Source organism: Mus caroli, unplaced genomic scaffold (genome assembly GCF_978045245.1).
Source record: "Mus caroli unplaced genomic scaffold, Mus_caroli_1 scaffold_6, whole genome shotgun sequence".
Taxonomy (NCBI): domain Eukaryota; kingdom Metazoa; phylum Chordata; class Mammalia; order Rodentia; family Muridae; genus Mus; species Mus caroli.
Window position 1 is genome coordinate 12841560 of NW_028227261.1, and position 71664 is coordinate 12913223.

At 42.2% G+C, this 71664-nt stretch overlaps 3 protein-coding genes and 1 pseudogene across 3 annotated transcripts; 2 read left to right on the forward strand and 2 right to left on the reverse strand.

Moving 5' to 3' along the window:
- Positions 1–8566: 8566 nt before the first annotated feature.
- Positions 8567–9179, forward strand: LOC147004144 (histone H3.3A-like; annotated as a pseudogene).
- Positions 9180–16840: 7661 nt separating this feature from the next.
- LOC110293449 (PRAME family member 20-like) lies at positions 16841–21819 on the forward strand. Its single transcript, XM_085838358.1, has 3 exons — positions 16841–17133; positions 17520–18089; positions 21249–21819. Exons 1-3 carry the CDS (start codon positions 16841–16843, stop codon positions 21817–21819), a joined length of 1434 nt encoding a protein of 477 aa, XP_085694484.1.
- Positions 21820–29840: 8021 nt separating this feature from the next.
- LOC147004145 (PRAME family member 8-like) lies at positions 29841–32079 on the reverse strand. Its single transcript, XM_085838359.1, has 3 exons — positions 31757–32079; positions 30689–31279; positions 29841–30408 (listed from the first exon to the last, which is right to left on the reverse strand). Exons 1-3 carry the CDS (start codon positions 32041–32043, stop codon positions 29841–29843), a joined length of 1446 nt encoding a protein of 481 aa, XP_085694485.1. The 5' UTR covers positions 32044–32079.
- Positions 32080–53645: 21566 nt separating this feature from the next.
- Positions 53646–56685, reverse strand: LOC110293774 (preferentially expressed antigen in melanoma-like protein 7). Its single transcript, XM_021161640.2, has 3 exons — positions 56399–56685; positions 55250–55822; positions 53646–54216 (listed from the first exon to the last, which is right to left on the reverse strand). Exons 1-3 carry the CDS (start codon positions 56683–56685, stop codon positions 53646–53648), a joined length of 1431 nt encoding a protein of 476 aa, XP_021017299.1.
- Between the last annotated feature and the right edge of the window lie 14979 nt (positions 56686–71664).

The window sequence follows — 71664 nt, forward strand, 5'->3', positions numbered from 1 at the left end:
CACACCTAGATGATGGAGCCAATGTACTGATGCAATTTAGGGCTTAGTATACTGGGAGCTCAATAAGTATATCTCATCCTTCAATCTTCATCCTTCAATCCTTCTCCATGGTTCAGTTTGCCCTTTGCCCTCTGCTTCTGAGAATGGGATGAAGGCAGAGACACAGGCACAAGATGGGACTGGGTTCTGACCTGTGACCACCATTAAATCTCTTTTCAGCCCCAAAGCAGAGCATAAATTTAGTGCTCTTTAGTGATCTTAAGAAAACTTTACGGGGTTGGTGAGATGGCTCAGTGGGTAAGAGCACCCGACTGCTCTTCCGAAGGTCCGAAGTTCAAATCCCAGCAACCACATGGTGGCTCATAACCACCCGTAATGAGATCTGATGCCCTCTTCTGGTGCGTCGGAAGGCAGCTACAGTGTACTTGCATATAATAAATAAATAAATAAATATTTAAAAAAAAAAAGAAAAGAAAACTTTACAAGCTGTGGGAATTAAGTGCCATCTATTGGTAGGGCAAACCAAACAACACAAGTTAACATTAGAAGAATTAAATGGTATTTTTTTTTTAAAAAAATCTATCATTGAGTAGCACATGGATGCCTATGCCTTTAATCTCAGCACTCAGAAAGCAGAGCCAGGCTGATCTGTTTGAGTTCCAGGCCAGGCTGGTCTATAGATGAGTTCCAGGAAAGCCAGAACTATAGCTTCTCCCCAACCCCACCCCCTCTCTCCATTATTAAGAAAATGCTATTGGTTGTGAATAGTTGTGCTATGTTTTACATTAAAAAATTCTCTTAAGGGCTGGCGAGATGGCTCAGAGGGTAAGAGCACTCTGACTGTTCTACCAAAGGTCCTGAGTTCAAATCCCAGCAACCACATGGTGGCTCACATGAGATCTGATGCCCTCTTCTGGTGCAGCTGAAGACAGCTACAGTGTACTTATGTATAATAATAAATAAATACTAAAAAAATAATTCACTTAAAATTTTTGGTTTGAATCAGGATCTCATTTTGTAGCTCTCGCTGGCCTAGAAGTTGCTATGTAGACCAGGATGCACTTGCCTCTGCCTCCTGAATACTAGGTTAAAGGGATTCCCCTGCCTCCCCAGTGTTTCCTTTTAAAATTATAAGTTTACTGATTTGAAACAATGGGTGTGCGTGCCCACCTACCATTATAAAGGAAGTTTAGTTCTCTTAATTAATTCAATGCATATGAAAATATGGTAAACTTTGTTTTCTTTTTGAAAACAAGTGGGACATTTAAAAAAAAAAAAACAAAAATAGATCTGAAATACCAACGCACAAGCATTGTTCCAATCTTAAAAAGTAATCTGGGTGTGGTGCTCAGAGCTGTAATCCCAAAAGGCTCTAGAAACTGAAACCAGAGGCTAGAGTTCTAGGTCAGCCTGGGCTGCAGTGAGACTCTCAAACAAAGGAAAGTATTTAGAGGCAGAGAGGAGGGTCACTGCAAGTGAGTTCTTAGTGCAGTCAAGCCTGGACTGCATGAGACAGCCACAACTAAACAAACTCTTAGGTGGGACCACTGGCCACTGACGTGGCACAGTGGGTAAAGGTACTTGCTGTGTGCAAGCCTGGTGAACAGTGTTTGATCCTCAGAACCCATGGGAGGGCAGGAGAGCATATCTGACATCACACACATACACAAGTACACACACACACACACAAATAAGTTGAATACTTAAAAGAAAAACCTTCAGTACTTCAGAGAGCTCACCCTCCTCTCCCACAATCCCAGGCAACTGTGGGCTTTTTACTTACCTCTTATTTTTTATCATTTTCATGGAGTTTTTTTTTAAGATTTATTTATTTATTTTATGTATATGGGTACACTGTAGCTGAACAAATGGTTGTAAGCCTTCATGTGGTTGTTGGGATTTGAACTCAGGCACTTCGGAAGAGAAGTCAGTGCTCTTACTCGCTGAGCCATCTTGCCAGCCCACATGGAGGTTTTTTGTCCGTTGTTTTTCTTGCAAAGAGTCTCACAATGCAGTGCCAGCTGTCCTGGAACTTACTCTTTAGGCCAGGTGGGCCTCAACCTCACAACATCTGCCTGCCTTGGCTTCCCAAGAGCTAGGAATTAAAGGTTTGCGCCAACAAGCCCTAACCTGTGTAACATTTTTAAATTGTCTTTCTGACTAAGGTTCGTTCTCATCTTTTCATAGTTTTTTAAAATTAATTTATTTATTATATGTAAGCACACTGTAGCTGTCTTCAGACACTCCAGAAGAGGGCATCAGATCTCATTACAGATGGTTGTGAACCACCATGTGGCTGCCGGGATATGAACTCAGGACCTTCAGAAGAGCAGTCGGTGCTCTTAACCGCTGAATCATCTCACCTGCCCCAATCTTTTCATAAATTGAAAACAGTCTTTCATACCAGCTGACTGCAAATTCTTCACCCGTGCAGCTACTGAAAGGAGCATGTGATTTGATCACCTCCTTACCCCCAACTCTGTGGCAATCCAACCAGTTGGGTTAGGTGGAGATTGCCTCTTAACAGGGCAGGGAGTTTGTCACTATGTTGTCTCACAGCTGGCACCTAATAGCAGGCACCTGCTGCTTTAATGGACAGTGGAATCCTCTGCAATCAAGATGGACATTTCACCTTGACTTGGTAACAAACACACATTCACACACACACACACACACACACACACACACACACACACACAGAGTACATGTACATGTACATTCAAGAGGCAGGCACAGGGAAGTATAACTTTCCACATAGCCTTAGCTGCTAAACTGACTTGGGATGAAGAGATGGCCTCAGTGGATAACAAAAACAGGTTACCACCCTTTCAAAGGACCCAAGTGTGATTCCTAGTACTCACAATGTAGTTCACAGGCAACCATAACTCCAGTTACAGGGTGTGTGATGTTCTCTTCAGACTTTTACAGCCACTAAGCATGTATATGGTACACATACATACACATGCAAAACAGTCGCATATAAAATATAAATAATAATAATTAGGGAAAAAACCAGTCTGTAGTGGCTATTCCTGGTTGTCAACTTGACTATACCTGGAATGAACTACAATCCAGAATTGGAAGGCTCACCTGTGATCCTAATCTGGGGGCTGAGAGATACAAGTTTCTGACCTGGATCTTGGCATGGAGATCTTAAGGTTATGAATCCCAAGAGATTAAGACAGGGAGATCTCACTGAGCAGTGGTGGTGCACTCCTCTAGTCCCAGCACTCGGGAGGCAGAGGCAGGCGGATTTCTGAATCCAAGGCCAGCCTGGTCTACAGAGTGAGTTTCAGGACAGCTGGAGCTACACAGAAACCCTGTCTCGAAAAAAACAAAAAAATAAAAAATAAAAAAGACAATGAGATCTCTGAGTTCCAGGTAATCTGGGATTAAAGGTGTGATGGTACACACCTTTAATCTGAGCCATACCTTCTGCTGGAGACCTACATAAGGACATTGGAAGAAGGAAGATTTACTCTCGCTCTCTCTTCTTTGCCTACTTGCCTTGTTGTAGTGAACAACTGCTAGATCCTTGGACTTCTATTAACAGCTGATGATGATCATTGTTAGGAGTTGGACTCAGACTGTAAGTCATCAACAAATTCCCTTACTATATAAAGACTACCCATAAATTCTGTGACCCTAGAGAACCTTGACTACTACACACTCTGTGTCCAAAACACTACAAAAGAACGGAGAGAGGATAAGAAGAAGGGGGTATTAGGGAGAGGGAGGAGAGAGAGGAGAGGGGAAGGGAGAGAAGAGGGGAAGAGGGGGATAAAGGAGGACTAAGGATGTAGATCAGTTGAGAAAATGGTTGTGTGCATGCCTGTAGTCTCAATATACAGGAGGTGGAAGCAGGAGGAGCATCCTCTACAACACGGAGAAGTTGAGACCAGACTCACAATTTTAAAAATCAGGGAAGAGCCAGGTGATGATGGCGCAAGCCCTTAATCCCAGCACAGTCTTCATGAGTTCGAGGACAGCTGGTCTACATAGCAAGACTTGACAACAAACACTCCAAACTAAAACAAAGATAAAGAAAAGCAAAGTGAGATCCTCAAAAAAAAAAAAAAAAAAAAAAAAAAAAGAAAAAGAAAGAAAGAAAGAAAGAAAGAAAGAAAGAAACAAAACAAATAGGGGTTTTGCTGGCCCATGCCTATAATCTGAGCATTGACACTCAGGTGTGGTGGCCCAGCCCTAGGGAAGAAGGGGCAGAAGGATCTCTGTGAGTTGCAGATCAGCCTGGTCTATGAAACCAATTCCAGAACAGCCAGTGCTCTTTATAGAGACCTTGTCCCATGCCCACATCCCCCCACCCCCAGAAAAGGAGAGAGAGAGAGAGAGAGAGAGAGAGAATAGAGAGAGAGAGAGAGAGAGAGAGAGAGAGAGAGAGAGAGAGAATATTAGTTTCTAGCTTGTCAGACTCCTAAATCCAGAGATATTTAACATTTCAGGTATGTTGAGCACCTGCTGGTCCCTTGAAGTCCTGAAGGCAGAGCTCATTCGAAGGAATAACTCAGGCAAAGGGCTAGCAATCCAATCTACTCAGGTGGCAGCTACCCTCTTTTTACAATGACTTGGACCTTCCTCAGTAAAAAGCCTGGTGCCACAAGAGTAACCAGAAAGCATTTAAGGAACTGGTAGGATGGCTCAGCAGATAAAGGAATGAAGGTATTCCCAAGCCTAGTGACCTGATGATCTCTCTGGGCCCAGTTTGGTAGGGGAAAAAGAAAACAGAAATCTGCCTGCCTCTGCCTCCCTAGGGCTGAGATGCCAGACCTGGAGAAGATGCATATCTGAAAAGAGAGTTTGGAAAACAATAGTCCTATCTTTGCCCTAATCTTATTCAAAATTATCAGAAAAATTGGATAGATAAACAGTATTCTGAAACCTAGTTTACCTAAGCTGAGTTGCCTTAGACAGCAAGATGGCTTTTGATAAAGGTGCTTGATGCCCCATAGTAGGACCTGAGCTGGACTTCTAGAACCAATATGGTGGAAGGAGAGAGTCAGCTCCCACAAGTTGTCTCCTTGTCTACACATACAAATTAAATATGTAATAAAAACCAAGTTGACTGTCTTATGTTGGGCAAAAGTGTTCCAACTGGTCTTCATGGCCTCTAGATCTGCTCCTGTACCAACGCAAACACTGGTCAGGTGTTGTGGCTCAGGCCTTCAATCCCACCTCTTGAGAGACAGATGCATAGATCTTAATGAATTTCATGCTATCCTAATCCTCATAGTTCAGGCCAGCTGGGGGTGAAGCAAACAAATACCTAAATGGATTTCTCCTGAAGACCTAGGACTTGGATAGCTCCCTGTCTCCTCTGCCCTTGTTGGCTCTATGATGACTAGCTTTGACATTTTGGTACACTAAACGGGGCCAGATTTTTTTTTATTAGATATTTTCTTCAATTACATTTCAAATGCTATCCCCAAAGCCCCCTATACCCTCTCCCCGCCCTGCTCCCAAACCCACCCACTCCCACTTCCTGGCCCTGGCATTCCCCTGTACTGGGGCATATGATCTTCTCAAGGCCAAGGGCCTCTCCTCCCACTGAGAACCCAGATGTCCCTCAACAGAGGAATGGATACAGAAAATGTGGTACATTTACACAATAGAGTACTACTCAGCAATTAAAAACAATGAATTCATGAAATTCTTAGGCAAACGGATGGATCTGGAGGGTATCATCCTGAGTGAGGTAACCCAATCACAAAAGTACACACATGACATGCACTCACAGGGCCGGATTTTAACCAGCTTTATGACCTACCAGCAAACATGCCACTGTCTGTGACCTACAACCTAGAGCAAAGATTTCTTTATTTCTTTGGGACCAAGGATCCAATCCAGGGCTTTGAAATACAGAGTCTGTTCACCATCATACAGCTGTGTCCAAGCTACTTTTCTCAAGCCATACCATTTCTGCCATGCCCAGCTGGTATAAAATGTGCGCTATATACCAGAAAGCCTTCCCCTAGATGCAGGCGACATCATTCAGTAGACACTTCCCCAAGATGTTAAAACAAGACTCCATGAGACTTAGATTTTGTTTTGTTTTGGACGTGGATGTATGGTATCACTTTGTAGATCAGGCTGGTCTAGAACTCACAAAGATCTACTTGATCCTACTTCTCACTTAGGTACTGGGATTAAAGGCCTGCACCGTCACATCAGGCCTAAGACTTGGTTTTGTTTTACACTATTTAAACTTACATTTTTATTTCTGTTAAACCGAACAGGATACAGCCCACTATTAATTACAGTCACTCAGTAACAAGAAGTTACTTGAACAACAAGAAGTATGATCCCCATGTGTCTTAAGATAAATGAGCTGGTTGTGGTGGCTCAGGGTGGCAGGATGTGCTTGAAGATGAGGAAGGCAGGTGAAGGTAAGAGATGGCTCAGTACTGCTGTCAAACCTGAGTCCAATCCTAGAACCCACATGCTGAAAGGAGGAACCTGCCCCTCCCTGCAAGTTCCATGTGCACAGTAAGGCAGGCACAGTGTCCTCCCAGAGCCCCACCCCAATAAATAAATAGATAGGTATAAATAAATGAATGAACAAATGAATGTAATTTTTTTCAAAAGATGAATGAGAGGAATTTAAAATTAGACACAGCTCTCACACACATTTGGAGAACGATTCAGGAAGCTGGGTTTAGAAAACGCACGTATCCTTGACAGGATGGTTAACACTGGGAGGGAGCTACAGAAGAGGAGAATGGCCTCTGATATCTGATCCTGCTGGTTACAATTTCAGGCCATTTAATTCTGCTCTTGGAGGTCTTTAAGGCTAAGGCTATTGGAAATACGACAATAACAAATTCAGCATACTATTGACTCTATTCTTCATACACAGGAGCTCTGGTGTAGACACACACACACACACATACACACAGGCACATAGAATAAACAAATGTAATTAAAAACCAACAAAGAGGACCAATTGTGGTGTCACACCCTTTAATCCCAGCACTCATGAGGCACATGCAGGAGGACCACTGTATATTTGAGCACAGCCTGGTCTACATCCTGAGTTCCAGGACAGCCAAGGCTACAAAGAGAAAACCTGTCTCTCAAAAAAAAAAAAAAAAAAACAGAAAAAAAGAAAGAAAAAGCCAAACTAAACCAACCAACCAAACAAACAAACAAACAAACAAAAAACCAAAATAAATGAATAAAAGAGTTCAAACCTGGTTTATAGTAAGTCAGAGTCCAGGCTGGGCTGTATCAGATCCCACCTCAAAAACCAAAATCAAACATTGGAAAGGATCCTTAAAAAAGACATTGTGATACAAGCCTACAATGAAACAAGTTACTCATAGAGGTACCTGCTTTAGCCTCTGGAGTATTGGGGTTAAAGCTGTGAGCCCCCACAGCTGAACATTTTTGTTTATTCATTTAGTGTTTTTACGAACCTCTTCTGTGGTATAAATCTTTCAGTGGTGGCTGTGGGTTTTCTAACTAAAATCTAACATCAGCAGCGTGTGGTGGTACACATCTTTGATCCCAGCACTGAGGAGGCAGAGGCTGGCAGATCTCTGTGGGTTTGTGGCCATCCTTATATCATCACCAACATATACAAGAGACATGGGTCTCTGAGTTGAAGGTTTCTTTTTTTGAGCATAAACAGGTCACAGAGAGTCAGGATTGCTACCAGAACCTGCTGGGCCCAAGAAAACCCCATGGGATAATGACATTGGCCACACACCAACTAAAGTAAACAGCCTGACCATTCGGGCCCACTGTTAAACCTAGCAGAGGTCCCACTCCCCTGGCATTCCCAAGACTGATGGGATTTCATCTTTTGTTCTCAAGACATTAATAAAGGGCCGCCGCTCTCCAACGCCAGCGCAGCCTCTCCCTTGCGGAGCTCCAGCCGAAGGAGAAGGGGGATACCCAAGATATAAGATACAATTTGCTAAACGCATGAAACTCAAGAAGAATGAAGACCAAAGTGTGGACACTGTGCCCCTTAGAATTGGGAACAAAACACCCATGGAAGGAGTTACAGAGACAAAGTTTGGAGCTGTGACGAAAGGATGGACCATCTAGAGACTGCCATATCCAGGGATCTATCCCATAATCAGCTTCCAAATGCTGACACCATTGCATAAACTAGCAAGATTTTGCTGAAAGGACCCAGATATAGCTGTCTCTTGTGAGACTATGCCGGGGCCTAGCAAACACAGAAGTGGATGCTCACAGTCAGCTATTGGATGGATCACAGGGCTCCCAATGGAGGAGCTAGAGAAAGTACCCAAGGAGCTAAAGGGATCTGCAACCCTATAGGTGGAACAACATTATGAACTAACCAGTACCCCGGAGCTCTTGACTCTAGCTGCATATGTATCAAAAGATGGCCTAGTCGGTCATCACTGGAAAGAGAGGCCCATTGGACATGCAACAGGGGAATGCCAGGGCCAAAAAAAATGGGAATGGGTGGGTAGGGAAGTGGGGGGGGGTATGGGGGACTTTTGGGATAGCATTGGAAATGTAATTGAGGAAAATACGTAATAAAAAAATATTAAAAAAAAAAAAAAAAGGCGGTGTCCATACCATGGCTCGTACAAAGCAGACTGCCCGCAAATCCACCGGTGGTAAAGCACCCAGGAAACAACTGGCTACAAAAGCCGCTCGCAAGAGTGCGCCCTCTACTGGAGGGATGAAGAAACCTCATCGTTACAGGCACTCCGTGAAATCAGATGCTATCAGAAGTCCACTGAACTTCTGATCAGCAAGCTCCCCTTTCAACCTCTGGTGCGAGAAATTGCTCAGGACTTCAAAACAGATCTGCGCTTCCAGAGTGCAGCTATTGGTGCTTTGCAGGAGGCAAGTGAGGCCTATCTGGTTGGCCTTTTTGAAGATACCAATCTGTGTGCTATCCATGCCAAACGTGTAACAATTATGCCAAAAGATATCCGGCTAGCACGCCGCATACACGGAGAATGTGCTTAAGAGTCCACTATGAGGGGAAACATTTCATTCTCAAAACAAATTTTTTTCCTCTTCTTCCTGTTATCAGTAGTTCTGAATGTTAGATATTTTTTCCATGGGGTCAAAGGTACCTAAGTATATGATTGCGAGTGGAAACATAGGGGACAGAATCAGGTATTGGCGTTTCTCCACGTTCATTTGTGCGTGAATTTTTAATATAAATGCAAGATGGAAAGCATTAATGCAAGTAAAATGTTTCAGTGAACACATTTCAACAGTTCAACTTTATAACAATTATAAATAAACCTGTTAAAATTTTCTGGACAATGCCAGCATTTGGATTTTTAAAAAATAAGTAAATTTCTTATTGACGGGAACTAAATGGTGTTTGTAGCATTTTTATCACACAGTAGATTCCATCCATTCACTATACTTTTCTAACTGAGTTGTCCTACATACAAGTACATGTTTTTAATGTTGTCAGTCTTCTGTGCTGTTCCTGTAAGTTTGCTATTAAAATACATTAAACTAAAAAAAAAAAAAAAGACAATAAAGCTCAACTCACATGTCAGGCAGGACACTCTAGATAGCTATGTGATGGTCTATTATCACAGACATGTTTAGATTTGGGGGTAAATTACACCATAGATCATTTTAAAGTTCAATAGTCTTCTGGAAGCCCCAGAACTACTGTTAAAAAGAAGGTTTAAGATGGGAAGGGACCAGGGCCGGAGAGATGGCCGGATCAGTGGTTAAGAGAGCTTGCTGGTCTCTGAAGAGCCAGAGTTTGGATCTTGCCACTCACATTAGGTGATGATTCTGGTAACAGTAGTTCCAGATAATCCAACGTCTTCTTATGGCCTCTATAGGTAGTACCCTGCAGACTTGTGCACACACACACACACACATACACACATGCACGTACACACATACACACATGCTTGCACATGCACATACATAAAAGCAAAATAACCCCTTTTATTTGGAGACCAGAATATGAAGGTCTCTGAAAGGATGAACATTGTCTACTGAGAGTGCTTCCTTGAGCTTTAAGCACTCCTCCTGCCCCTTCCAGACTGCCTCGTGCTGGGTATAGGAACAAACAGAGATAGTCTTTTATTTTATTTAATATGTAACTTCCTGTCTTAGCTTTTAAACTCTTCTAATTATCCCTCTCTTAAATGGAAAGGTTTTTGTTTCATCATTGTTCTGGGTCTACTTGTTTTTATTAAGTGATTTAAACCTTTTGACATTTTTGACCAACTTTCCCAAGATTAACTTTTTCATCTAATCCTTTTGACCTTGAGCCGAGAGTCTCAGAACTTTTCAAGAGAATTATAAGAGTGACATTAAGCTAATTAGCCTTATTACATATGATGGAAATAATGTTAAAAGCTAGCTGTAGTGGCACACATCTACAGTCCTAACAGTTCTGAGGCATAGGCAAGAGGATAAGAAGTTTATATTCACCCCAGTTACTCAGAGAGTCCTAGGACAGTCTGGGCTACCTGAGACAATGACACTCATTGCCTGGTCAGAGTATGTGCCCAGCATGCCTGACACCTGGTTTTATCCTCAAGACTAAACAGCAGCTCTTAGCACCTAATCCCAGCATTTAGGGCACTGTTTCTTAACCTGTGGAGGGCGACTCCTTTGTGATACCATGTCAGATATACTGCACATCAGTTATTTACATTACAGTTCATAACAGTAGCAAAACTACAGTTATAAAGTAACAACAAAATAGTTTTATATTTGAAGGTCTCCATTATATGTGGAACTGTCTAAAAAGGCTGCAGCATTAGGATTGAGAAGGTGAAAGTGGACGTGGGGGCATAGATAGATCAGGAATTCAAGATCATCTTGGTCAGCTAGCAAGTTTGAAGGTGGACTGGACTACAGGATATGATGCCTTTGTATGGGTGGGTGAGTGGGGTCATGAAAAGAATATCATGAATGGGTAGGGGAATCTTGTCAATTTCTGCTCTTGGAACAGGTGAGATAACATTTCATTTGTTTTTGTTGATATGATTAAGTATAGAAACGGATTTCTTTTGTTTGTGGTTTTGTTTTGTTTTGCTCTGTTTTTCAAGGAGTCTCTTTCTGTAGCCCTGGCTGTCCTAGAACAGGCTCTTGTAGATTTGGCTGGCCTGGAACTCACAGAGGTCCAATTGCCCTGCCTCTGGAATGCTGGGATTAAAGGCCTACACCTGACAACTAGAGTGAAATCTCAGGAACCCATGTAACAGCGGAAGGTTCAAGATGCGCTTTGATGTCTATTCTCATGCAGTGACAAGCTTACCATTCCTACCTGACAATCAGACATCACACACAGCACATGGAATGTATAGTTTAGATGGTTGTGTTTTGAGACAGTCCTGTAGGCAGGCTTGGAACTTTCTAGATAAACAAGGCTGGCTTTGAACTTACAGAGCAACCTGCCTCTGGGTTGCTGGAATTGGGATGCCTATGCCACTACACCACACTGGACAATTAAAAAACAATGAAAGAAAGTTAGAAACTGCAATAGCTAAATCAGATGTTAAAGATAACTATTCTATGTGCACTTTCAGGCTTAGAAACTATAGTACTACCTTTTGGGATAAAAGAAAAATAGCAACAGTTGTTCTGTTCAAGGTGCAAGCCAAAATGTTAGCAAAGCTGAATGGTGAGGCTGGAAGACAAGCAAGCACTTTACAGACCCACCAACAGACATTCTCCACCCAGTAGCAGCTGCTGATATCCAACAGCAAATGCAAGTCTGCATATAACAAAGTCCTGTCTGAAACAAATCAAAATGCCATACAGGTGACACTGGCTACAAGGTGGGTTTCAGTGGAGGGAAGATATAAAGACATGACTCTATTCATAGACCTGTTTCTGTGGAATATTTTTAACCTTTTGATGTCAAAAGTAGTAGTAAAAGGTTTAGGGTATTGTTGTTGTTATTTAGATTGTGTGTGTGTGTGTTTTGCCTGTGTGCATGTTTGTGTGTGTGCACTGTGTGTGTGTGTGTGTGTATGCAGAAGAGTCAGTTCCCTTGGAACCAGAGTTATGGAAGGTTGTAAGCAGCCATGTGAGTGGTGGGAACTGAACCTGGATCCTCTAGGAAGAGCAGCAAGTGCTCTTAACCACTCAGGCTTTTCTCAGCGTCTATTTCTATTTAAGGGAATTTTGTTTATTTGTTTGGTTTTGGTGGTGGTTTTTTTCTTTTACCACGTGAGTCCAACTACGGTTAATCAGGCTTGACATAAAGTGTCTTTACCTGCTGAGCCATTTTCTTGGCTCTTGTGTTAGAGACAGGGTCTCATGTAACCCAGGCTGCCTTCTCACTATGTAGCTCAGACTGTCCTCAAACTTCTACTCCTCTAGCTTTTACATCCCAAGTGTTGGGACTACAGGCCAGTGCCTTCAAGTCTGGTGTTGTCTGGTATTGGTTTGGTTTGGTTTGGTTTCATTTTGTTTTCAGTCTAGATAAACAGACTAAATCCTTTGCTATGTCTGTTCCCTAGGGCCTAAGGTGGTGCTCATTAGCTGGGAAGTCTCAGTGTTTGTGGCATGAATTTCCACAAGTTTTGAAATCACTTGATTTTTAAAATTGAATACCACTGTTTCCCTTTTAATTACTTTATACAAGGAAAACAGGATCGCTGGGTGGAGATTCCAATGTCTAACCAGCTAGTAGCAGGTTGCATTCGGGAGTTGCAGCTGTGAGGGGAGGCCTGAGTAGTAAAGTAGTTAAAGCCTCAGCAGTGCCAGTGAAGACACTGTCTAGGAACTTGGAGTCACTTGCGGGCTGGCTTAGATAGAAAGCTCTCTGTCCCATCTGGTAAGTCACTGACCTCCATTGAGACCCTTCTGCTCCCTTCTCCCCAGATGAGGCTCTTGGTGGTGCCACCCAGAGTCCTGCTCCACTGAGGTTGAAGGGTCAGGTCACTTCTTGAGCCCAGGAATTCTAGGCTAGCCTGAGCACTATAACTAGGCTGGAAGTGGTGCTGGAGGATCTCAGCACCGTCTACAGCCAATTTCTGGTAGCGAAGTGTGTATGTACTTGATATGTTATAATCTTGATTCAGACTCTTAGGTGAACCGAATGTTTTCCTGATTTTTGTGGCAAACTTGTTATATTTCTCAGGCTGGCCTGAAACTCACAATGGGTGATTTCCTGCACTCTGTATCACATGAATGCCCGTAGCCTCTGAAGCCAGAAGAGTCTTAGAAGTGGAGCTGTGAGCCATCAAGTGCCTGCTGAGAATTCAATTCCAGCTCTCAGAGCAGCCAGCTTACTTAGGCACTGAGTTATTCCCCCATTCCCCAACCCCTGTTTTTTTGAGACATGGTCTCATTATGTAACCCTGGCCTGGCCTTAAATTCAAAGGTATCAGCCTGCCTCTGCCTTTCAAGCACTGCTGTGGTTAGAGCATTTACAAACATGCTCAGCTTTGCCTAATCATTTTAATTTCTGCTTTTCGCTTATTTTACATTACATTTTTTGCTTGTTTGTTAAGAGCTTGTTTGTCTCTGCATAGTCCTGGTTGTCCTAGAACTCAATAGGAAGACCAGGCTAGCATCAATGAGTTTATCATGCTATTGCCTCTGGAATGCTGAGATTAAAGACATGCACCCCCATACCTGGCTATTTTACATAACATTTAAAGCAAGACTTTGGTGGCACAGATTTGTAAACTTGGAAAACCAAGGCAGGAAGAATATGGGTTAGAGACCAGCATAAAGTACACAGGGAGCCCCTATTTGAAAGAAAAAAAAAAGTGGGAATATGCTGTGGAGTGCTCTCCTGGGATATGTGTGGAATGCTCCCTCCCAAGAGCCATTGACCTCTTCATCAGAGTAGATGTGGTTACTTGATCATGTGTATTGACCTTCCGTTATGGGAGGGACATTAGACCCTCACCTGAGGTGTTGTCCCCATGCCAGCTGTATGCAGTTCTGTCCTAACTGCTCCAGGTCTCAGGAGGCTGAGCATATTGGAGGGGAAGGTTAGCTGAAGGAAGGATTCCATCTTTGCAGCTATGGGAATGTCATGTTGGAGTGTTGGGTGGGACTGTGTGTGGTGACTATTTGAGGGTCACTTAGGCTCCTGTATGTAACCTTACCCATGAACCTGTCTAAAAATCTGATAATATCATTGGCTGGTCAAGTTGAACTTGGGTGGGAAGCTCCCATATTACTATTGGTGGTCTAGTTGGGGTGACAACTTATTAGTTCACATCTACCCAGGGATTGTTCATAGAACTGGGTTGACTTTTGCCTTGTTCACATTACAAAATTGCTCCATCACTGAGCCACATTCTCAGCCTACTTTGCTTATTTATTTCATAATATTCATGCACTGCTCACAGATGCCAGAAGAGGGCCCTGCATCTATTGGAACTGGGGTTACAAATGACTGAGCTATCTATGAAAGTGTTGGGCATCAACTTCGGGTCCTCTGTAGCAGCAAACATGCTTCATCCTAGTCTTAGGACTAGTGTGACAAAGTTGGGCAGCGTTTGGTTCTTGTTTGGTAGATACCTGGTGATGAAATGACATCTCCTAATTAATTATACTTATTTTGAAGAAAGAAACACTAGAAAGGAAGGGGGTAATGACTTTGCAAGTTTGTAGAACAAAGCTGTTTAGGGTTGGGGAGCTATAGATATAGAGTTGAAAGTTCAACGAGGACAGAAACCAGGTCACTGAGAGACTTATAACCTGGAACTCTGTTTTCTGAGATTGGGGTGGGGTGGGGGTGTCTCACTCTGTAGCCCCACATGGGAATCACTATGGAGCCTGGGTTAGTCTCAAACTCAGGAACATCCTCCTGCCTCGGCCTCATGATGATACATGTAAGCAGCAGACGTGAAAATGTACACTTTTCATTAAAACCTACAGAAAACTTCCAATGTGATATTGAACCCTTGATACCAGCCCTTAGGTGGCAGAGGTGGGAGCATCTCTGAGTCTGAGGCCAGCCTGGTCTACATAAAGAATTCCAGGCCAGAACTACATTAAGAGAGACTGTCTAAAAAATAAAATAAAATAAAAATTTACAAAAAATCTGAGGCAAACAATTTTTAAAAATAATTATTTATTTTATATATGTGAGTGTACTGTTGCTCTCCTCAGACACACCAGAAGAGGGTATCAGAACCCATTACAGATGGTTGTGAGCCACAATGTGGTTACTGGGAATTGAACTCAGGACATCTGGAAGAACAGTCAGTGCTCTTAACTGCTGAGCTATCTCTCCAGGCCATGAGACAAACATTATTAAAGTTCTCTCTATTTGGAGCTGAGAATGCAGTACTGCACATATTATATGATCCTAAATTTTAAACTTCATATTTTACTGAATTGGATTGTTGTTGTTATTACTGAGATGGGGGTCTCTCTGTTGAGTTCAAGGCCAGCCTGTACTACAAAGAGAAATCCTGTGTGTGTGTGTGTGGGGGGTGAGAATGGGGGCTTTCTGGCTGGAAACCAGGCATGTTGCTCCAAACCTTTAATCTTTGCACTGGTTAGGCAAGCATATCTGAGTTCAAGGCTAGCCTGGTCTATCTACATGTCTACAGAGTGAGTTTTCATTCTGACTACATAGTAATAAGACTCAGCCTAATAAAGTACATGCATACATACATACAAACATACATAAGACTGGGAAACATATATAACATTATCTATAGATATGCACACAGGTAAAATGCCCATACACATAAAAATAAGTGTTTAAAACACCTTAATTTAGATGGGTGTGGGGACAAATGCATTTAATCCCAGCACTCGAGAGAAAGAGACAGGTGGATCTTTGACTTTGAGTCCAGCCTTCAGAGTGAGTTCCAGGACAGCCAGGATTACACAAAGAAACAAAAACAAGACAAAACAAGCCCACCTTAATTAAAACAAATAAACCTCTTGGTACTTGTGTCTTATAGTTCTGTGTTCTGGGTTTGAGAATACTGCTCTGTTGGCATCTGCTTCTACATTATTGCCAACTAACCACTAGATATCTGCGCAAGGCACCAAAAGTCTTCATGCTCAGTATGCCTGAAACTGGGTGTGGATTTAAATATTTTGATACTACTTAGCACAAATGAAGAAGCCTTTTGTTTCTGCAAGAAACATTAGAGCCTCCATATCAGATAAATTCGAAAAAATATTTAATTTGTATACACTGTTTGGAGAGACATCAAGTTAGGGCAAAGTTAGGATATCTTATTGAAGTTTCATGTAGCCCAGGCTGATGTCCATTTTGCAAAGTAGTTGAAGCTGGGCTTGATCCCTTGATTCTCCTATCTTTCTTTTGAGACAGGGTTTCTCTGTAGTTCTAGTGGTCAGGGAATTGAGAGACAGTTAGTTTACCTTCATATATCCCTGTGCACCACGTGTGTGTCTGAGAAGGTGCATCAGATTTCCTGGAACTGGAGTTACAGTTGTTACCTAATATGTGAAGGCTGAGAATCAAATCCAAGTCTTCTACAAGCACAACAAGCACTCTTAATTGCTGAACCATCACGCTAGTTCTAGACCTCTTGTCTTTCAAGTGCTGGCAATACAGGTCTGTGCCACTACTTCCAGCAATACAGGGTTTTGAGTAGTGAGAAAAACTACCCCAGGGGGTTTAAGTCAGCTTCCAAGATCCTCAGGACTCCCTTCCTACTGGGAATGGGTGATAATGAAGTAGGCTGTGGCCAGTGCTGCTTGGGAGAAGATAGCTACTGCAACCAACAGTGAGCACTGTGACTTTGTGCTCAGTGGAACCTAGAGTGGAATGAGCAGGGACTGTGGCCCTGTGAATGGGTGAGAAGGCTTGTCTAAGCATTAACATAGAAATAGATGTTCCTTTTTTTTTTTTCATGCTCTCCAGGATCTTTATCCCTGAAGAATCATCAAGATGAACAGCAAGCCCTTACTCACACTCCAAGAGCTGGCAGCACAGAACCTTCTGAGGAATGAGGCTTTGGCTATCAGTGCTTTGCAGTACTTACCTGAACTATTCTTACCACAACTGTTGAAGCAAGCCTACGATGGTAACCATCTTAAGGTCCTGAGAGCAATAGTATCTTCCTGGCCTTTCCCTCGCCTCCCTCTTGGAGCTCTGAAGAAGAGAACACCCTACTTGGAGACTCAATTACAAGTTGTCTTAGAGGAGGTTGATAAGCTGCTTATCCAGGAGGTTCACCCCAGGCAAGGAAGACTTAGGTGCACTCAGAGGGGGGTAGCCCAGAGAATCTAGAGCAGAGATGAAGGGGAGTCAGGTGTGGAAGGGTACAAGGATGTGGTGGAGAATTCTTATGCCAGCAGCTTGGAGAACCACAAAGGTTTTGGCCATTGCTGTGCCATATTGGAAAGGGCTGTGGAGTATGCAGGACTTATGTTGAATACAGCAGTAGCTGAAGGACTGCCCCTGCTTTCCATGGGTATTAGAAGTGGGACAGAGACATAGAGAAGAAGACCATGGAAAAGAGTGAGACACAGAATGGAAGGCCAGCTTCAGTCCTATAATAAAGACACACTTTAGATATTGTCCCCTTGCCTAGCTACTGAGACTTGTTTTTCTGTTTTACCCACAGGGAGTACAAACTAGAAGTGCTGGATATACGGTCTGTGGGACAAAACTATTTGAATGTGTGGCCTGGGACCATGGATGACTGGTTACCCAAGACCACTCAAACAGATCCTTGCTGTTCTAAGACAGTAATGACACAGCCCTTGAAAGTAGTAGTGGACTTGCATCTCAACAATAGAGGCCAGAGTAGGCTGCTCTCCTACCTCCTTCAGTGGAGTGATAGGAGGAAAGGGTTGTTACAGCTGTACTGTAATGAGCTTCAGATCTGGTCACCATCCCAACAAAACTACAGGAAGCTCTCACAAAAGGTGAACCTGGACTATGTAGAAACACTGGGCCTGCATTCCTCCTGCAGTCCATCCTTCTTGCTTAACTTTGCTCCTTACTTGCGCCAAATGAGGAACTTGCGTAAACTTGCTCTCTCCAACATCCGTGAAGAACGCATTATCTCTCCGGAGAAGAGGAGGTGTATCATCACCAGGTTCACCTTGCAGATCCTTAAGCTGGAGAGCCTCCAGAAGCTGCATCTAGATGCTGTCTGCTTCCTTGAGGGACACCTGGACCAGATACTTGGGTAAAGACATGCTCTGCAGAGCAAAGCAAAGCAAGACAAAGCCTTGTTCCTTTACATTAGTGGGTCTTTGGGTCCTTGCTGCCACTGTAGGTTGGCAGTGCCAAGTCATTAGCATATCAGGGTGTCATTTTCATCTCTGCTCTGGCCTGGAGAGAAGTCTCACATAATCACTAATGGAAAGATGCAGCCCTAGCCTGGGGTTGGTGGTCTTCAAAGAGGTGCATGCTAAGAAGCCCTTAGAATTCAATGAGAAGCCGGGCATGGTGGCGCACGCCTTTAATAGTCCCAGCACTGAGGAGGCAGAGGCAGGTGGATTTCTGAGTTTGAGGCCAGCCTGGTCTACAGAGTGAGTTCCAGGACAGCCGGGGCTATACAGAGAAACCCTGTCTCAAAAACCAAAAAAAAAAAAAAAAAAAAAAAAAGAAGTCAATGAGATCTAGTGAGTGGCTTCTGCTGTCTTCCTTAGCTAGGGTGTTTCAACTAAGAGGGAAAGAGACAAGTGAAAAGGACATTGTTACAACTAACTGTGTTAGGTCCCTAGCTGTGCTCTATTCAGCAGGCATGTGATTGGACACATCAGCTTGCCTACAATTTCTCATATAGGAAATACTGGAATTTTTCTTTAAATGTAATGGTGTTTTTTTTTTAATGTTATCCTATAGAAATAAATGAAAAATTCCAAAAGTTTTTAACAGGCACTTCCCTTGGAGCCAAGCTGAAGTATGAATCATTTTGCCTCTCTTGATTCTGACTGGTCTACATATTTTCATTTTCTCATAACTAGATTTATATGATGAAATTATTCAATCAAAACCTGTATCTGAATAGTGCAGGCTTATTCATGATGGTCATATTTGAAGTCTTTGAGCACAAATTAAAGTTTGCCCTTTTTGAAGGAATAGGAAAAATTTGCTATACAGATGTTTTGATATTTTATGTGTATGTGTGTGAGTCTGAGTATAGGTTTGTATATCACTTGCCTATGGAGATCAGAAGAAGGCATCATCGATTTGATCCCCAGGTACGGTTTCAGGTGAGCCACCATGTGGGTAGTGGGAATTGAATCCACATTCTTTCCAAGAATGGCAAATGTTCTTACCTACTAGCACCTAACTTTGTTTTATATTGGTTTTGTTTGTTTGTTTGTTGTTTGAAATAGGGTTTCTCTAGCCCTAGTTGTCCTACAGACCAGGCTGCTGTCAATTTCAGCAGAGATGCACTTACCTTTGTCCCCACTCCCTGTACTGGGATTAAAAGCAGGTGCGACCTTCATCACTATATTCTAAGCCATTTGTTTCAGGGAAGTGGGGAGGGAAGCCTATAGGTCTTGCGGAGGCCAGAGGACAACTTGCAAGAGTCAGTTCTCTTCCTACTACCATGTAGATCCCAGGGATGAATCATAGACTGTCAGCCCCTTTGGGGAGAGGTACCTTTATCTGCTAAGCAGTCTCACCTTAGAATGAGCTGGGTTTGTTGTTGTTTGTTTGGTGTTGCGGCCTGCCCGCAGTCCACAACACGAACGGTTCAACTGAGAATGGCAGTTCGAGCTGAAAAGAGAGGAATCTAGACGGGGCGGAAGAAAGAATGGAGCTAAGACAAGATCCTGATCAAAGCTCAATTTTACTATTTCCAGACACTCAGTTATAAAGGAAGGGGGACGGAACCCAATATCCCGCCAAGTAACTCAGGGTCCAGTAGCAGGACGAACACGTGTGTGCCTCCAGGCAGCAAAGGCAGGTTCCAGCAGTAGGCTTGTCAGGACGAATGAGCAGGAAGCTCCACCCTTGAGCAAGCAGGTTCCAGGCTGGGGGAAGGGAGGACACAGTTTAGTTTTTGTTCTGTTTATTTTATTATTATTTTCTTTTGGTGTGTGTGTGTGTGTAACAAGGTTTCTTCACGTAGCCCTGAATGTCCTGGAAGTCATTCTGTGGACCTCTGTAGATGTTCTGGCCTCTAACTAGGAGCTCTGCTTGCCTCTGCCTCCTGAGTATTGTGATCAAATGTGTGCGGCTATGCCAGTGCCTGGCAAATACAGAAGTGGATGCTCACAGTCATCTATTGGATGGAACACAGGGCCCCCAATGGAGGATCTAGAGAAAGTTCCCAAGGAGCTGAAGGGGTCTGCAACCCTATAGGTGGAAAACAATATGAACTAATCAATACCCCCAGAGGTCGTGTCTCTAGCTGCATATGTAGCAGAAGATGGCCTAATAGGCCATCATTGGGAAAAGAGGCCTCTTGGTCTTGCAAACTTTATATGCCCCAGTTCAGGGGAATGCCAGGGCCAAGAAGTGGGAGTGGGTAGGTAGGGGAGCAGGGCAGGGGGAGGGTATAGGGAACTTTCGGGATAGCATTTGAAATGTAAATAAAGAAAATATCTAATAAAAAATAAAAATTAAAAAAACAAAACAAAAATAAAAAGGTGTGCATCACCACCACCCAGCAGGAATGGGCTCTTTTAAAAATGACTTCTTACTATGTGGCCCAGAATGGCCTTGGCGACCTTACCACCTTGTTTCTTTTGTCTCGGCTTCCTGGTGTCAACATTACAGTTGTGAGTTGCAATACTCAGCTTTTTTTTTTTTTTTTCCTTTTCAAGATAGGGTCTCACTTTGTTGCTCTGGCTATCTTGAAACTTACTGTGTAGACTAGGCTGGCCTCAAACTCACCGATATCCACTTGTCTCTATATTCCAAGTGCTGGGATCAACGATGTGCACTGCTATGACCAGTTACCTTACCCAGTTTTGATGACTTTTAGCCTGGCTAGGGGATGGGTAGTTGGGAATGTGAAGTGGTGAGGTTAGGGAGTTGCAAAGGCATGAAACACCGGACAAAGACAGGTTGTTCTGAGGGTGTAGTTGTTCAGTGGGTGCTGCAAGGCTTGTGCCAGATCTTTGTTGGGTTAGTCCTTTCTGTGTGTGCCCTGCTCCTCTTACCATCACTTGGGTATTGCTTGAGAGTTAGGGAAGTATGTGCAGTTAAGGATGGTGGCAGACGTTAGTACAGATTTTAGTATGTAGACTCTCATGTAGCATCATGGCTACTGATCTGTCACACAGTTATAATTTTGGCCCACATGGTCCTCCTGTATCATTCCTGGTCATCCTCCTGTACTAGCCATCAACTCCAAGAACTGTCTGCTTCTTTTCCTCATTAGGTCCGTGAAGACCTCCTTGAATGAACTGGCAGTGACTCACTGTAATCTCTCAGTATCAGAATGGAGCCATCTTTCTGAGTTCCCATGTGTCAGTCAGTTGCAACAACTGAATTTGGAAAATGTCAGATTGACTGGTTTAAGTCCTGAACCTCTCCAAGTTCTGTTAGTAAAAGCTGGAACCACCCTGGTGGCCTTGGACTTGGAGGACTGTCACCTTGAAGATGGCCAGCTCTATGCCATCCTACCTGCCCTGAGCAAGTGCTTCAAGCTCACCAAGTTCAGCTTCTACGGGAACCAAATCTCTATGCTTGCCATGAAGGACCTACTACACCACACTGCCAGCTTGATAAATCTAAGGCTGGAGCTATACCCTGTTCCTCAGGACAGTTATGACTACCATGGTACTCCCCTCATGCAAAGGATGCAACAACATTGTGATGAGCTTATGAATCTACTGAAAACCATTAGGAATCCAGGCAGAGTCTTCTTTGGTACTGACCGCTGTGATCAGTGCTGCAATAGATATATCTATAACAAAACCATTATGTGTAATTGTCGGAGATCTTACTAGCTGTATGCAAATATCAAAAACCTTGGTGGACACTGGAAGATGAAAGGCAAGGTACAGGTGTCTAGTAAGGAGACATACAACGTTCAGTTTTAGATTGCTGACATGTTGACAAGAATATTGGTTTATATTTATAAAGTTAAGAATGTTCTGTGAACAGCCACTTGAAATAAAATAAGCTGAAGTTGCTCTCATATTCTCACCCTCTTTTTTGGAGGGGTGGGGTGGGGGACTCTGTTACATCTCAACTGTGTGGCTGGTTGTGGCAGATACATGAACCTAAAGATTGCAGTAAACTCTGGTCTGATGGGTGTGTATTGAAGATGCAATCCAAGATACTCAGGACATGAGGGACAATTGGCACATTGAAGGAAATAAAAGGAAAAGGTACTGGGGCTTTTAAAACAATTTTACAAATTTTCTAAAGATTTATTTTGGAGTGTCAGTGTCTTGCCTGCATGTTTGTTTGTAATGCCATGCATATCCCTTGTCCTTGTGAGGCTGGAAGAGGGGATCAGATTCCATGGAATTGGAGTACATGGAGTTATGTGCTCTCCTGTGGGTGCTGGGTACCCTATCTAACTCCTCTGCCAAAGCAGCAAGTGCTCTTAACCACTGAGTCATTTCTCTAGTCCCATTAAAAAAAAAAAGATTCATTTTGTATGTGGGACGTGTATGTGTGAGCTTGCAGGTAGAGCTCTGATTTCTAGACAAGCAAGGGCTACAGAATGAGATTCATATATAAAATCTGTGTATGTGACAATAATGCAGGTGCTAAAAGAGGCCAGAAAGCGTGTGTGGGGTGGTGGTGGTTGGGAGAATGGTCGGTAGGATGGGGCATGCCTATGCATATGAGTATCAATGCCCTTGAAGCCCAGAAGATGGTAATGTACTTTGAAAGTAGTGCTGGACTTAACAAGCAGTTTTGAGACACCCATAGGAACACTGGGAGCCAAACGCTGGTCCTCTACAAGAGCAACAAGTGCATGAACTGCTGAGCCACCTGTGCTGTCACTCCCCTTTTTCCTTTAGTTTTTAATCTCCAGGAAGGAGCCTTTATTCCCTTTTTTATGTGTGTGGGTGTTTGGTGCCCAACATGAGTGTGGAGATCAGGGAAAACCTTGCATGAGGAGGTTCTTTTCCTACCTTGTGTGTCACGGGATTGAAACAAGTCATTAGTCTAGACAGCAAGTATGTTTTCCTGCTGTGCCATCTCCTGACCCACAAATTCTTTAAAAATAATGCTTGTATTTTAAAAATTTGTCCTTTGCGATTCCCATGCATGGAAGGTAACATTCTTTGACCATCATCACTACCACCCACTTCCTCCCAACATTTTCGACCCCTTCCCCAACACATTTCCCATCTTCCCAACTTCACTCCCTTAAAAAAAAAAAAATACACAGCCCTGGGAAGACAGAGAGTTCAGAGGTTAAGAACACTTGCTGTACTTGTGAACTACTCAGGTTCTGTTACCAATATGAACCTGATGATTCGTAATGTCTAGTTCCATGGGACTCAGCATCCTTTTCTGGATTCCATGGGTTCTAGGCACACATATGAATCTCATGTTTTGTGCAGAAATAAAACACTAATGCACAGTGAATCCAATTATTGTTACCTGTAATAACATTTGTATGGGGCCATCCACTGGATCTTGGCCAAGCAGATGTTCAAAGAAAAGTGAGTCTCCTTTACTCTGCAACCATCATGCCAATAGTTCTACCACTAAGGGTAGGACTTACAGACACCTCTCTTATCTGTATGGAATTTCACTAGCTTTATCTCCTGTAACTGCTCATAAGTACAGGATCCATGGGACTGCATTTCACAGCACTCTATCCTACCTCCTAGGTCTGATGATTATCTGCTGTGATGTTCCTTAAAGGCAGGAGTATGCTAAAGTTATGCCACTTAGGAATAAATGATTGGATCAGTTGAGTCTTATATTAACTGAAGCCCACTGCAAAGAGAAACTTCTGATCAATATTCAGAGTAGCAATATTCATGGCAACTAACAGATTGGGGAAAAATCTTTACCAATACTACATCTATTTGAAGGCTAATATCCAATATATACAAAGAACTCAAGAAGTTAAGACTCCAGAGAATCAAATAACCCTATTAAAAATGTAGTACATAGCTAAACAAAGAATTCTCAACTGAGGAATATCGAATGGCCGAGAAGCACCTAAAGAAATGTTCAAAATCCGTAGTCATCAGGGAAATGCAAATAAAATAACCTTGAGATTCTACCACACACCAATCAGAATGGCTAAAATAAAAAACCCAGGTGAAAGGAGATGCTGGCAAGGATGTGGAGAAAGAGGAACACTCCTCCAATGCAGGTGGGATTGAAAGCTGGTACAACCACTCAGAAATCAGTTTGGTGGTTCCTCAAAAAATAGGTCATAGTACTACCAGAGGATTCAGTAATACCACTCCAGATGATGTTCCAACTTGTAATAAGGACACATGCTCCACTATGTTCATAGCAGCCATATTTATAATAGCCAGAAGCTGGAATGAACCCAGATGTCCCTCAACAGAGGAATGGATACAGAAAATGTGGTACATTTACACAATGGAGTACTACTCAGCTATTAAAGACAATGAATTCATGAAGTTATTAGGCAAATAGATGGAACTAGAAAATATCATCCTTAGTGAGGTAACCCAATCACAAAAGAACACACATGATATGCACTCACTGATAAGTGGATATTAGCTCAAGTGCTCCAAATACTCAAGATACAATTCACTGACCACATGAAGCTCAAGAAGAAGGAAGACTAAAGTGTGGGTCCTTCTATCCTTCTTAGAAGGAGAACAAAATATTTACAGGAGCAAATATCGAGATAAAGTATAGAATAGAGACTGAAGGAAAGGCCTTCCCCAGACTGTCCCACCTGGGGATTCATCCTATATACAAACACCAAACCCATACACTATTGTGGATGCCAAGAAGTGCATGCTGAAAGAAGCCTGATATGGCTGTCTCCTGAAATGTCTTGCCAGAGCCTTACAAATACAGAGGCAAATGCTTGAAGCCAACCATTGAACTGAGTGTGGGCTCCCCAATAGAGAAATTAGAGAAAGGACTGAAGGAGTTGAAGAGGTTTGCAACCCCAAAGGGAGAACAACAATATCAACCAACCAGATGCCCCCAGAGCTCCCAGGGAGTAAGCCATCAACCAAGGAGTACACATGGATCCAGCTGCATATGTAGCAGAGGATGGCCTTGTCATGCATCAATGGGAGGAGAGGTCCTTGGTCCTATGAAGGCTCCATAGATGCCCCAGTATAGGCGAATCGAGGGCAGGCATGTGGGAGTGGGTGGGTGGGTGGAGGAACACCCTCGTAGAAGCAGGGGGAGGATGGCACAGGGGGTTTCTTGGGGGAGGGACCAGGAAAGGGGATAACATTTTAAATGTAAATAAAGAAAATATCCAGTAAAAAAAATCGGGCTGGAGAGATGGTTCAGAGGTTAAGAGCACTGACTGTTCTTCCAAAGGTCCTGAGTTAAATTTCCAGCAACCACATGGTGGCTCACAACCATCCGTAATGAGATCTGACACCCTCTTCTGGTGCATCTGAAGACAGATACAGTGTTCTTAGATATAATAATAAATAAATATTTTTTTAACAAATTTAAGCTGGGCATGGTGGCGCATGCCTTTAATCCTAGCCCTTGGGAGGCAGAGGCAGGAGGATTTCTGAGTTCGAGGCCAGCCTGGTCTACAAAGTGAGTTCCAGGACAGCCAGGGCTATACAGAGAAACTCTGTCTAAAAAAAAACCAAAAAACAAACAAACAAAAAATTTAAAAAAGAGCATACATTCAAGTGATATCGCTGAACATACATAGCAACATGTGATAAGACCAGGAACAAATCATCAAGGCGGATCAAGGCAACCTAACAGGAGGAAAAGGCAGAAGATTCAGAAACACCCCACTCTCAGTATTAGGTGTCCCACAAAAGTCGCAAGCTAAATAACCACATCATGTATGTAGAGGGCATAGCTCAGATCCATGTAGGCTCCATGAATGCCACTTCAGTCTCTGTGAGCCCCTATGTGCTCTTCTTAGTTGATTCTGTAGACCATGTTCTCCTCTGTGGCTCCTACAATCCTTCCTACCCATCTTCCATGGGGTACGCAGAGCTCTTTCTAGTGTTTGAATGTGTTTTACATTTGCTCCCATCAGCTGCCAGAGGAAATATCTGTGATGGTAATTGGTCTAGGCACAAATCCTAGTCTCTGAGCCACTTAGATTCTGGTTCCTGGTCATTCATGTACTGTTGGTCATGGGCTCCCTCTCATGGTTTGGGCACCAAGTTACACCAGTCATTGATTGGCCACTTCCACATGCTCTGGACCACCATTGTCCCAGCACATCTTGCAGATACAAAAAGGTATGGGTCAAAGGTTTTGTGGATGTTCCTCTGTTCCAGTCACAGCACTGGGAGCCTTACCAGGTTATTGAAGATTGCTCATTTAGTCTCCATATCATCCATTACTAGAAGTCCTGCTAGGGTCACCAGCAGGATCCAGGAAGTTTCCACTGCTCTAGGTTTCCACACTATTAAATACCCCCTATTCTAGTCCCATCACTACTCTCTCCCTCATCACCTGATCCCCCATGTTCCCATGTCCACTTGCCCTCAACCCACCCAAAAAGGCTATTCTATTTTCCCTTTCCAGGGCGATCCGTGCCTCTTGGCAGAGCCCTCCTTATTACTTAGCTCCTGTGAAAATGTGCATTGTAGTGTGTGTATCCTTAACAGCTAATATACACTTATAAGCAAGTACGTACCCGTTTTGTCTTTCTGAGTCTGGGTTGCCTCATTCTGGAGGATTGTTTTCTAGTTCTATCCATTTGTCTGCAAAATTCATGATGTCATATTTTCTCTTTCTTTCTTACTTCCATTCATTCTTTTCTTCTATTTCTGCTCCATTCATTCATTTATTTAAGACAGAGTTGTTTTTTTTTTTTGTTTTGTTTTGTTTTTGTTTTTTTTTTTCTGTATGTATATAGCATTGGCTGCTCTGGAACTCATTCTGGAGACCAGGCTGGCCTAGAAATTTCTTTCCAAGTGCTGGAACTCATATCTCTAGCTTCATATGTAGCAGAAGATGGCCTAGTAGGCCATCATTGGGAGGAGAGGCCTTTGGTCTTGCGAAGATCATATTCCCCAGTACAGGGGAACGCCAGGACCAAGAAGCAGGAGTGGGTGGGTTGTGGAGCAGGGTCGGAGGAGGGTATAGGGGACGTTCAGGATAGCTTTTGAAACGTAAATAAAGAAAATACCTAATAAAAAAATAAAGGGTTTCTCTGTAGCCCTGGCTGTCCTGGCACTCACTTTGTAGACCAGGCTGGCCTCGAACTCAGCCAGGACTACACAGAGAAACCCTGTCTCGAAAAACCAAAATAAATGAATGCATAAATAAATAAATAAATAAGTAAATAAATAAATAAAAAAAATAAATAAATAAAAAATAAAGGGAAGAACCACCACTACACAACTGATATTTGTTTTTTTAAAGATTTATTTATTTATTATATATAAGTACACTGTAGCTATCTTTAGACACTTTCTTCTTGCTCCAGTCCTGCTCGCTCTGGCCTAACGATTATTTATTATATACATATAATAGTGCACTGTAGCTGTCTTCAGACACCCAAGAAGAAGGCATTAGATCTCATTAGAAAGAGATTGTGAGCTACCATGTGGTTGCTGGGATTTGAACTCAGGACCTTCAGAAGAGCAGTCAGTGCTCCTAACTGCTGAGACATGTAACTCACAGATCCATTTGCCTCTGCCTCCCCAGTTAAGGATTAAAGGGATACATCATTGTGCCTGCATAAACTCCTTTTTTTTTAAAAAATCTATTTAATTATCATCCATGATAGTGAATTTCTAAAAGAATTTTTCATATGCCCCTGTGATCCTGCTGCCTCAGCCTTCAGAGTAGCTGAGATTACAGGCTTTTGCCAACAGGCCTTGTTCTTCCTTGGTCTAATGCTGGTATCATATCCTTGACTCAAGTCATTATTTTGGTTTTATTTTTATTTTAAGACATGGTCTTAATCTGTAGTCCAGGCTGGTCTTGAATTCTAGATTCTCCTGCCTCTACCTCCTATGTGCTGGGATTGTGGGCATGTGTCACTATGCTTGGCTTGCTACAGCTTAACTTGGATTTTTTTTTTTTTTTTTTTTTTTGAGACAGGGTTTCTCTGTGTAGCCCTGGCTGTCCTGGCACTCACTTTGTAGACCAGGCTGGCCTCAAACTCAGAAATCTGCCTGCCTCTGCCTCCGGAGTGCTGGGAGTACAGGCGTTTGCCACCACGCCCGGCTGCCCTTTTCTTTTAAGTATTTTTATATAATATGGTGTCTTTCAGGCTTGAAGTGGCTCCATTTCATAAGTGCAGGTTACTTCATTTGTGTTCAAAAGCTATGATTGAGTAATTGGTCTTATCTGTGAGTAAACTTATCTTCAGTGATACTTGCAATGCTGCCACCCATGAGCTGAGCAAATTGAATCAGGAATATATGCATTGTTGGGCCTTGTGCAGAGATGATTTTAAATATTTATGTGCAAGTTTTTTGTATCATTGTTTTCTTTATTATATTTGTGCATAAAAACTACTCTGAAACTGGAGTAAAGTCTGCAGCATTAAACTGAAGTCTGCCTCATACTTTAAGGCCTTCAAATTGCAGGTCTTGCAGATTGATCGGTATAGGTCAACATATATATGGAGACTAGTGGCCATAGTCTACCCAAAGAAGTAAGCTCTAGGTTCAGTGAGAGACCCTGTTTCAAAAAAGCTTAGGTGGAGAAAAAATGTAGACCTCTGGAGTCCACATAGCCATTGAAACATGCACACTGCCCACACTCAAACAATTCCTCAAGCAGAGAAAATTTTATTAAATGATGCTAAGCAGCAGGGCATGGTGGCGCACACCTTTGATAATCCCAGCACTCGGGAGGCAGAGGCAGGCGGATTTCTGAGTTCGAGGCCAGCCTGGTCTACAGAGTGAGTTCCAGGACAGCCAGAGCTATAAAGAGAAACCCTGTCTCAAAAAACAAAAAACAAACAAACAAAAAAGAAACAAAACAAAACAAAACAAAAAAGATGCTAAGCATTTTAGTGAATAGCTGTGTTGCCATAATGGTGAGGCAAAAAGATCATAAGTATAAGATTAGCTTGAAGCCAGATAGCCTTCTCAATTCTCCATTTAAAAAATACTAAGGATTTTTATAACACATATTTACTAAACACATAGGGCTACATGCCAAAGGAAGTGCTATCCTGCTTAGGAAAGAGTCTCCATCATAGCACAGTTGCCTTCTCTGAACCAAGGTTCCTGGCATGAGCATCATGTGTTTTGTAAGTACTGAGCCATCTTTCAGGACCCCTTTAGTTCACGAGTTTTACTTTTGCTCACATTATACTTGGGGAGGGGGTGCTTCTGAGTTTCTCATGTTTTATGGAAATCATCATTCACCTACAGTGCTGGGACTACTACTATATATTTTTAATTTTATTTTGTGGATACCTGCACTTTACATAGAATACCCACTGTTGAAGGCTCATGGAGGTGAAAGGTCAACTTTGGGAGTCAGTGCTCCCTGCTTCCATCATGTGAGTCTCATGCATGGATCAAAGTCAGACTGGTAAGATTGGCTACAGTTATGCTTTGCATGTTGAGCAATCTTGGCTACACATATTCAGCATGGGCTAATATGACACTGTTAAGTAGAAAGAAAGACGAGAAGAATATCCTTTAGAGAGAGAACACACTGTTCCCATCTATTCCTGGACAAATCCACATTTTGAAATGCACAACTGTATGATTCCATTAGTCATTTCTCCTCACACGTCCACTCTCTAGATGTCACAGTCAGCCCCTTTGTCTCCAATACATTGATCAATGTCAGAAGACATGTGTTCAGGAACCCCTTGATCGTAGACTTGTCCTTAGACTTTCATTCTCAGTTACCAAAAGCATCCTTCTCCTATTTACTGGCAACAATGGCAAAGTCTGGTCTCCAGACCATATGTACAGCGCTGTGAACATATAAGGCATAACTGAGAGGCAAAACAGATAGAGTGGGGCTGCCTAACAGTGCAAAGTATGTTCATGAGCTCAGAAGAAAGCTGGACAAATCTCTCTGCTCTAAGAACAAAACTGGCTTCATAGCACTCCAGAGGAGCAGGATAAAGCTCCATGATCAGCTGGCTTAGGTTGGATGTGTGATGCAGAAGGTTCGTTAGGACAGACATGGAGATGTCATTGTCACAGAAGTTGACCTCGATGAGCTGAGAGCACTTATTCAGGGCAGGGATAAAAGCACTGACCTGAGAGTCTGTCATCCTACAATGTTCTAATTCCAATGTCTTCAGAGTGTTTGCAACATTTTCTAGGAAAATTCCAAGAGGCACAAGACTCAGATCATGCAAAATGACACCTGCCAAATGCAGATGTTTGAGATGATGGAGACTCTGACACTGGGTGAAGGACTCCATGTCTGACTGTGAGTACTTGCAGAGAGCAATTGACAGGAACTCCAGCGGAGTCTTCAGACACCTAAGGAGAGACTAGAGGGTTAGTTTGGTATAGAGTGACAAGGCTAACCTACAGTAGGAGAGACCACGTGTCCTGAGTCAGTGTCACCACAGGATGGCAGTGAGCATCCAGTGTAACCTGTTGGAGTAAGCCAACTCAAGTCCCACCATTCTAGGCTGTGACCAGTCACCATCATGATAAGACTTGATCATTATTGTTACATCTACCATGGCCCCTAGTCTATATGGGAAACAGAAAATGTTTGCTGTGGAATCAGAAATAACTCTTCCTCCTTCCTTACCCGAGCAATTCATTCATGTGGCCAGTGAGAAAGTAGAGGCCAGTCAGGTCGAGATGCTGGAGACTGTTGAGTTTGGAGAACTGAGAAATGAACTTGGTGACGCTCTTCTCCTGTATGTCTGTTGACGAACATAGAAAAGTGAAGAGTTTCTCGTGGACTAGTGTTAGATGGAGTTTACGAAGATTTTTCATCTGACCAAGGCAAGGTGCAAAGCATGCCAGTGTGGACAGAGTCCAGCCTGTATTCAATTCCAACTCCTCAATGCAATATGGTTGGAAAATCTGCAAGATCTTCCTGACAGTGTGCATAGGCAATCCCCTAATCTGCATCTTCACACAGCACAGGTTCAGGGAACCTCTTCTCTCCTGTGCCCACTGCAAGAAGTAAGTTTGATGTTCCTCTAGATCAAACTGAAGGTGAAGGTCAGTGACCACCTTTAAACGTCGCCTCAGTGCATATCTATGAGGGCGTGTTGCTTTCTGCTTTTGACACACTGTCTCTGCTGAGCCGTCTCCATCCTCTGGTCCAGGTGAAACATCCCAGAAGTGATGGTGCACATTTCTCAGGTCCAGCACTTGAAGCTTCCGCTTTCTGTGGGTAAAACAGATAGAAATGTAGGAAGATACAAAAGACCAAAAACATTAGCCAGCTTTTTCTAGGCATCTTTCTTGTCAGCAGTTCACTGTTCTGCTCTGTCTCCTACAGATTTAAGTTTACAGTGCTGGGTCTCCACATAGCAACTCAAACCTCTGGGCAAGAGCTCTCTGCCTTAACTGCATCTGGAGATCTGCCCTGATTCCTCCATTTATTTCTCTGAACTTCCACTGATCCTATTTCTATTACTCAGTAGAGGCACAGGGCCATGTAGCTACATGGGTTCTAAGCTGTACTTCATACTTAATGGACATTTGTTACCAGGATTCAACAACTGTTCAGGACACTGCAGCTCTTCAAGATGATACCAACATAAACCTCTGTTCTACCTTTGACTCTAATTTCCATGAGCCCAGATGTCCTTCTCCGTACACTTAAATGTAAGCCATTTAGCATTACATAGTTATTGTTTACCTTTGGTGAAAATTTCCTTTCAGCTGCATGTCTACACCATCCAGCACAGCTTGCAATATTGTCATGTCAGGGACGTTCATCAGTGCCCCCACAGGGAGGCAAGGTAAAGGCCAGGCTCCCACCATTTCCTTCAGTATCTTTGTGTGTCTGCCAGTGAAGGCTGCCTTGAAGAGTGGTGGGAACAACTCCCTGGGCAGCTCCTGCAGAGCATTGATGGCCAAGGCTTCATTCTTCACCAGTCTCTGTACTGCCAAGCTCAGGAGTGTGGGTGGAGCCTGGAAGCTCATCCTGAAACTTTAGAATGAATAGACCTGTTGAAGCATCCAGAAATACAATTTTCAAGATATGTCTTAGGAATCTTTAAATTCCTGCATCAAAGGAACCACCAAAGTGCCAGAATCCCTGCTTTGGCCACAGTGTGGAACACAGTGTGTCCTGTTTTAAGATCTGGTGGTCACAAAGCCAAACCCTTATCACTCCCTACATATGGGGTCTCTTATAAGAATCTGCATCAGTGCACAAATTAACTATTGACACATGAGGTAACTACCACTGGTCCTTGCTCCTCTGAATCTCATTCCCCTTTGGAAAGGGCAAGCAGTCTGATCAGCATCTTTTTTGTGGCAAACATGCATTGTTCACCTTTCTGCCTTTGAAGTACCTCAAAGAAAGACATTGCCTTTGGTTGGTGGTAGCACATAACTTAGTTCTCAACACTCAAGAGGCAGAGGTAAGGAGGTCTGTTATTTTGAGGCCAGCTTAGTCTACAGAGCTAGTTCTAGGACAGCTAATGCTACACAAAGGAACCATGTATGGAAAACTAAAAACACAGGAAGGAAGGAAGGAAGGAAGGAAGGAAGGAAGGAAGGAAGGAAGAAAGAAAGAAAGAAAGAAAGAAAGAAAGAAAGAAAGAAAGAAAGAAAGAAAGAAAGAAAGAAAGAAAGAAAGAAAGAAGAAAGAAAAGGTGCCCAAGGGTCTGGTAGGTAACTCAGCCAGACCCTATCTGAAATGTAAAGCCACTGATGTCTTTCCTCAAAGCAACTCTAAAACCATGACTGAATGAGAGTACCCAGAAAGACTGAGTCTGAGGTGGTGATGCCAGTGCTTGGGCCCTACAAGGAAGAGCATTTCCCATATTGAATTGAGGTACAGGAAAAGAATGGCTTTAGGAAAAACATCTAGATTTGTATACTTTTTAAAATATGGTATTGCATAGAGTGGAGGTTAGAGTGAAATTGAGCACATTTCCAAACCTTTGTAGTCTAAGCTTGCCCCGCCTCACCATGTTCCTAACTGTCACTGGGAGGGTTAGACTATAAGTACCCAAAGAGCTGAAAGGGTTTGCAGCTTTATAGGAGGCTATAAACAATATGAACTAACCAGTACCCCCAGAGCTCCTTGGGACTAAGCCACCAACCAAAAAAAACACATGGAGAGACTCATGTCTATACCTGCATTTGTAGCAAAGGATGGCCTAATTGGTCATCAATGGGAGGAGAGGCCCTTGGTCTTGTGAAGGTTCTATGCCCCAGTAGAGGGGAATGCCAGGGCCAGGAATCGTGAGTGGGTGGGTTGGGGAGCAGGGGGAGGTGGGAGGGGATAGGGGATTTTCAGAGAGGAAACTAGGAAAGGGGATAACATTTGAAATGTAAATAAAGAAAATATCTAATGAAAAAAGGAATATTCAGTTTTAGCTACAACACCTGGCTCGTGCACTTTGCTTTAAATAGTGCATAGATGCCAGGTGTGGTGGTAGGCACCTCTAATATCAGCACTTCAGAGGAGGAGTAAGGAGGATTCTGGGGAAACCTAAGCTACATATTATACTTTCATGCCTGTCCCGGGTAGTAGATTTCAAATAAAATATGATAGGTAATGTCTTGATAGAGGTGGTTTGGTTGTAGGGTTTTTGTTGGTTTGAATATGGTTGGGTTTTTCTCCTGGGATTAAAGATATGTACCACCTCTCCTGGGCCTAAGATTTCCATGATCACTGTTCTTCAAGTTCTAGATCAAAAGATTGTGTCTTCCAGTCTCAAGATCTGAATGACAAGCGTGCCCTCCATTTCTAGATTATAGTTCTTTCCAGATTAAAACTCCAAATTACTCCTTGTTCAACTACAAATACAAATGGTATGATTAGCTGAGTGGGATCTTGCCCTGAGATCACCACTTCTTTAAGCTCTTTATCTCCTTCAGCACAGGATTAAGTTCCATTTCATGTCCTGGTGTCCCTTTATTATTGCTTGTATATATATATATATCCTTTCTAAGCTTGCTATATATTTTTTTAAGATTTATTTTATTATTTATTATTATATGTAAGTACACTGTAGCCGTCTTCAGACACTCCAGAAGAGGGCGCCAGATCCCGTTACGGATGGTTGTGAGCCACCATATGGTTGCTGGGATTCGAACTCTGGAACTTCGGAAGAGCAGTCGGGTGCTCTTACCCACTGAGCCATCTCACCAGCCCAAGCTTGCTATATTTGATTTAAAAAAAAATGTTCTTCATGATAGAAAGCTAGAAGACAAAGTCTATGCTGGCCTTTGCTGATACTTCCTTTGTCAATGCAATTAATCTGATTCTCTTCACTTTAGTTTTAGCCTCAGGCAGTCTCTTCAGACAAAGGCAAAAGACAGCCACATTCTTCACAAAAACACCACATACTATAATTCTTCTCCACTGAAACCTCTTATGCCAAGTCTGCACAGTTCAAATCACTCCCAACAACCAACTCGTCCTTATTCCTACTAGGATAGCCTATTAAGCTCCACTGAAAACATTCCGTGATTTTCCAAATCCAAAGGCCTAAAATCCACACTCTTCCAAACAAAAGCATGGTCAGACTTATTACAACAATACCCTGGTAGCAACTTTGGATCTTTAGTTTTTGCTGCTGTGAATAGAAACCATGAACAAGGCAACTCTTATCAAAACAACATTTAATTGGGTCTGGCTTACAACTTCAGAGGTTCCATCCATCCTCATCAAAATGGGAGCATGTCAGTGTCCAGGATGGCATGGTGCAGGAGGAGCTGGGAATTCTACAACTTCATTTGAAGACCACTTGCAGAAGACTGGCTCCCATGTGGTTAGGAGGAGGGACAAAGGCACATTTCCTAATAGTGCTACTCCCTGGGCCAAGTTTATTTAAATGCCCCCAGGGTTTGATCCCATTAGACCAGTGCTCTAATACTGAGCCACTTTTATAGGTCATCTATTTGATTTTTCTTAATTTAATGTATAGTCAAGGAATCTTTATGCAGCCATGCCCAGCCTGGAACTGGGATTGTCTGTGCTCAGGGCTATACTTTTTTTTTTTTTTTCCAGACAGGGTTTCTCTGTATAGCCCTGGCTGTCCTGGAACTCACTTTGTAGACCAGGCTGGCATTGAACTCAGAAATCCGCCTGTCTCTGCCTCCCGAGTGCTGGGATTAAAGGTGTGCACCACCACTACCGGCTAGGACTATAATTCTTGTTCCCAAGTGATGCTGGTGTGTCCTACCTAGATCCCCTCTACAAGTTTTTTGTTTTGTTTTGTTTTGTTTTGTTTTGTTTTGTTTTGTTTTGTTTTAATTCCAGTATTACACAATATCATGTCAAACAACCAAGGCTATATATAATAACACATTACTAAAGCTCCAGTTCTCAGAGTAGCTGAGACGTCGGTTGAATTACAAAACTATTAGTAGTTCACATATCTATGTGTAAGCTACAGTTAGGAGCAAAGTTCAATTCAACCAACTGCAAAGCCTTAATCGATGAAACATAGTTGAAGCAATTCCAAAGGATTTAAACTATAAGCAGATCCTATCTTGAATTGCCTATCTTGAATGAGCCTAGGAGGCTGTCCAGAGCCAGAAGAATCTGAAGTTCAAGACTAGCCTTTCCATTTGGGACACTGTCCCAAAAATACTCAAATGAACCTATTAACATGAAAGTTCCAGTGCAATGTGGCTTTCTCAATAACACCAAACCTAATGTAATCATCACCACCATCGCCATCATCATCACTGGAGGGAGAGCAACCAGAATTTGCCCTATTTTATTTAAGCCCAGCATCTTGAAATGTCCAGACTGTGAGAGGCCTCCTGGTGGAGGAGAGTGATCAGTGACTTACCTGATCAGGATATCCACATCTATTCTCAGCAGGGTCAGGCAGAAACTGTGCACTCCTGGACTCTGAGTGTCTTAACCCTTTTATACTTCTTTTCTCTCACACCCACCTTAGCTCCACCCCCTACCAACTCCCAGCACAAGATTCAATCTACTGGATCTTTATGATTGAATTTATTTTTATTCAATCATAGTTATTTGTGTGAACTCAAAAATAATAATAAATTAGAAAGTGAAGAGTCGGGGCTGGAGAGATGGCTCAGTGATTAAGAGCACTGAATGCTCTTCTGGAGGTCCTGAGTTCAAATCCCAGCAACCACATGGTGGTTCACAACCACCTATAATGAGATCTGATGCCTTCTTTAGGTGTGTCTGGAGACAGCTACAGTGTACTTACACATAATAATAAATAAATGAATCTTTAAAGGAAGAAAGAAAGTGAAGAGTCCAGTGATTGAATTGTTCATTGTGTGTTTACATACTCAAATGTGTGAGGGTTTTCGTGTGTGTGCTTTTTGAGTATAAATGTGCTATTTATTTCAGTTTCCATGATTCTTTTGCATGTGTATTTGAGTGTGTGTGTTCCTTTGAAGTTGACCTCAGTGGTTCACTTCTGACAAAGTAAAACTTTATCATTGAGTTGCCTTACTGGACCCATGTAATTTAATTAGTAAGTTTATTATTTTTGTCAACAATTCACTTATTTTATTGGAGACTTGGTATGGCTTGAGAAAATGGATTATGGGAAGCTCTTCATGTAGATCAAATTGTCTATACACAAAGTAATCCAGCTGCCTTTGCCTCCTGAGTGCTGAGATTATAAGTATGAGGCCTCATGACTGGTTTTTTAAGGTTTTTGTTTTTTAAATAGCCCAGAGTAGCATGTGATCAACTCTTTTCACAAAGCTGGCCAAGAACTTCCTTTGTCCTCTCTGGTACAGCACCCAAGCTGACTCAACACCAGATCTTCGCTATGGTCATGTGAGAAATCAAAAAGAAATATCTGTCGGTCATTTTGTGATTCTTGCCATCCTGAGAAGCCGCCTGAGGGTGGATTGAGTCCCATCCCCTTGAGGTCACTGACTGAAGAGGAAGAGCAGCTTAATAGAGCTATGAGATCCACAGGTGCTCAGCCAGTACTCTCCTTACCCTATTCACACCTCCAGGATTCTGGACCTCCCCTTGGCAGCCTTTCTAGGGCTTTTTGTTGCTGTTGCCCAGGTCCTAATGAATACCATCATAGAATTTGTTCTCTGATTAAGGCTTATGAAGAGCCGCATAGCAAGATGAGAAAGTAAAAATATAAAATATATGATTTGAGTATTAAAGGGGCACCAGGAAGTGAAATGGAACTGAATCCTGTGTTCAAGGATATTGAATTGAATTAAGGGAGTAGTGACTTTGGGTCAAGATCTCACCCCAAAAATTTGAGTAGTGGTAGTACAATCCTTTAATCCCAGGAGGCAAAGACAAGCAGATCTCTTGAGTTCCCCACCAGCCTAGAACAAAGCAAGTTCTAGGTGAAAAAAAAAAAAAAAAAACAAAAACCCTCAAACGCAGGTTTGGTGGAACACACCTTCAACACCAGTGGTTAGGAAACATTCATGCAGACCTCTGAGTTTAGTCAGTCTATGAAGCACATTACTGGACAGCCAAGCTTACAAAGTGAAAAAGTTTCAAAACAGAAAGCTGGTGATAATGTAATGGAACTGAGATGCCAAAGCTTTTAAATTCAGACTCTGTTTTAGAGAACCAGACCTAAGTTGAACTCAGGTAGACTAGCATACTGGTATCTAGCATTAGTTTCCAAGTTGGCCCCCAACAAAACCTGAGCCTAACTCCAGTCTCTAGGCTAATCCCCAACAAGAGCACAGTTTCCAGTTTACAACTCCCAACAAGATCAGTGTCTCCTAATTATTCCCACAATAAACCTGCACCCAAGGTTACAAGCCCACCTCCTGTCTAATGGCCACCAATGCAGAAGGGAGCAGAAATCAAGTTTATGAAATGACTCCCAGTACCAGCCAATTATGTTAAATGCCACAGTGGCTTTCCAATTAGATGTTTGCACACATACTCTCTGTTTGCTGTTTACTATTAAAGCTTTACCCCAGTAGACATTCGAACTCCTCCACCACCAAAAACATCCTTGTGCATTGGCAGGGCCTGAGCAAACTCGAATAGAATAAAGACTCTGCTGTGAATTGCATCAGATTGGCTCCTGTGTGTCTTGGGGGATCACTAACATTTCCCTGGCACAACATTTTGGTGTGTTGGCCGGGAATTTCCCCATTACACACAAGACTATCCATCTGGAGGGTCTTAAAGCTGGCAAAACTGGTCTAGGAGTTTGTGTTTTTATGTTTGTAGCACTATGTTAAACTCCCTGGTTTTTCCCTGTCTGAGAGCTGAATTGTCTGAGCTTTCTATGTGAGATCTGTAGAGTAGAATGGAGCAAGCTTGTCCAGAGGTAAATGTGGAACCCTTCCAGCCATGCAGGGATGATTTATTTGTATTGAACCTGGTGGCTTGTGTTGCCGTGGTGATTGTTCTAGGTTTGAGCGGTGCTGAGGAATCTGAGTGTCAGAAATGTGACACTATGTGGTCTGAGCAGGTGAGTACTTGCAAAATGGTGCAAAAGCTTGTGACTTATGTGGTGGCTAATTTGTCTGAATGTTAGAAACTTTCTGTGAGATCTACAGAGTGTAAAGAAAGCTTGTTTCCACAACCAGTTAGGATAGACCTATCTGGAAGCCAAGGAAGGTACAACAGGGCCAGAAGTACTGAGTCTTGGTCTGGGGTACAAGTGGGCTCAGGTGTGCCAAGAGATGTCCACCAATCTGGTTCTGTTTTTCTGGGTGTTCACCACTTTCTGATTATTTCTCATTTCTGCCTGAGAGAGAAAAGGTTGGACTTGTGTTTTAGGTGTCATAGAGAGATCTTTTTTATGAGTGCTGCTTTCTAGTTGTTTCTTGTTTCTGCTTGAATGACAGGGAAGGTTTTATTTGCGTTTTTGTGTGTTGCATTTGTGTATCTCCGTAACAAGATGACTTTGACAAAGTAACTCCAAAACCCTTGCATTGCTATCTCCTGGCCTGGGCCTGATGAAAAACCTTCAGAAATCCTTCTCAAGGAAATCTTCACACCTTTGGAGTGGCTTCAGAACTAAGAGATGAGATGGGGTTATTACAGAGACCATTCTCCAGTTCTCCAAACTATGCACGCCCCAGCATTTCTACCTGAACAATATCTACTTCCTGAATAAATGTCTGGGCCAAACTCTCAGGTGAGGGAAGGATAGACATCTTCCTCTAGAGGCCAGAGCAAAGTTTTTGCTTTTAACATGAAACATCAATGTACAGGTGTGACTTTCAGCCATCAGTGTTGAATTCATGTTGATGTGACCTTAGAATAATTATCTAGTAGTCTTTGGGCTGCTCTAGCATTCTGAGTTGTCACCTGAGTAAACAAACTCAGACTATCATGGATGTGTCCATGATTTAGGAAAGCTTTGTGCTAGGGACCCTATAAAGGGAAAACCTATCTACAGAGGCTGTGAGAACTTACACCATACCTTGCCTCATGCCATCTCTGTCCTCAAATCTGTCTTAACAGTTTCAATCTGCCTCTAAGTCTCCATGAGTCAAAGTCTCTTTCAGCATAGTAGGGGTTTGAGTAGACTGAAAATGAGGGACAGTGATTAAGAATACAGGGAAGCCCTGTGAACATGACAGTCTATGCTATGGAGGTAGGACTCAGTGAGCCCAGGGTTGGTACAGTGTCTTAGGGTTTTACTGCTGTCAACAGACACCATGACCAAGACAACTCTTTTAAGGACAATATGTAATTGGGGGTGGCTTACAGCTTCAGAGGTTTAGTCTATTATCATCAAGGCATGGCAGCATCTAGGAAGGCAAGGTTTAGGCAGAGTGGAGAGGTTTTGTTGTTGTTGTTTTGGTGTTTTGTTTTGTTTTTTTTTTTGGGGGGGGGGGGGGACGGGGTTTCTCTGTGTAGTCCTGGCTGACCTGGAACTCACTCTCTAGACCAGGCTGGCCTCGAACTCAGAAATCCAACTGCCTCTGTCTCCCAAGTGCTGGGATTAAAGGCGTGCACCACTACTGCCTGGCGAATTGAGAGTTTTATATCTTCATATGAAGGCTGCTCGCAGAATACTGGCTTCCAAGCAGCTAGGAGTAGTGTCTTAAAGCCCATGCCCACAGTGACACACCTACTCCAATAAGGCCAGACCTTCAAATTATGCCATTGCCTGGGCCAAGCATATTCAAACCATGCCACACAGTAAGGGCTGGTGTTGACATTATCTGTCCACTGATATGGTTGTGTTCTTGAAAGTGCAGAGGAAACTGTACAGATGGGGGCAGAAAGAGGCACAGTGATGGTATATGTTCTCTACATAAAGTGATATGGTTTGTGTTGGTAACTCTCCATCAGGGAACATTCTGATCTTGACCTTTATGATGTTCTTAGAATGGCGATGGGCCTAACTAATCTTTGCTATCTGAAAGTCAAAGCCTTCTCCTTACCATTATTTTGAAATTTTCTGAGATCAACTCCCTTCCCCATCCCTAGGTGCTTAGAGAATCCTTTAGAGACCCTGGAAATCACTTGGAGTATGGTGTCAGAGTCAGACATGAGTTATCTGTGCCATTGTCCATCAGCTCAAACACATGGACCTGAGTGTCGTTATCTTTTTAGATTTAAGTCATCCACTTCTAGAATTTATTGCTAGAAAGACTGATAGCTACACTGCACGCCCTAAAATTGAAGGACTGTACAACTGTGGAGTACCAAATTAGTGCCCTCCTGCCTGCCCCTTCCAGTGCTCCCAGCTCACTGAGGTCAATTTTGTGAAGAACTTCCTGTCCATCGATAGCCTGAAGAAGCTGATGAAGCACACAGCTGACTTGGGAGGTGTACCCTGGCCTCACTGAGATCTATGACCTTGGTGGTGTCCTTCCAGATAATTTTCACAACATTGTTTTGAGCTCACAGAAACACTCATAGAAACAAAGAAACTTTCACTCATAGAAATTAAGAGTATTTTCTTAGTAAGAGATGTCTAGATTGTCATGGATTCTGTGGTTGTAACATGGAGGCCACGTTGTTTCTGTTGGTATTAAATCAGGAGAGGTCACTACTGGGCTCTGAGAAATGAAAGCCAGGACTCAAGTAACTCACTGGAAATACAGAACATGTATATTCAAGCGTTTTTGGATGTACTTGGGAAAGAAGACTGTTCCATTGGTAATTTCAGATTATAGGGAGAAGTTTTGACATGGAGAACCAGGGACTCATCTTCTGCCTAAAGTAAACAGTAGAGACCCACCCTTGAACGGCAAAAGATTTGAAAACTGTAGGGATTTCGTTGCAGTACAATCAGTGTATGAGAGATCATAAACACAGGGAAGGGAACAAAGTAAGAAGACAATACAAAGAACAAGACAAACTGGATGGGAGCGTGTATTAGTTAGGGTTTTACTGCTGTGAGCAGACACCATGACCAAGGCAAGTCTTATAAAAAAAACAACATTTAATTGGGGCTGGCTTACAGGTTCAGAGGTTCAGTCCATTATCATCAAGGCAGGAGCATGGCAGTATCCAGGCAGGCATGGTACAGGCAGAGCTGAGAGATTTACATCTTCATCCAAAGGCTGCTAGTGGAAGACTGACTTCCAGGCAACTAGGGTGAAGATCTTATGCCCACACTCACAGTGACATACCCATTCCAACCAGGTCACACCTATTCTAACAAGGCCACACCTCCAGATGGTGCCACTCTCTGGTCCAAGAATATACAAACCATCACAGAGGGGGATCCATATCTCCCTGCCTCTGGTTGGCTTCTGTCTTGGGTTGTCCACTTTACATAAAGATTTGTAATATATGGATATATATTTCTTTCTTGAACTATAAGATTTACTGAAGTATGAACTGGTGTTGAGCATACAGTACTCTTACTATTCAGCTGTGATCTGTCTTTTTCTTGCTTGAGGAGGCCCTCAAGCTATCTATATATTTTTCCCCCACCATCCTTAGTATTACAATTTCCTATAGGTCTCAGTAAAATACTTTTTTATGAGAGTGTGTTGCATACTTTAGTTTCTCAGTGAGTTCAATGACAAATTGAACTAGTGTTTAGATCACTTCTGTCTAGTGTTTACTGTGTTTCCACACTCTTTTATCTCCTCCTCTCTGCCTTTTCCTCCTCTTGAATCTTTCAGAATTAAAAAAGATCCAACATTTCCTGCTCTTGGAAATTTTATCCATTTCAACTTCATGAGACCCAAGACAAAAAGTTACAGCAATTCTATTGGAGACATAGCTCAAAGGTTAAGAATGCTTCACAAACATCTGGAACTAGTGTTTTCTGACATTTTCTTCCAGTCTCTGTGAGCACTTGAAGTCGTCTACACACACACACACACTTAAATATAAATAAAAATAAAATATTTTAAAAATAAAAATAAGCCGGGCAGTGGTGGCACATGCCTTTAATCCCAGCACTCGGGAGGCAGAGGCAGGTGGATTTCTGAGTTCAAGGCCAGCCTGGTCTACAAAGTGAGTTCCAGGACAGCCAGGACTACACAGAGAAACCCTGTCTTGAAAAAAACCAAATAAATAAATAAATAAATAAATAAATAAATAAATAAATAAATATAAAAATAAATTCATAAGAATCAAAAATGAAGCTCCTTTGATGGTTTTGCCATACCAAAGTCTACAAAAGCCAATGGCGTGTAGGTTGGTTATGCACATGTGTGATTTCCACAGCAGAGGATAAAGTTGGAGGATTATGTGTTTTTATGGTTGAGGGCTGTGGTTCATCTCAGTTGTAAATACTTGTCCTAAATGAGGGAATATATTGATCCCAAATTTATCTCCTATGTGGAAAGAAGGCTTCAAGTGCCTTTGGGATGTAGGGTTCAATTCTCTACTCATGAGAAGAAATGTCAACCTCAATTGCAGAAAACTCTTCCCAGGCTCTGCCATCTTTAGACCCTCAGAAAACTAAAGCTTCATAGCTATGTTTTAAGAATGTGCTTTTTTGGGCTGGTGAGATGGTTCAGTGGGTAAGAGCACCCGACTGCTCTTCCGAAGGTCCAGAGTTCAAATCCCAGCAACCACATGGTGGCTCACAACCATCCGTAACGAGATCTGGCTCCCTCTTCTGGAGTGTCTGAAGACAGCTACAGTGTACTTACATACAATAAATAATAAATAAATCTTTAAAAAAAAAAAAGAATGTGCTTTTTTATTTTATTTATTATCATTGAGCATGTGTGTGTGTGCGTATGTGTGTGTGCCTGTGTGGGCATACATGCATGCGTGTGCACATGTCTGTCTGTCTGTATGTATGTATGTATGTAGATCCTGTGTCGTGGTAACATGTGGAGATCAGATCTCTCTCTCTCTCTGCATATGTATATATATGTATATGCATATATATATATATATATATATATATATATATATATAATCTCAGACAGGGTATACTACATATAGCTCTGACTATCCTGGAACTCACTATGTACACCAGGCTATCCTCAAATACACAAAAATCCCCCTACCTCTGCCTTCCATGTGCTGGGATTAAAGGTACTTGCCACCATACCTAGATTCAGAAGATGACTTTCAAGGGTCAATTTCTCTTTCCACATGAGGTTCCATGGATCACACTAAGATTTGTGACCTTGTTTGGCAAACTTTCTCCCACTGAGCTATCCTAGTGTTCCACAATCAAAGACTATTCTGGTCTAAGCCAAGAGCAGATAAAGCCTTTCCCCAGCCAATGCTCTGAATGCTGTAGCAACATGTCAGTAATACTAAGTCAATGCTCATGGAGTATGCACTTTGATTTATTTTATATATTTATTTCATATATTTAAGCTATTTATGAACTTAGTTTTTGGATTCACATTTAAGACAAGGTCTTGCTTTATAGCTTAGGTTGATTTGGAATTCTAACTATCCTCCTGCCTCAGTCTTCCTCCTAGTTGAATGACTGTCCCTGATAATAGACATGCACACAAAGTCTCCTGAAGATATCCTTAGAGGACCTTGTAGCTACCATCTGGCCACAATTATGAAATCTATTCAGGCATAAAGAGCTGAGTTGGATGCTGTCAGTCATCTGCTCAGTTGGCTACTGAGAAGGCTATTTAAGACAGGAGGATGGCTTTATCCATTAATGTCAGGGAGGTTTTTTTTTTTTTTTTTTTCTGGAAATATAACAAAGTTGGGAGAGTGTCTACCTAAAATCATAAACCCTAGACCTTCTCTCCACCATTGCATGAACATACCATAACTCAAGAGTTTGAAGCATGATTGCCCTTCTAGTTTGTACCTACAACTGTACCCAAGAGAGATGGATGTGTCAGCCCCCACCCCCTCCATTGCCTGATTGTCTCTCTGGAGGTCTGCCCTAACCAGGGACACAGGTGAGAGCCCTGGATTCAATATCCAAGGCCATGGAACCAAGACTTGATCTTTGAAAAAGAAGCAAAAAACCTGATTAGGGTGGGGGAAAGCATCTTCAACAATTGGTGCTGTTCTAACTGGTGGTCCTCTTGTAGAAAAATGCAAATTGATTCATATTTACCACCCTGCACAAAGCTCATGTACAAATGGATCAAGGACCTCAACATAAAACCAGATACACTGAATCTAATAGAAGAGAAAAATGAGAAATAGCCTCAAATGCATTGGCTCAGGGGAAAATTTCCTAACAGAATACCAAATGGCTCAGGCTTTTAAGATCAACAACTGATAAATGGGACCACTTGAAACAGAAAAACTTCTGTAAGGAAAAGGACACTGTCAATTAGACAAAAGGGTAACCTACACATTGGGAAAACATTTTCAAATACCCTATATCCAATAGAGGGTTAATATCCAAAATATATAAAGAACTCAAGACATTAGTCTCCAAAACAACAACAACAACAAAACAAATAGCCCAGCTGGGCGTGGTGGCGCACGCCTTTAATCCCAGCACTCGGGAGGCAGAGGCAGGAGGATTTCTGAGTTCGAGGCCAGCCTGGTCTACAAAGTGAGTTCCAGGACAGCCAGGGCTATACAGAGAAACCTTGTCTCGAAAAACCAAAAAAAAAAAAAAAAAATTGCCCAATTGAAAAATGGGGTACAGAGCTAAACAGAATTTTCAATAGTGGAATCTCCACTATTGACTGAGAAGCACTTAAAGAAATGTTCAACATCCTTAGTCATCAGGGAAATGCAAATCAAAACAACCCTGAGAAGATTACACTTTATAACGATCAGAATGACTACAATCAAAAACTCAAGTGAAACCACATGCTGGCAACACTATGGGAAAAGGGAAACACTCCTCTACGTGAGATTACACACTTTCCTGGAGGTTCACAGCCTGGAGAGGGTAGAGACAGGGCACAGAGTAGGACTCTGGTGTGGCTTTAAAGTCTGAAGGTCTCTGGAATTTCTAGCTCTTAAATTGTACTGAAATGCTGATGATTACTTCTGAAAAGTCTTAAAAACTTCCTTGCTCTTTCTGAGGCTTAGGTGATTGACACCTGGGGGGGGGGGTGTAAATCATGTGGCCTTTGTTCTATCTCAGCAGGAACTATGAGGCTCTACCTTTCAGCTTGCTAGTGGAAGTCACAGGAAGAAAAGGGGACACTTTAGAGAGTGATTATATTACATTTATTACTAAGTTGTAAAAAGTTTCCTATGAAAGCTATCTGGGGCAAGGGAAAAATTCTTCTTCTTGTCTCTTTGTCCTCAGTACTTAAGCATCTTTCAGAATACATGATCACATGTTAAAAAGTTCATCACAAGTTCACACACAAAATCAAATCATAAATTGAAATAGAAATTTACAATGGAGAATGTTTACATGTATATCCATTAGGAGTAATTATCTAGCTAAACATCTGTACTGGCTATTTTTGTGTCAACTTGACACAGCTGGAGTTATCACAGAGAAAGGAGCTTCAGTTGAGGAAATGCCTCCATGAGATCCAACTGTAAGGCATTTTCTCAATTAGTGATCAAGGGGGAAAGGCCCCTTGTGGGTGGGACCATCCCTGGGCTGGTAGTCTTGGGTTCTATAAGAGAGTAGGCTGAGCAAGCCAAGGGAGGCAAGCCAGTAAAGAACATCCCTCCATGGCCTCTGCATCAGCTCCTGCTTTCTGACCTGCTTGAGTTCCAGTCCTGACTTCCTCTGGTGATGAACAGCAGTATGGAAGTGTAAGCCGAATAAACCCTTTCCTCCCCAACTTGCTTCTTGGTCATGATGTTTGTGCAGGAATAGAAACCCTGACTAAGACAACATCCATCACCTGTCACAGCTCCACAGGCTCACTGAAAGTTAAAAACCAGGCTGGAGAGATGGCTCAGTGATTAAGAGCACTGACTGCTCTTCCAAAGATCCTGAGTTCAATTCCCAGCAATCACATGGTGGCTCACAGCCATCTGTAATGAGATCTGATGCCCTCTCCTGGTGTGCCTCAAGACAGTGTATTTACATATAACAAACAAATCTTTAAAAAAGAAAAAGAAAGTTAAAAACCATAACTAAGTTTTGTATAGGTAAATCCAGGCAATATTTTATCATCCGTCCTAGCACTTATAAATTGTTAGTTTCCTTTTTATGAACTTGGTTAATTGTTTTACAACCTCTTGGAATGTGCTCTGAGTAGGAGAAAGTCTGGTTACTATCTAAGAGTCAATGAACTGGTGATCCATAGGAAACTAACGGAGTTCTCATTGCAGTTTTGACTATTAGAAAAGGATCTAATAAAAGAGCTTAATAATCACTAATAAAATTTTAGGAATTTTTATAGATCATCATTAAGAATTAACAAGTTGGGGCTGGAGAGATGGCTTAGCGGTTAAGAGCACTGACTGTTCTTCCAAAGGTTCAGAGTTCAATCCCCAGCAACCACATGGTGGCTCACCATCTCTAATGGGGATCTGATGCCCTCTTCTTTTGTGTCTGAAGATAGCAATACTGTAGTCACATATATGAAATAAATAAATCTTAAAAAAAAAAGAATTAACAAGTCATCTATTTGTCTATATAGCATCACTACAAGACAGTATATCTTCATAGATCTGTAGAGATTTGCTCCAAAGGGGTGGACTAATACCTAGTGATTGTTATATATGTTTAATAAGAACAGGAAAAGCATATTAAGAGCAGGAATCTTCCATAAAATGATTTCTTCTAGGTCTTCTCTATTGGATCAAATCCAACGGCTTATAATTTGAAGCAGACCATCTGGGGAAGATTACCTGCTAGTTATTAGCTTATCCTATGATGACTCCTGACACATACTGGTACAACCACCCTGGAAATCAATCTGGTGGTTCCTCAGAAAACTGGAAATAGTTTTACCTGAGGACCCAGCTATACCACTGTTGGGCATATCCCCAGAAAATGTTCCACAATACCACAAGGGCAGGTGCTCTACTGTGTACATAGCAGCCTTGTTCATAATAGTCAGAGACTGGAAGCAACGCAGATGTCTCTCAACTGAAGAAAAGATACAGAAAATGTGGTTCATTTACACAATGGGATTCTATACAGCTATTAAAAATCAAGGACATCATGAATTTTGCAGGCAAATGGATAGAACTAGAAAATATCATCCTGAGTGAGGTAACCCAGACCCGGAAGCATGTGCATAGTATGTACTCATTGATAAGTGGATTATCAGCCAAAAAGTATGGAATACCTATGATACCACAGATCTGAAAAGTTAAACAAGAAGGAAGGCCTAAGTGAGGATGCTTCAATCCCCCTTAGAAAGGGGGACAAAATAATCATGGGAGGCAGAGGGAGGGAGGGGTCTAGGTGGGAGGACAAGGGGAAGGAGGCAGAATCAGCTCTGGGGGAGGCAAGAGAGAAGCCCAAAAGCCTGGGAGAATCTGGAAATATGCAGCTGATGGGGCGGGGAACCTCTAGAAAGTTTCAGAGACCTGGAATATGAGAGGATCTCAGGACTCAATGTGGGTGACTAAGTCATCAATCAAAGAGCCTACAAGAGAGGATTCCTGTCCCCCTGGCATATGTAGCAGAGGACTACCTTGAATGGCCTTAGTGGGAAAGGATGAGCCTAATCCAGTAAGACTTGATGCCCCAGGGAAGTGGGGGCGGGGAGGGCACTCTCTCAGAGGGGAAGGGGAGAGGGTTTGGGTAAATAACTCTGAGAAGGGGCCCTGGAGGGGAACAACATTTGGGGTGTGAATAAATAAAATAATTAATTAAAAAAAGAGTTTGAGTCGTGAGGAACAGAAGTTCGAGTTCATCTTTGGCTATCTAGCAAGTCTGAAGTCAGGCTAGAATGTACAAAAAGCTGTGTAGTAAAGCAAGCCAGGGGGCTGGTGAGATGGCTCAGGGGGTAAAAGCACTGACTGTTCTTCTGAAGGTCCTGAGTCCAAATCCCAGCAACCACATGGTGGCTCACAACCATCTCATAATGAGATCTGACGCCCTTTTCTGGGACATCTAAAGACAGCTACAGTGTACTTATGTGTAATAATAAATCCTTTAAAAAAAAAAAAAAGCAAGGCAGGGCCCTTGGCTCTCTGTCAGAAGAGGGTGTTTTAGAAAAGATCAGCCCAGCACACCCAGTGGAGAAAAGGAAATAAAAAATGATAGCTGAGGCAGGCATGGTGCCATACACCTTTGATGCTAGCATCTGGGAGGCAGAAGAAGACTCATTTCCATGAGCTTGAGGCCAGATCTACAAAAAAAGTTTCAGGACACCCAAAGATTTATGGTAAGATCCTGTCTCAAAAACAGTGGAATTTGAGATCATCAGGAAGCAGAAAAGGTATTATCACTTCTGAACAAACAAAAACATTAAAACAAACAAATAATTAGCCAAGCTAATGATTATTAGCTATGAACCCCTTTCATTTTAGTGCTCCAGCACTAAAGAAGTCTGATCTCTGTGTGTTCAGGCCCAGCCTGGTCTATATAGTAGCTTCCAGGCTAGTCATGTCTACGTAGTGAGATCCAGTCTTCACAAATATCTGTGGGCTGAAGAGATGGCAGCTCAGGTCTTTAGAGCACAAACTGCTCTTTCGGAGGACTTGTGTTCAGTTCCTAGCATCAATTTTAGGTAGCACACAACTATCTCAACCTCCAGATCCAGAGGGATCTAACTCCTTCAGCCTTTGTGGTCATCTTCATCTCTGTGAACATTTCTCAACAAAGAGAACACAAACACGTTGCTAAAAATAATAAAAACAAATCTTTAAAAGAGGACAACTGAAGCTATCCCTACACAAATTTAATGAATGAATGAATAAATGTATAAGTGTGCGCTAAAACTAAATAAAGATAATTTCTAAGCAGTGTTTACTTTATGCATAGCTGACTGGTATTATCTTGTGATTAAAGGTGCACAAATACTTTAATATTTTTAAAAGTGTATCCATAGCTGGGTGTGGTGGTGCATGCCTTTAATCTCAGCTCTCAGGAGGCAGAGGCAGGCAGATTTCTGAGTTCAAGGCCAGCCTGGTCTACAAAGTGATTTCCAGGACAGCCAGGGTTATAGAGAGAAACCCTGTCTCAAAACAAAAACAAAAACAAAAACAAACAAAAAAAGTGTATCCATTTAAAATGTTATGAGTTGCCGGGCATGGTGGCGCACGCCTTTAATCCCAGCACTCGGGAGGCAGAGGCAGGCGGATTTCTGAGTTCGAGGCCAGCCTGGTCTACAGAGTGAGTGCCAGGACAGCCAGGGCTATACAGAGAAACCCTGTCTCAAAAAAACCAAAAAAAAAAAAAAATGTTATGAGTTTTGCCTGCATGTATGGCTGTGAATCCAGCATATAAACTGGTGCTTATGGAAGCCAGAAGAGGGTGCTGGAATTCCAAGACTTGGAGTGACAGAGGAATTTGAGCCAACATATGAGTCCTTGGAATTGAACCCCAGTCCTCTAGAAGAATATCCAGTGCCTTAAGATGCTGAGACACCTTTCCATTCCTTCATTTACAAAATGTTTATAATCTTTTATTTTCTATGATGATACTTGCATGATAAATATAAGCACTTCCCCATTGAACTATATCCCAAGCCCTTTCATAATTTCTTGAGTAATATATTTGTATATTAGTAATATATGTATATTCATTCATGCATTCATGTTTATGTTACTCTATAGTGCAGGGTGCTCAGGGGTTCTTGGAGTAGACAGGCAAGTGGTAAACATAAGGGAACCTGCCCGCCTGCCTTAGAGTTTGGTTATAGGCATGAGCCTGCAGTAATAGGTTTTTTCTATGAGTAGGGATTGGACATGCATCCAGAACTAGCCTCTAACTCATGCTGTGAACACTGCTGCTTCTAATAAGTGACACTCCGTCCTTAACATCATAGTGTATCACCAAGCCTGGTCCACAAACCAGGTCTGAAACATTCACATTGGATAAGACAAGCATCAATAATTTTGTGTCACCTTAAGTAGGGTATCATCCCTGAAGATTGCCTGTAAGTAGACTCAGTGGTGACTGCTTGGGGTAACAAAATCTTCAGGAATTTAAGCAGTTGACTCTAGGTTCTAGGATTCTGACATTCTCCATTCCCTACTCTGAGATTTATTTTTATTTGCTTAACTGCTTGATTTTATGTGTATAGTTTTGATATAAGACAGGCTATCAAGTTCCCAAAGCTATCAATTAACACTATAACAGAGCATGACCTTGAACTTAAGGATCCTGCTGCCTTTCCCACCCAAATGCAGGAATTTCAGTTATGTGCACTGACTCATCTGTATCACAATACCTAAGAGCCTTTAGACTTCACACACCCTTTTCTAAAAGTGGCTTCCAGTCATGACCAGATTCCTGAATCCCGACCCAGCTCATCTTCCAGGGGTCCTAGATAGTCCAGGAATTGATTGCATCAAATGTCATTCAAAGGTGCCAAGAACTAGGGATGAGATGAAGACAAAAGGCCATACATGTCCTGCCCCATGAGCACTGACTGCTGATACTGGGCCACAGTATCAGAATTCGGGAGGGAAAAGGCCTACCTGGCCTCTATGAAATCATGTTTCACAAATAATTGCTCCTTTGAGTGAAGAGCAAGATCAGCACCTACAATCAGCTGAGCAAAGATGCTCTATGGCTCAGATCCAGGGGCTTCAGCCCAAGCTGGATCTGGTAGAGATGAAACAGATGTGAAAGAGGACATGATCTCCTCTGATGAAAATGTCATCATGACCAAGTTCTACTTAGCCACTCTATTATCCTTTAGAACCTCAGCATCATAGGAAGCTGGGCTCCCAAGTGAGAGCTTGCCAGGAAGACCTGGTTAGAGTGTCAATGTCTTTCTCCATGTGAACTACCCCAGAAAAGCCTACAACCATACCTGATTGTATATGAGACCCTCTGGACTTCCTGAAAACATGGTGGGCTGTAGTTACTGACCTTCATAGGTAAATTATCCTTAAATTTTTCTTTTTCTTTTCTTTTTTTTTTTTTTGTTTTTTTGAGACAGGGTTTCTCTGTATAGCCCTGGCTGTCCTGAACTCACTTTGTAGACCAGGCTGGCCTTGAACTCAGAAAACCGTCTGCCTCTGCCTCCTGAGTGCTGGGATTAAAGGCATGCTCAATTATCCTTAAATTTAACCCAGATTTCCCCAGTTTCTTGGTCAAAGTAACCTTTATTCTCCTTTTAATTCATCAGTAATCTACAGTGAAATCTGCAAAATGCACCTTGGAGAAAACTGTAGCTAGTTTCAAATATGTCCAACTGATAAAACTACCTGGCAAGTGGTAAAATGTGTCACCTTGCAGAGTTCATGTCTACCTGTGGTTGTTGGCTTCAGAGGGCTTTATATATATATTTAGGAATATTTATATATATATATACATATAAGTATAGGCATTTTTAAAAAGGCCAATTTTGAGCAGTAGCAATGATGGGCATATGGGAGAGGTTTTAAGAAATGGAGAAATGGCTGGGTGTGGTGGCACATGCCTTTAATCCCAGCACTTGGGAGGCAGAGGCAGGCAGATATCTGAGTTCGGGGCCAGCCTGATCTACAGAGTGAGTTCCAGAACAGCCAGGGCTACAGAAAAAAAAAATTAAGAAATGGAAAAATGTATTATAACCTAAAACAAAAATAAAGCCAGGGCTACAGAAAAAAAAATTAAGAAATGGAAAAATGTATTATAACCTAAAACAAAAATAAAATTAGTAAAGGGTTTTTACATGTACATTTTAAGTCAACATTCATTTACAATATTTTTTTTTTTTTGGTCTGCACACACAACACAACATTCCTGTCATTACCTGCTTGTGGATGTCAAAAGCCAACACTGGGAGTCAGCCATACCCCTCCTTTATTATTCCAATATTGTCAAGCTTGGCTTCAACTATCCTTTGCCCATTGAGTAATCTTGGCTACCTATACATTTTTTTAAAAGATTTATTTACATTTATTTATTTATTTACTTATTTATTGACACAGTGTTTCTCTGTGTAGCTATTGCTCTCTTGGAACTCACTGTAGAGCAAGGTAGCCTTTAACTCAGAGATCAGCTTGCTTCTCTGACTACTGGGATACAAGGCATGTGCCACCATGGCCTACCAATATTTTTATAAATAAGTCTAACAAAGGAAAAAAAATACTCAAAAGATTTGGCACATTCTTTATTGATATGTGATTACACAGATACAAGGGAACACAACTGCTAGACTCAGGCACATCTATTATGCATTTCCTAGGGACTGGCAATTCTTTTAGAGAGGACAGGGACTTCTGTCCATCTCCTGGAACCATTAATGTGCAAGACGCTTACCAGAGGTTGAGAGCCCTGAAGAACAGGGCCTCAAGGTCAGGTGGTCTACAAGCTGACCTTGGAGGTATCTGTTAGTGACCTCTTGAATCTGTAAGTGTGGGTAAGATAATGAGTGAGGAAGTCAAAGCCAGCCTAAGCTACAATGCACCATGAGAAATAAAGAAAGATTAAAAATGTTGCTAGGCCTTCATCCCTTTGCTGTCCATTGTTTTCTTCTGCTTCAGCTATCTTTGATGTCCTCACATCTACTAGCTTGACTACCCTGAATTGCAATCTGCTGCTTATTCACCAAAACTCCCTTTCTCAAGCTTTGGCTTTGCATACTGCTACCTTGAAGATACATGACCCACAGGCAGATGCAAAAATGAGAATGTCAGAAAGCTTTATTTATTACCTGTTGAGAGTTCTTTATTGTTGTTGTTGTTGTTTTGGTTTGTTTTTGTTTTGTTTCTTCTTTGTTGTTTTTTGGTTTTTGGGCTTCTCTGTATAGCCCTGGCTTTCTCTGTATAGTCCAGGGTTTCTCTGTATAGCTCTGGCTGTCCTGGAACTCATTTTGAAGACCAGGCTGGCCTTGAACTCAGAAATCTGCCTGCCTCTGCCTCTGCCTCTGGGATTAAAGGCGTGTACCACCACTGCCTGGCCACGTTGAGAGTTCTTAAGGGACAAAAGCTTAGACAACACAGTATCCCTCCATCTCTGTGTACAGTCAAAGAACTGTCCTAACTATAATCTTGAGAACCAATTAATTGAGCATACCACAGAGAGAATATCAGGTTCTCAGGATCTGACAATGGCTTCATAATTAGGAGAAAGCCAGTGAAGACTGTCCTGACAGGAGTTTGGACCATTGTTTGCATCATACTGAGAAATGACCAAAACCATGTGTTCTGGGCCCTCTGGACAAGGACCAGTCCCTAGGAATTCATTTCTTCGTACACAGGAGTATTCCTGTTCTTACTCCAAGCATTCACAAAATGTGGTCTGATTTCCATAGATACAACGTGTATCACAGTCATAACAGGAATAGGTACCAAAGCAGACTGACTTGGGCTGTCTTACAGTTATGAGTGTGTTCATGAGCTCAGCACAAAGCCGAGAAAATTTCTCTACTTGAACATAATAACTCCACACATTATAGACCTCTAATGGGGCAGGGTACAGTTCCATGGTCAGCTGGCTCATGTTGGCTGTGCGGTGCAGAAGATCCTGCAGAACAACCCTGGAGATGTTATTGTCATAAAAATTGATGCTAGTGAGATGGGTGCATTTGGTCAAGGCAGGCAGAAGGATCCTGAGGTTAGAGTCCTCCATCCTACAGTCTTCTAATTCTAGAGTCTGCAGAGTATCTGCAACACTCTCTAAGAAAAATTTGAGAGGTTTGACATTCAATGTAGATAAACAGACACCTTTCAAGCACAGATGTTTAAGCTGACCGTAGTTCCAATGCTGGGCAAATGACTCCAAGTCTGACTGAGAGATCTGGCACCGAGTGATGGTCAGGGACAACAAGGGAGCCTCCAGGCACCTAGGGAGAGATCACATGGTTGGGGTCAAAGTGATCTTGGGATGGCATCCAGTGTAGCCTGTTGGGAGTTGGCTTACTCAAACTATTTTGACATGAGGGTATTACCATCATGGTGGGACTGGCTCATTCCACAGCCACCAATCTTAGTCTTCAGTGACAAGTGGGGACTTAGAGTTACCAACTAGGCTAAGAGAGCCCACAGGAAGAGGAAATTTAGAATCCATAATCATATATCAAGATACCTCCTAAAGAATCATTGACTTAAGTGGGTCAGGGAATGCAAAGGCTGGGGTGGATGGTCAGGGTTAAAGAGTGAAGAGGTTTTTCCAGCTTCAGGGCCAAGAAGCAGGAGTGGGTGGGTAGGGGAGCAGGGCGGAGAGAGGGTATGGGGAAAAAGAGTGAGCCGGGCGTGGTGGCGCATGCCTTTAATCCCAGCACTCGGGAGGCAGAGGCAGGCTGATTTCTGAGTTTGAGGCCAGCCTGGTCTACAAAGTGAGTGCCAGGACAGCCAGGACTACACAGAGAAACCCTGTCTCGAAAAAAACAAAAAATAAAAAAATAATAAATAAATAAATAAATAAATAAATAAAAAAGAGTGAAGAGGTAAAGAGACAGGGAGCCGTATAGTGTTTAGGAATTAGGGGAAGGCAAGGGTCTGTTCTTCCAGATCTAATGGAAACACAGAGCTCACCTGGGAAACTGCAGATCTGAGCCCTCCCTATACAGTGGCCTCTTCTTTTTCCCATTTCTTCACATTAGATCAGATAGGATTGCTGTTGAGGAAACCTCACTAGATAAGACTCACAATACTGGTCTTCTACCATGGCAGCTCTCTCCGTACAATCTACCCCACTTCATCGCTCAGATTTGTGAGTGGTCAGATGAGCCCTGATTCAGTTCACATGGAACAAGATTATGCTTACATGTTCATCGTAAAATGTACAGTGGCTTGCAGATATTAGTGCCCACTACTCTCTTATGTAAAAAAGAAGTTTGCTCTGGTAACAGCAACAGTACTTCCATCCTTTCTTACCTGAACAATTCATTCATGTGGTCTCTGAGAAAATAGACATCATCAATAGTGAGATGCTGGAGATAGCTGAGTTTGGGGAACAAAGAAAGGATCTTGGTGACATTCCTCTCTTCCAAGGGTGTGTAAGTATGTCTTCCAAAGATGCGCACTAGCATGAGTTTCTGAAGATTTCTCATCTTGCTTATGCAAGGTACAAGTTTTGTCAATTTGGACAGATTCCCCACTGTATTCAGTTCCAACTCCTTGATGAACTCTGGCTGTAAAAGCTTTAACACCTTCTTGACCTTGGACACTTCTAATGCTCCAATTTCCAACTTCTCGCAGCACATATGCAGGAAACCCTCTCTGTCCTTTGCCCACTGCAACAAATGTGTTTGCTGTTTATCTTCATGCCGAGAAGACTTAAAGGAAAGGTCACTGAACACCCTCAAATGCTGCCTCCTTGAGTGGCCCTCCACTTCTTGCTTCTCAGGCATAGTTTCTACTAACTGGTCTCCACCCTCTCTTCCAGCCTGCATATCCCAGAAGTCATGGTGTCCATTCCTCAAGTCAACCACTTGAAGCTTCCCCATCCTATTGATAAAACAGGAGATGGGTCAGAAGGGAAATCAAGACCCAATACTGTTTTTCTTCATATCTGATGCTATTTGTCCCCTGCTCTGCTATCTTCTATATACTCATGGTTTTCAGTACTGGGTCTCCAATACAACCTCTAGCTTGCCAAGCAAGTGCACTTTACCTGAACCACATCTGGAGACCAGCCCTGTATCTCTCCACTCAGTTGCCTTGGATATCTGCCAGCTCTTATTTCTTTTTGTTTGTTAGTTTTTTAAGACAAGATTTCTCTGTGTATCCCTGCCTCTGTAGGTCTATAGACTAGGCTGGCCTCAAATTCAGAGATTCACCTGCCTTGGTCTCCCAAGTGCTGGGATTAAAGGTGTGTGCCACCACCTCCCAGCATGTCAGCTCCTATTTCTATTACCCGGTGGAGACACAGGGGTATCTGCACCAACCTGTATCTCATATTTAATTTGCTACAAGGACTCAAAAGCTTTCCAGGCCCCTATAGGTCTCTGAGACCAAAGCCTCTAATCCACTTTTCACCTCATTCTTCTAAACCCAGATTTCCCTACCTGATATTTGGCTTACCTGGGACGATACTTCCGTTTCAGCCATGTGCCAACTCCCTCCAGTATAGCCTGGAAAGTCTCCAAGTTGGGCTTAACTATCAGCAAACCAACAAGAAGCCTAGGATAGGGCCAGTACTCCACCAGGAGCTTAATCATCTTTGCTTTTCTCTGAATGTCAGCCTCCTTGAATAGTGGTGGAAAGAGCTTCATTGGTAGGTCCTGCAGATCAGAGATGGTCAGCACCTCCTTCCTCACCGTGCACTGTGCAGCCAGCTGCAGGAGTGTGGGTGGGGCTTCCAAGTCCATTCTGATGGATCTTTAGGGAGATGATCCTGGAGAAAATTCAGAAGAGAATGTGTTTTCAAGGTCTCTCTTATGAGGAGTTTAACTCTTCAGCACCTGTTTCCATGGTGGCCACGTTAGAGACCCGAATTTACTCCATTTCACTCACTATTTGGTGGTCTCAAAAGCAAACTCCCCTTATGGGCAGCATGTGGAGCCTCTCTCAATCATTCATGTTCACCATTGTCCCATCCATTTCCAAACTTCGATACTCTGAATCCAATATCCCTTTGGAAAGGAGCATCCAGGAAAAAAACAAAACAAAACAGAGCCCTATCCCTTATAGCAAAACCAATATTAACCTCCTTCCAGAGAGGATGGAAAAAAGCTATATGCCAAATTAACCCATATTCTGCTTTCAACAAATTGATCCTGGCAAAGACAGGGGAAAAAAAATCTATGAATTGGTGAAATTGCTTCTCTCTCCCTTTCCTTTGCTTCATTTTTCAAGACTGTGTCTCTGGGTAACAGCCCTGGTTGTCCAGGAACTGACTTTTTGGGCCAGACTGCCCTTGAACTCAGAGATCTACCTGCCTCTGCCTCTCAAGTGCTGGGATTAAAGATTTCACCACCACATCCAGCTTACTTTTTATTTTCAAAGTTTTAGAGCCAGATTCAGGGAACGTAGCTATGTCATACTACTTTGGAGCACAGAGCACATTGGAAGTGTGTAGGGCGTCTTGTCTGTCTTTTAGCAGCTTATTTGTTTCTATTGAGACAGGGTTTCACTATGTAGCCCTGGCTAGACTTGAACTCACTCTGAAAGATCCTAGAATTGGACACTAGCCAATATGGTGCCACCTTATTGCTCAACTTGTTCTTTATTCAAACGTTTGCCTTTCAAATACTAAATGGATGTCGAGCTTGTCAGCAAAACCAGAAATTTCAAGACTTTAGAGGCAGAGGCAGGAGGATGCCATGTAGTCTATCTAGTCTTCACTTTGAGTTTCAGGTCAGTCTAGTTAAAGAGCTTTTGAAAACAACAAAAACAAGCAAGAATGATATGGATTGATGAGTCTGTTTCTGATGGAGGTTGTTCGGAGCAGGGTCTTGATCCTGACCCATGCTAGGCAAGTACTCAACCAGAGTTGCATTCAACTCAATTCATCCCTTTCATTGTATATATAAAGGTTAATTATGTGCCCCATACTATCCTGGAACAGGGGATAATATCCCTAGGGACAGGATCCTAAGAGTGTGTGAGCAGCCCACCTGGCACGTTTTTGTCTGTTTTAGTAGTGAACTTGTCAATTGACCAGGCTGAAGCAACTGCATTCCCATATCACAGTCTCCCAAATCACTGTGTCTTGTGGACCCTTCTAACAAAACTGTTCCCAGGCTTGTGTATAGGATACTGCCAAAAATAATTTCAATTAGCTGTACGGTGGCGGCACACACCTTTAATCCCAGCCTTTGGAAAGCAGAAGTAGCTGGATCTGTGAGTTTGAAGGCAGCCCAGAGGTCTACAGAGTTGAGTTCCAGGACAGCCAGGGCTATACAGAGAAACCATGTCTCAAAAAGCATAATCATTTCAATTAAACCACAAAACTGCAACCCATGAAGGATAATTCATGGGATTACAAATAAGCTATATTACAACAAGGCCATAACTGAAATCCTAACACAGCAGAGAAACGGGGAAAAAACTAGAAGACCAGATGTATAAGACCAGCCTGGGCTTGATGAAATCCTGTCTCAAAAACCCTCACACTACTGAACAAATGAAAACTAAAATTATAGCCTACCAGTCATTTCTCACTAAAACTTAACTAAACCAAAACTAACATATGAACAAAAAATTCCAACTTGCCTTTTGAGGAAATTTTATTTCAAATTTTAAAAATGCTATTTATTTTGTGTGTATGGATATTAGGACTGCATGTATGTCTGAGCACTATTTCCGTGCAGCGCCCAGGAGGTCAGCAGAGAGATTAAGATGCATTGTACATGTCTGTGGTCTCTGACATGGGTACTGGCAAAGGAAACCAGGACTCCTGTAAGAGAAGCCAGTGTGGTGTCTCATCTGCTGGGCCACCTCTCCAATCCTTGGAGAGAATTTTAAAGCCTGGGTCTTAACACATAGTTGAGTTACTTAGAGTGATTGCCTGGAATGCAAGAACACCAGGCTTTCATTTCTATCACTATTTTATCCTGGAAAATACCTAGAATCCAACACTGAGGAGTTGTAACTGAGAATACCATATATTCAAGTCATCCTGGGTCACCTAATGACGTTAAGGCTGGCATGGGCTACAAAATACAACTTTAAAAGGTAGATATGAAGAAACAGGCCCATGTCCTACATTCCCATTTCTTTTGATGTGCAAAGAGGGATTGACAGTCAAAGTTAGCCTAAGAGAGTTTATGACCAAATGAGATTTCATCCCAAATTAAAAGTCTAAAAAAATTTAAAAGGAACACATGTTTCTCCACTATCATAATAATCAGGAAGCAAAGGCTGGGAGATAGTTCAAGGTCATCTTGTGCCACATATGCTTTCTAGACACTGCATTCTATATTGTTACCCTGACTCCAAACAGGGAGAGGAGTTCTTAAATACATTTAGGATTTTAATCTTTACACTCATGAGGACGAATCCAGTAAATTCCTGCACGCTTGAGCCTAATGCGTACTATTGAACCAGAATGTAGTTCTAAAAGCAAAGTAACAAGTTCTAATGTGCACCAAGCAAATCATAATTCAAGACAGTGAATGTCTCCCAGCAGGAATCGCAGATGTTGGGAGGCTGAAGCAGGTCTGCTGGGAATTCAAAGGTTCATGGTCTACCAAATGAGGCCTTGTCTCAAAAACCAACAAAGCACAAGACAATCACTTGATGTGAATAACAATATGGAGGAACACGCAGGTCAATCCAGCACTCAGGAGCTCAGACAAGAGGACCTTGATTCCCAGTCCAGTGCAGCTACCACCTGGCCAGGTCTGAGAGAGCCTGTACAACACTGTGAGGCCCTGTCTCAACACTTGAAATTCAGCGGGAGAAGCAGAGAATATTGGAGGTGAAAGCAGACCTGAATTTTGAATGGAGCCCAATGTCCATGTGAAGAGACAAATTCCAGGATGACCTGTGCAGTCTTATATCTAAAATGTCTCAGAACCACTTAGGGTGTCCTGGCCTAGGCTAAGGACTTACCTGATTAGGACCCAGGTGGCAGGCTAAAGGGATCCGAGTGTCTTCTATGGTTCCAATGGCGCACATTTACAGACTATTTTCCTCTTGCCCTTTATCAGCTCCACCACAAACAAAAGCTTCTATCTGATTGGATGGCTTTGCTCCACCCATTTAATCTTATGTGGAATTTCTTTCTCAGTAGTCACTAAACCAAAGCTCCCTGGAAGAAAGAAGAAATGAACGAACAAAACCCTGACTCTGGGATGGATGAATTCATAACACAACACTGATTCGTTTATTTATTTTCCAATTTGTTCAGTTATTTGCTTATTTATATACTTGAGTTGTAATTTACTTCTGTGACAGTGCCTTACTCTGTAGATAATCTTGATTTGGACTCTCAGCAATCCTCCTTTCTCTTCTTTCTGAGAAGATTACTGTTTTGATGCAGCACAACTGGCTGAATTATACTCATAAGTGACCCACATTGTCTGAGGTTAGGTCAGGATTTAATCTGGGCCTGATAATCGAGAAACCTTTAAGCCAGGCATGGTGGTGCGCGCCTTTAATCCCAGCACTCAGCGGGCAGAGGCAGGAGGATTTCTGAGTTCGAAGCCAGCCTGGTCTACAAAGTGAGTTCCAGGACAGCCAGGGCTACACAGAGAAACCCTGTCTCGGAAAAAAAAAAAAAAAAAAAAAAAAAGAGAAACCTTTAGAAAAAATAAACCGGAAATTAATATTTCCACAACTGTGAATGTGTTTTGGAGTTTTCATCAAGGCTGAGCCTGATGCTCTGTCAGTCATCAGCTGTGATAGTTTGAGAAGGCAGAGGCTGGAGGATGCCAGACAGGTCCATTCAAAGTCTTGAGCTACACAGCAAGATTGAGGACAGCTTGAGCTAATAAACACCAATCTTTGTTTCTTTCTTTCTTTCTTTCTTTCTTTCTTTCTTTCTTTCTTTCTTTCTTTCTTTCTTTCTTTCTTTCTTTCTTTCTTTCTTTCTTTCTTTCCTTCCTTCCTTCCTTCCTTCCTTCCTTCCTTCCTTCCTTCCTTCCTTCCTTCCTTTCTTTCTTTCTTTCTTTCTTTCTTTCTTTCTTTCTTTCTTTCTTTCTTTCTTCCGATTTATTTATTATTTTATTTAAGTACACGGTAGCTGTCTTCAGATGCACCAGAAGAGGGCATCAGATCTCATTACAGGTGGTTGTGAGTCACCATGTGGTTGCTGGGATTTGAACTCGGAACCTTTGGAAGAGCAGTCTGTGCTCTTAATCTCTGAGCCACCTCTCCAGCCCAGACATCAATTTTTCTAATCTCATGTAAATCCAAACCAAAACAAAGAAAGTGGGCATTGAGGGAGAAGCTGTCCTTGGTGCCCTAAAGGGTAGTGTTGGAGAATCAGCCAGGGTACTGGCCAAAAAAGAGGAAATTGTGACTGAGTAGTAAGCAGGGTATAGTGGTTCACACCTTAAATTTTAACACTTGGGAGGCAGGAGCAAAAGAATCTCTGAATCTACATAGGCAAGTGTCACCCAGTCACCTTGCATCACAATGGTATTCTGTCTCAAACTTAAAAACAAAACTAAATAACTGGGCACTGGAGAGATGGCTCAGTGGTTAAGAGTACTGGCTGCTCTTCCGAAGGTCCTGAGTTCATATCCCAGCAACCACATGGTGGCTCACAACCATCTGCAGTGACATCTGATGCCCTCTTCTGATGTGCCTGAAGACAGCTACAGTGTATTTAGATATAATAATAAATAAATCTTTAAAAAATAAAAAACAAAAAACAAAAACCAAAAAGCCAAAAAAACTAATTTTTTTCATTTAACCAGGGAGCCATGTAGCTTGTGAAAAGGCACAATTGGAAATGGTGTTGACATTAAGCCTAACTATCTAAGTTCATTTACAGGAACCCACATGCTTGGGAAAAGTTCCCCTGGATGTTTTCCCGCCTCAATGTCTATCTCCCATGACTGTCCTCCCAAATAAGTAAATAAGTGAATAGATTTAAAAAAAAAAATCATAGCCGGGCGTGGGGGCGCATGCCTTTAATCCCAGCACTCGGGAGGCAGAGGCAGGCGGATTTCTGAGTTCGAGGCCAGCCTGGTCTACAAAGTGAGTGCCAGGATAGCCAGGGCTACACAGAGAAACCCTGTCTCGAAAAACAAAAAACAAAAAACAAAAAACAAAACAAAACAAAACAAAACAAAAATCATGGCTTCGGAGGCAGAGGCAGGCAGTTTTTTTGTTTGAGGCCAGCCTGGTCTACAAAGTGAGTTCCAGGATAGCCAGGGCTATACAGAGAAACCCTATCTCCAACCCCCGCCTCCCCCCCCCCAAAAAAAAAATCATGGAAGTTAAGCAGGATTGTGGCATCAGATTATATCTCAGAATTGAAGACATTGAAGAAGGATTGCTGTAAGATTGAATCCAGCTTAAACCACTGAGTGAAAGTTTTATTTCACACAACAACAGTTGACTCAAGGCAGAGGGTATCCTCACATCCAGTCAGGAACTCCATGATGTTTGGGTGATGAGATTCTCACACTCAAATATCTCTCTGCCTCTGTCTCCTCTGTCTCTCTCATTCAATAATACATAGAGTAAAATAGGTTAAAAAAAAGGGGGGGCTGGTGAGATGGCTCAGTGGGTAAGAGCACCCGACTGCTCTTCCAAAGGTCCAGAGTTCAAATCCCAGCAACCACATGGTGGCTAACAACCATCCATAACGAGATCTGGCGCCCTCTTCTGGAGTATCTGAAGACAGCTACAGTGTACTTACATATAATAAATAAATAAATCTTTAAAATTAAAAAAAAAAAAAAAAGAAAGAAAGGAAGGAAAGAAAGAAAGCTTAAAAGTCCTGTGCTAAATACCATTGTGGTTATGTGCTGACTTCCATAAAGCATAACACAGTGTGGAAGATGCTTCAAAATCCATGCTAGCAACAGAAGTCTAACTAAGAAATGTGATGATTCCTAGGATAGGGACACTTCAGGCACAATTCCATTGCAATGGACACTTGATATAGTATTTGACATTTGATATAATTATGTCACATCAACACTGACAGAGCCTAATAGGAGGCATAAGGGCATGCTGTGAGTGCTAGACTGCTCCTGGGCAGTGCACAGAAATAGTGCTCAGACATACATGCAGGTGTAGCAGTGCACCTTTAATTTTAGCATGCAGCGGGTACAATAGGTAGATCTCCAGATATTCAAGGTTGTCTTTGACTACATAAGGAATTCCAGGATAGCCAGGGCTATATGTACAGTCCCTATCTTAAAAAAACAAAACAAAACAAAACAAAACAAAACAAAACAAAAACAAACAAAAAAAACCCAATCAGCCAAACAAACACAAGCAAAAAAAATATAAAAGGGTACTTCCTCAGAGAGATAGCCACAAAGTTGTCTTCTACTACTTCTTTTTACTCTATAAAACAGATTGGACCCTCTTGCCATGCGTGTGGGAAGAGTCAGAAAGATACCTCCAGCCATTGCTGCATGCTCCCCAAGCAGTCCCACACACCTAGAAGCCCTCTCTCAGATGGGCTCTTTAAGACCAAGATTCTCTAGTAGTCTTCCCCTAGAAGTGAGTGTCCTGTTCTTTGACCCCATTCTCATCAAGACAGGATCACATATGATGCACACTTGCCTGGATCTCCTTATTCTGCCCTAGCTGACATTGAACACCCTGTCCCATTGTTTTCACCTTGCAAGCCTAAACAACCATGCTCCCATGCTCATCTCAACTCCAAATGTCAACATTTGTTTTTATTTTATTTCTGTATCTCACACAAATTGTTAATAGTTCTAATCTGTAGAGACAAAAGGAATGTTCTATGTGACAACTTGGGCTCCTGTCATCCCTAGATATTGGCTGAAGATGGGCTGTGTTCCTTGGGAGTCATAAATTTGAACCAGATGGCAGGACATTTCAACCAGAAAATGACTGCAGCCTCCATTACTGTAGATGGCTGAAGGCTGCAATGTGTAGTCTGAGATTCTTAAGGCTCTTAAACATCATTTGAGTCACAGGTTCCCTAACAATAACTTATTTCTAGTCCCAAGGAATGAAGGATCTGAGTACTGTCCCCTTACCCTGATCATCCACATGGAGTCCTAGATGGCCCTTATGTGCAGTGAAAGTCAGAGTATGACTTTCTTTAAGAACAGATGATCAAAGTGTTTCTAGACTTTCCACTTCCCTAATATCTGTCACTTAGGGGTGGCACATTTGATGCTATCAGTTCCATGGACCATCTAGGATTCCATATCGACCAGCATGGTGAGGGTTGAGAAATCTTATCCCTCACCTCCTAGGACAGGAAGACAGTGGCTGATTAAGGGACCCGTGACTCTAATGGTCCTTAGCAGCCTTAAGAGTTTCAGACTAAGCACTGCAGCCAACAGCCCTCTACAGTAATGGAGGCTGCAGTCACTTGTTGGTTTGAGTGTCCTGCCATGGAACACATATGTGATGATTCAGTGACCCCAAAGGAACCTAGTTCATCCTCAGTCAATAGTCAGGGATAACAGCATCACAAGATGGCACACTGAACATTTCTTTATATTCTCTGGATTAAAACTAATAACAAGGGCTAGAGAGATGGCTCAGTGGTTAAGAGCACTGGCTGCTCTTCCAGAGGTCTTGAGTTCAATTCCCAGCAATCACATGGTGGCTCACAACCATCTGTAATGAGATCTGATACCCACTTCTGGTGTGTCTGAAGACAGCAACACTGTACTTACATACATAAAATAAATAAATCTTAAAATAAATTAGAACAAACACCATGTTCTAGGTTAACAAAAACAACCAGAATCTGAATAACAGAAGCCAAAAACAAGATCAGTACATTTAGAGATGTTCCTATAACTATGGACTATAATGGATTAGGGTTTGTTTTTGTATTTGCTTGTAGTACTTTCTACATGCTGAGTTTTGTGGCCTGAATGGTACATCCGCCATGGAGTCAGTTGTGCTGAAGTTAGTGACCCTATTTTATTAACCACGGTGCCATCCTTCCCCCACCCCCAGTGTCTGTTTTCATTTTTTATTTAAAAACTTTAATATTTGCTTTGGAGCAGTGGTTAGAATTGGGTTGGACATGGTAAACCTAGTGAGGCGGATGCTTGCAAGGGCTCTCCTTGTTGCAGTTAGTGGAATGAAGTCTTTGAGAACAGAAGATGATGGGTCATGGTGTAAACTGCCTGACCCTTCAAGTCTCACTGCCAAGCTGTTCTTTGATACTTCACCACATCTCTCAGGATTGTTGGTTGAGACCTGGTTTCATTATGTAGCTCAGGCTAGACTCAAGCATTTGGTTATCCTCCTGCCTCCTGTAATGGTGCATGTGCATGCTAGAGATACCATATCAACTGAGCTGCATCCTCAGAATCAAAGTCACACGATGAATGCCCTCAGACCACCCTTGTCTTTTGCATGCCATAGCATCCAGCACAGGTCTAAAACTCTAGAAGAGATTTAGGAAGGAGACCATACCAAAGGTCCTTTAGCAGTGACATTCTCTGCTTTATATTTCAGGTCAATTATAAGGAACAGTCCTGTAAACACTAAGCTGACTCACTGTCAGAACTATGTTGTTCACATAGAATAAAAGTCACTCAAGTGTGGCAGCTCACAGCATATCATAGGGAAGTTTGAAGCAGGAGGGTTTTGAGAGTTTGTGCCTAGTATTGGCAACATACTGAGTTCCAGCTAACCTTAAGTACACTGGAAACCCTACCTCAAAAAATTAAAAAAAAAAAACAAAAGCAAAACAAGTTCATAAATTCATAACTAACAAGCCAGTATTCATTAGTTTGGCCAATGAATGTGTTCCTAATTATTTGTTGCTCTAGTTTAAGTTCTTCTCCTGGATTGAGCTTTTATCCAATCCACTCTGACACCATCTAAATCCCAAAGTGAGGAAGTATGTATTGATTCAACTATGAAATCAGACTGCAGATTTTTCTGGGAGAGTATGGCTACAAAGTATGGCTACAAAGGGGGTGGTTCAGTGGAAAGATATAAATAGTCGGAGCAGTCAGAGAAACCCTGAGGACTTTGGAGCCTAGATCCCCCTTAGAGTCACTCTTTACTCCTGCTGGGATCTAGAGACATGCTAACTTGTTCAGATCAGGTAAGTTCCTTAGCTTCATTAGGACACTCTATCTCACTCAGCAGAGTCTAGCCTTGAGTTCACCTCAATGTGTCATTTGTATGTTTCTTAGTTTACTGAATTTTTTTTTTCTTTTTTGAGATAAGGACTTCCTACATAACCCTGCTTGGCCCATTCACAGAGATCCTGCTGGCTCAGCAACTGGAGGGCCAGCTAACCTTCAGTGTGTGTTGCTCATGTCAAATCATTTTTTTTTTAAACTTTATTTTATTTAATATATGAGTGCTCTGCTGCATATACATCTGCCTGGCTGCCCCTGTTGATGGTTGTGAGCCACCATGTGGTTGCTGGGAATTGAACTCAGGACCTCTGGAAGAACAGCCAGTGCTCTTAACCGCTGACCCATCTCTCCAGCCACTCCCCCCTTCTTTTTGAGACTGTAGTTTCTGTGTTTATTTTTGAGACAGTCCCACTCTAAATATCAGGGTGACACTGAACTCCAGGAAATTCCGAGGGGAGTTCCAGATATGAGCCATTCAAGTGCTTTGTGCTGATCATTTCTGGGCTTCCAGATATGAGCCATTCAAGTGCTTTGTGGTGATCATTTCTGGGCGGCCAGATGTGAGCCATTTAAGTGCTTTGTGCTGATCATTCCTGGGCTGTTTGGTGAAGATTTTGAAAGAGAGTTTTTCTGTGTAGCTCAGGCTGTCTTGGAACTGGCTCTGTAGTCCAGGTTAGTCTAGAACTTATAGACATTGCCTCCTGAGTGTGGGATCAAAATAATTAAAGGCTCGTGCCACCACCATCTGGTTTGTGCTGATATTTAGGACAATTCAAGCTTGGTAAAGTTGTGCAAAAGGCAGAGTGATCCACAGATCAGGTTTCTCCTTCACCCTAATCAGGTCAATCTTAAAGCTGTGCAGGTCATGGCATCCTATAGATACACCTTTCATTGAGGAGACCAGAGCACATGCCTTCACATTGGCAAGAAAGTTGTGTGCAGTGGGTCCAGATCACAGGGACTGCGGTTGACATGGAAAATAATGAAAAGAGGGCACAGGAAACTGGGAGTGTCAGAAAGACAATCTGCATTGTTAAATGATGACTTAGCAACAGAGAGACACCTATAAACTTGTAAATATTGTTTCCTAAAGTTCCATTTAGTGAGTGTTTCCCAAGAAGGGTAGCAGTAAAGGTACAGTTTGATTCTGGGAACCTGAAGGAGGACAGGGAACCTGGAGGAAGGCACAGAGGTCAGAAGCACTAAGAACAGGGAATGTTAATCAGGAAGGGGTTTCTCCTTAATGCAGGTGGTAAAAAAAAAAAAATACCTGCATTCCATCCAGAAAGCTGAGTGTGGATTTTGTTAAAGACCTGGTGACGTTTTTTGCTCTCTGTAGAGACAGACCTCACCACCTTTTTGTTATCTGTAGAGACAGATCTCATCTGTCTTTTGCTACAGAGGCCGACCTCACCTAAATTCCCCAGACGGGTTATTCCAGACTTTTACCTCCCTAGACCATTACCTATCTAAATGAGATGACACATATACTTTATGGTCTGCTGACTTTTTGCTTTAAGTCATAGACCACACTAGGTCTTTTAGCTATAGAACCCACCTACTCACTCACATGTACTTGGTAAAAGAGTTTCTATATAGACACACCTTAAGCCTTGTTGTACACCTGCAATTGGACTGATTGTTGCCTGGAAACCTTTTCCCCAGTTGTAGGCTATTTTAAATATGCCGTAAATGTACTGTCTGACTTTCCAAAGGCTGATCCAGGTTAAAGTAAACCTGCATTTTTATTATTATCTACTCGAAGGGATTCCCCTCAAGAGGCACATAAGTGTGGGGACATGACCCTAGGAGAAGGTAAGAAAAGTTCTCCTTTAATAGAAGTTAACGGCTTAGGGGGAAGGGGTTATGACCTTAGTGAGAGAATAGAACTAAATATGGGCTTTTCTCTGTCTTCTGAGACCAAGCATTTTGTATAATTATTAAAACATGTGTTAAGATCTAAAGTATAAGCCAAGAAGTGGTAGCACATGTCTTTAATCTCCAACACTCAGAAAGCAGAGGCAGGTGGATTTCTATGAGATTAAGGCCAGCCTGGTCTACAGAGCAAGCTTTACAACAGCCAGGGCTACACAGAAAAACTTCTCAAAAAGAAAAAAAAAACATCCAAAGGAAGAAAATACTCAGAGCAACAATCCTGCAACTTTATACACATAGGACCTAAAGCAAGCAGAGCCCATGAAAAGAGGGGTAGTAAAGTCCCTGTCAACGACTAAAAGAGAGAGATGGAGATGCTTTTGACTTACAGGGCATAGACACAAGTTTGGGACTTACCCACTTCTCAGGATCTGACTGCACTTGCTCCTATGCTATGAGAGTTCCCTGTCAGCCCTTTCTGCCTGGGGAGAGCAACTCCTGAGGAATAACAGGTGAGACAGGGCTCCCCTGCCATAGGATGAGCTATCTTGGCTGGGATTTATTGCGTGGCAGAGGATTTTCTCTTCTTCCGATAGTCAAATTGATGTTTAAATGAATGTTTAACTTTTAGTAAAAAAATCTAAAGGCAAAGTTTGTAACTTTGAACAATACCATCTGTTTTTCACTACTGAGGAATAGCCTGTACTCTTGCTTAAGTTGCTTTCTGAAAACTCTGTTAAATTATATAAAAGTTGGACATCTGTAACAGAGCAGGTTATTGGCTTATTAAATAATATGACTGGCAAGGACAGAGCTCATAGGAATAATCTCTTACTGATAAAGAGCCTGAAAATATTATTTTGCCACTAAATACGATGCGGGATTTATTTGACCCTGTTAAAAATTGGCAAGTCACATTAACATGTTACTTGGGATCTATAAAGGAAGGTCATCTTTTAAAGATTTTATAAAAAATACTGCATAAGCATTTGCCAAAACTTATACTTTTAAAAAAAGATTTATTTATTTATTATATGTAAGTAGACTATAGCTGTCTTCTGACACTCCAGAAGAGGGCATCAGATCTCATTATGGATGGTTGTGATCAACCATGTTGTTGCTGGGATTTGAACTCAGGACCTTTGGAAGAGCAATCAGTGCTCTTAACCACTGAGCCATCTCTCCAGCCCCCAAAACTTATATCTTAATATCCTCTGGAAACTGCTTGTAATGATTTTATAGATGGCTCTTAACAAGGACAAAGAGCATGTTCACACTCAGACACCATATATTCCACAATTGTACTTGCTTTGGATAGTGCAGCTCAAAACCCAATCAATTCGTTTGTATTAAATGTTCTCAGTCATTGAATATTTTAACTGACTTCGTCCTTTATTTAAATTTGGATGGCAGTTTACTGGTTGGACTAAAAAGAATTGGTTTTATCGTCATAATGGATAGATTTGGAACAACCTCAGTTTGTACATTCTCATCCAAAACGGATATCCTTAAGGAAGGTTGATGCCTGACATTAACTGACCTCATATATAAATTAGCACATGAAGGACTGAGCTCGAAAAGCAACTTTTTTTTTTTTTTTGTGGTTTTTTCGAGACAGGGTTTCTCTGTGTAGCTCTGGCTGTCCTGGAACTCACTTTGTAGACCAGGCTGGCCTCGAACTCAGAAATCCGCCTGCCTCTGCCTCCCGAGTGCTGGGATTAAAGGCGTGCGCCACCACGCCCGGCTGGAAAGCAACTTAATCTGAGAGAAAAAGAATGATGCAGACAGACTGTGAGTGTAGAAAGGGTAGAGTGGAAGGAAGCATTGGGAATGAGGTACTAGAAAATGGAGTCTAGTTAAAAGAAAGTTGGAACAGATGGCACAGGAGTACATGGATATAGTGATAGAAAGGTGACAACAGTGGAAAAAAGGCTTAAGGCACTCCTGCAGCTCCATTTACTTTCTTTAAAAAAAAATTCAATTTCATTGTAACACAACAGTAATACTGAACTGCTGACATGTCTGTCTCTAGAAAACACTAGTAGGAAAAACCTGACTGGGAGGAAAGCCAGGAAGAGCTGTGACTGTTATTGCTAAAAGAGAGCACCTAAAAAATTTCTTACTCCCAATGCACCCTGCATTTATTATATTTTCTTTTGAGACTAAGGAGGCAACAGCAAGTCTCCAAGGTATTTTGGGCTGGGATGGATTTTTGTATGATGAGATGTTTCTAAGGTTATAAAGGTATACTCAGTTTAACAAAAATTAACTCAGCCCAGCTCTCCGGAGGCAGAGGCAGGAGGATTTCTGAGTTTGAGGCCAGCCTGGACTACAGAGTGAGTTCCAGGACAGCCAGGGCTACACAGAGGGAGCCCCCCTCCCCCCAAAAGAGAATCCCCCCAAATTAACTTAGCAATGTCTGTCCAAAACTATATTGTAAAATCCTAATCTTACAAAAAGTTACTAACCTGTTATAAACTGTTTAAGGATAATTAAGACATGCAAGTTAATGGTCAGTCACCTTGTAAACAATCACATTCTTTTGTTGTGCAAACTTCAAATTTAATTCATTTATAAGGCTTAGTTTTTGCTTTCTTTATGTGTTTTCAAAGTTAAGCCTAAAGCAAGTAACTAAAAAAAAGTTTTTAAAAGTCAGGAAGGAGCCACCATATGGCTGCAAAGATTTGAACTCAAGAGCAGTCAGTGCTCTTAGCTACTGTGCCGACTGCACACAACCATCCATAATGATATCTGATGCCATCTTCTGGGGTGCCTGAAGACAGCTCCAGTGTACATACATATAATAAGTAGATAAATCTTTTTTAAAAAAATTAGGTATGAGATCTGCTATATATGGGACTTAAAATATTTAAAAGCTCCCCATGCTACCTGGATTATGCTTTCTCCCCCAGTTTAACTCTAACTCCATCAGTTTGACAACAGCATTAGCAAACCAGAATTTTACCATGTCTTTTATTACTAGAACTCCATTTTTCTTACATTTTAAAATTTTTTTCATACAACAAAATGAAAAACTCTAAAAATAACTTAAACTGGATTATGGTGGAGTTACAAACCAAAATGGGAGTAAAGTGAAAATTTCTTACAAGATATTTCTGGATAATATCATGGCCAAAAAATGCAAACATAATTTGGTCTTTCGAGACAGGGTTTCACTGTGTAGTTTCTGGCTGTCCTGAAACTGACATTGTAGACCTGGCTGGCTTCAGAGATCCACCTGCCTGGGTACTGGCATTAAAGGTGTGTGTTACCACTGACTTGAGTGCTTCTAAATGAAGGTTTTTAATCTATCTATCTATCTATCTATCTATCTATCTATCTATCTATTTATTTATGTTTTCCAAGACAGGGTTTCTCTGTCTGTAGTCCTGGATGGTCTGGAACTCTGTTAACCAGGCTGACCTCACAGAGAGACTCTTTTCTCTGCCTCTGGAGTTCTGGGATTAAAGGATCAAAGCATGAATTTAGCTGGCATGCATGCACTACTTGTGTGCCTGGTATCTGTGGATGGTAGAAGACATCAGACCTGGGGTTATGGACATTTGTGAGCTACCTTGTGGGTTTTGGGTATGGAACCCAGGTTATACGAAAGAGCACTATCTGTACTCTTAACCATGGAACCATCTCTCCAGCCCCTACCCCTACCTTTTGACAAACATTTCCACGATCAAAAAGTACGCTAAATATTTTGTGACCTTGAACTAACTTTGAAGGCCCCAGGAAGTC

Coding starts and splice junctions, on each gene's coding strand:
- LOC110293449 (XM_085838358.1), top strand. CDS start 16,841: ATGAACAGCAAGCCCTTACTCACACTCCAAGAGCTGGCAGCACAGAAC. Junction 17,134..17,519: donor ATCCAGGAGGTTCACCCCAG/GCAAGGAAGACT, acceptor TTTTACCCACAG/GGAGTACAAACTAGAAGTGC. Junction 18,090..21,248: donor CACCTGGACCAGATACTTGG/GTAAAGACATGC, acceptor TTTCCTCATTAG/GTCCGTGAAGACCTCCTTGA.
- LOC110293774 (XM_021161640.2), bottom strand. CDS start 56,685: ATGGACTTGGAAGCCCCACCCACACTCCTGCAGCTGGCTGCACAGTGC. Junction 55,823..56,398: donor AAACGGAAGTATCGTCCCAG/GTAAGCCAAATA, acceptor TTTTATCAATAG/GATGGGGAAGCTTCAAGTGG. Junction 54,217..55,249: donor CACATGAATGAATTGTTCAG/GTAAGAAAGGAT, acceptor ATCTCTCCCTAG/GTGCCTGGAGGCTCCCTTGT.
- LOC147004145 (XM_085838359.1), bottom strand. CDS start 32,043: ATGAGCTTCCAGGCTCCACCCACACTCCTGAGCTTGGCAGTACAGAGA. Junction 31,280..31,756: donor AAAGGAAATTTTCACCAAAG/GTAAACAATAAC, acceptor TTTTACCCACAG/AAAGCGGAAGCTTCAAGTGC. Junction 30,409..30,688: donor CACATGAATGAATTGCTCGG/GTAAGGAAGGAG, acceptor GTCTCTCCTTAG/GTGTCTGAAGACTCCGCTGG.